At 46.3% G+C, this 72,089-nt stretch overlaps 1 protein-coding gene across 1 annotated transcript; it reads right to left on the bottom strand.

Annotated features, from left to right (window-relative positions):
• Positions 1-48,176: 48,176 nt before the first annotated feature.
• LOC121865899 lies at positions 48,177-65,693 on the bottom strand. The gene is made up of 3 exons (XM_042365460.1): positions 65,416-65,693; positions 57,771-58,262; positions 48,177-48,451 (listed from the first exon to the last, which is right to left on the bottom strand). The coding sequence occupies exons 1-3, from the start codon at positions 65,417-65,419 to the stop codon at positions 48,177-48,179; spliced, it is 771 nt and encodes a 256-aa protein (XP_042221394.1). The 5' UTR covers positions 65,420-65,693.
• Positions 65,694-72,089: the final 6,396 nt, after the last annotated feature.

Here is a 72,089-nt window from a genome sequence, read left to right as displayed (position 1 = left end):
GGTGTGTGGGGAGATCCAGGGGTGATTGTGTGGGGATATCCAGGGTGTGAGGTGTGTGGGGAGATCTAGGGTGAGGTGTGTGGGAGATCCAGTGTGAGGTGTGTGGGGGAGATCCAGGGTGAGGGTGGGGAGATCCAGGGGGTGAGGGTGTGTGGGGAGATCCAGGGTGAGGGGTGTGTGGGGGAGATCCAGGGTGAGGTGTGTGGGGGAGAAATATTTGCAGGGGAGCAGGTGGTGGAGTAGAGAGAGGGGGGGGTCTCGTGTGGGGGGCAGCACCTCCAGTAGGCCCCGGGGGCAGGCAGGTGTCAGAGGGAACACCAGGTGAGGAAATCGTTAAGCAACACCTCCTGCTGGCCTGTCTTGGGCGTCATCTTATCACTATGGCGGACTTATCCATTTATTGAATACGATTTTTTACCACCTTATCAGCTTATTTTACCTTAAGGTTAGCTCCTCCCCTTCTCTTCCCTCCTCCCTCCCCTCACCCCCCTCCTCCCCCCTCACCCCCTCCCTCCTCCCTCCTCCCTCCCTCTCATCTCCCTCCCTCCCCCTCATCTCCTCCCTCCCCTCATCTCCTCCCTCCCTCTCATCCTCCTCCCCTCCTCCTCCCTCTCATCTCCCTCCTCCCCTCCCCTCCTCCACCCCTCCTCCTCCCTCCCCTCATCTCTCCCCCCTCACCTCCTCCCTCCCTCACCTCCTCCCTCCCCCTCCGGCCACCAGCCACCATATAATTAGTGTCACCTGGCAGTCTTTTCACTCATCTCAGGTGGTCATTCCCTCATCTTCTAGCTTACACCTCCACCTGTAATTAGACTCACAACACCTGGACTGACGACTGTGGCGTCATATTAAACAGACTGAGAGAGAGAGGGGGCATTCAGGTGATTGGCACAAGATAATAGTTGCAGGGTGACTATGACACTGAGCCATCCTCCCCATAGCCACCTGTCGTACCCGGAAGGAAGGAAGGAAGGAAGGAAGGAAGGAAGGAAGGAAGGAAGGAAGGAAGAAGGAAGGAAGAAGGAAGGAAGGAGAACGTGATGTAAGAATTTAGAAGCAGAGCATCCTCCCCCCTCATCCTCAGTCAATACACACACACACACACACACACACACACACACACACACACACACACACACACACACACACACACACACACACACACACACACACACACACACGCACGCTCAACTTACTGACCCTTTCGACTCTCTCACTGACCATCACACGGCCTCATCTGCAAATTTGGTAGAAGCTTCTACACCATCCTCGACACCGGCTCCCCCTACACCACCTGAGATCCCCCCTGTCCGAGAATTGCTGTTCCGTACCACAACCGCATCCAGCCCTGCGATGCACGAACTGATCGCTATAAGAACAGCCCAGTCCCAACCATTGTAAAATTATCAATAACATGTAATAAATCAGTGTATTCACTCCCCAGTAAACACTATACACTATTACTATCATTGGGAAATGAACTGTAGTTTGAGCCAGTCCCCCATCTAGTTATTATATATCTTATTTATTATCACTTATGTCCCTTGTGTATATTATTTGTAATTCGTAACCCATTCCCCAAATATGCTTAACTGTATATTTTCAGCCTTCTGGCTGTAAGCTCTTTCAATAAACCGTTAATTATTATTATTATTATTACACACACACACACACACACACACACACACACACACACACACACACACACACACACACTAACAAGTATCAAAAAGCAGCGATAAACTCTCCACCGGTATAAGGACCCAACCTACATTCTCACCCGTACACCTGCCTTCCCTAATCACTGATAACACCTATTGTTGGTGATTAAATATTCTAATGGTCGTTATCTACAGTGTTTACCTTTTGTTATTGACTCCTCGAGGGGTGGGGGGAGAGTCTCTTACAACACACAACCACATATCGCCGCCGTTACAGTGTTACAAACGTTAGTCACATGTGTAGGTCACATGTGTCTTGGGGTCACCTAATACAGCATCCATTATCGACCTAACGTTTCAGACTTGTAATACCCCATAACGATCAGTGCCCCCATACACACAATACCCTCATACCAACCAGGTATGACCCGCAACGATGGGGTGGTGGAAGGGGGTTACTGTGACACACGCTAAGGTGGGGGTCACTTGTAATACCTTTTTTTCCCTAACACAACAAATAAACACATCAACAAACATCAATGATAAACCAAACACGAAAATATAAAGCGTGTGAAACTCATTTTATTCAGATTTAAAGTGTAAAAAAAAAAAATAATCGTATTCAGGCGTTAATTTTACATTCACTCCTCCAGACCAATAATCGTCTTTTGTATTACCTCAACTTATGACTGGATACATCTGTGATTACCTCGTGGGCCTTCGAGTGTGAAATGTAAGTGCCCTTCAAACCTAACCAAGTGTTGAAATACCACATTAGTTTATCGCTTGTGACGAGTGAGTGTTTGAGGGAGGGAGTGGGGGGAGGGAGGAGTGCGGGGAGGAGGGAGTGGGGGAGGAGGAGGGTGGGGGAGGAGGGAGGAGGAGTGGTGCGGGGAGGAGGAGTGCAGGGAGGGAGGAGTGCAGGAGGGAGAAGGAGGCTTAGGAAGTGAATGTTGTTAAATAATAATAATAATAATAATAATAATAATAATAACACCGAGGAACAGTACAAGAGAGTGGGTTGTAAGGTATGAAGGTGTTTATTTTGTTTACAGCTGTTTGTAGCCAAATGGTGACGTGTTCACCTGCCTGGGCTTCCATCACTCGCCCCAGTATCCACGTTCAGAGAGTTTGTTCATTCAGGAATTTCAGTGTGAGTACAGGTTCACTTTTTAGGAGTCCTGCAATACTTGAGGTATAACTTAACCCTTGAGTATAATGATTTAAAACACACACACACACACACACACACCTTACACCTGGACTTTATCTTCACGTTTCCTGCACCTGACTCCTCATCTACGCCTCCATCCGCAGCGCCCTCGTCGTCGCCCACGGGACCTTTGTCGTCACCCATGCTGGCAGCGTCGCCGTTCATACACAGAGGGCAGTCCTCCATGGCACCTTGAGCCTCCGGCGGACAGTCTTCCTCGTCTATCCTGATCTTGATGAAGGAGTTCTTTCTGGGTGTGGTGTCTGGCACACACAGCTCATCGGGTTCACTGTCTTTCCTCCTGAGGATGACCTTGATCACATCGTCCTGGCCCGTCAACACCGCGTCTTCCTTGGCGCTGGCACCCTCCTCCATCTTATCACGACGCCACAGTAGGACTGACGTAGGAAATGTATCCTGTGCACCCCACACTGCTCACTCCTCCGACGCACTCTTACACATCCAAACAAAACCAAAAATTCCTGGCACAGATTTTTGGCTCGTAAATTTTAAATTATTTTACCTGAACACCACATTACCTTCTGTCTCTTTAACCTGTGTATCGATTGTCTTAGTGATGGTCATTACACCTTCACGCACTTAAGTATATCTATCTAATCTGAGGGAGCTGTGTGAGTAATAGTTCACACAGCCACCAACTCATCACCGAACATTGAATAATCTCTGGGATCAACTTGGATCGTGTATGTCTCGTATCTACAGTACACTTCACACACACACCAGGTAAAGACGCAGCCCTCTGGCGACACGAAGCAGTAGATCCTCTCTACCCGACACCCTTAATGAGGCACTGGCACTCCCGACCTGCTCTCAACTGGCACTCCTCACTCATCACAGGCTAAACACAACGAGAGCACCGTCAGTATCTCCTGAGACCTCCGCCTACAGGTCTCCAGGAAGGTATCAACCAATATCACTACAGCAGACGAGTCCCAGAGACACACACACAGAGAGACAGAGGACAGGAGATTAAACAACTCGCACTATCTACACGGGAGGACACCACAACACTAGTGGACAGTACCTGGCAACCCTAGCACCCACCACCACTTCCCCTCCCTACCACCACCACTCCCCTCCCTACCCCCCCCACCCCAATCACCACCACCAGTCCAGATAAGAACATCCACCTAGTTACTATCACATAGTTACACTCCGTCATAAAGGGTCAACACCACCATTACCTTATCGGTGCCTCCCCCCCCTTTACAGACCATCATTATATAATTAGCTTCACCTGTTTGTGTACAGAGTCTCCAGGTGAACAGGTGAGCTTCCTTCACCACCCCGAGAGTAACCTAACCTAATCCCCCAGGTAACGTTAGGGTATTGAACCATCACGTGAAATAAACTGGGATGCCTAAACTTCACGTGATTATATACCTACCAATCTAAAATATATACAATGAGGGTTATATATACCTTGTTTATATATCTATATTAGGCTCTATATACCTCCCTCTACCACCAATCTACATCTATTAACGGTATATACTGTAAACATACCTATTACCTGTGTATAGTGGAGGTAGTGAAGATATACAGTGTACCTTTGTTGCTGTAGACCCTCGGGGAAGTCCCACCTGCCCGGCCACTTTTTTTTATGAATTAAATGTTACGACTCAACGCCGTCACCACGACCACGACCACCACCACCATTAACGACTATCACCACCAATACCACTACCAACACCTACTATCACCACCATCACCAAAACAACCTAGAAATACCAACACCTACCACCATCAACACCAGACCACAAAGCATTGCCCCCAGGCCAGGTGTTCCAGCCACAGGTGACCTTATCCATGATGTAACCTGGATACACCTGGATCATGATGAGTCAGGCTGGATGAGTAGTAAGCTCTCCAGTAAAACAACAAAGATATATATTTATTATTAACTGTGACAACAACACCAGGTATATAATTTGTTTAATTGGATCACCTGAAGATTAGCTCCCACTCCCCTCCCTAAACTATCTCACCTTAAGATTAAACACCATAACTAAAACCTAACCTAACCTAACCTAAACCTAACCTAACCTAAGCCAACCAAAACCTAACCTAACACAGGAATACAATAACTGTAGGTACATATATTAAACCTTTCCCACTATTATCTTGGGCGGGTCAAGGAGATAAGAGAAAGCTCAATAAAGGAAGGAACAGTAAAGGTGAGAAATAAAACAGCAGAAAATACGAAAATAAACAAATAAAAGAATAATAAAAATGAATAGAAATAAAAATATACAGGTATACTAATTAAACAGGTGAACGTGTCGATAAATTCATCAATCATGTCTTTACCGAGTATGACCCCCTCCTCAATGTGCTACTCACCCCCCCTACACCCCCACGAGGCTAATAAGTTCCGTTCCACCTGAAGGAGTGTAAACGCTGACGATGAATAACTCACCTGTACCCGGAAGACGACCCCCCCCCCCCACCTCAGGACTTACCTTTCATCATTCAACAAAACAACAACAAGAACGACGACTAAAATGTTTACACTCACATTCACCACGTCAACATTACCTGAAGGGGGAGGAGGGGTGTATGAAGGAAGGTGTATTAGCCATCACCACCCTGTAGAAGTTATGTACAGGGTCATGGAAAAAGAAAATCCCAGATATTAAATGGCTATGTTATAAATTTTTGGGGGTATTCTTTTGGACGACTCTACCAAGGTTCAGAATGGTTTGATGGGAATATTTACGGCTGAATGACTCATAAACCTTGAGGTAAGATAACGACATGATTCACACACACACACACACAGGAAGAGGTGACATTTCTCTAGACATCTTTCACTACTGTTAAATGTTAGTCTGCCCTGGTTACCTGGGGAACTTACGTCAAATGTTATATACCAAAAGTTAATTATCACTACCTAGCGACATGTCAATAATTATAATCTCTCTCTCTCTCTCTCTCTCTCTCTCTCTCTCTTGATTATCTCCCGTGCGCAGTGAAGCGATAAACGACCCCAAACGTCAGCTAATTTAAGAAATACTCTGTACTTAACCCTTTCACATCACCTGTGTTTTAAATACAGAGAATCGATTGAAAAAAAAGGTGATTTGGTTACTTTTATTAAAATATGTAATTCTGTGAGTAAAATAAATCGATTTGTATAAGAAAATAGTTTAAATGTGTGTATTCAATTTATAAGTCGAGCTGAATCTCCTTGACGTGTGTGTGTGTGTGGTGAGAACCTGGGTTAGGTTAGGTTAGGTTAGGTTAGGCCCCCATATGATCAGTCCCAGGTTCCCAAGAGCAGGCAAGACAGGCTGAACCAGGCTACACCTTCCTAACTTGTCACGTAACCTACACCCAGATACTTCCACCCCTAGACCCACCACACCCCCTAGACCCACCACCCCCCTAGACCCTACACCCCCCCCCCTCAGCCCAGGGTGGAAGGCTGCCCAGTGTTGTAACTCCAGGATGGTGTGGCCACTTATCTGCCTTACGTAAACAACAACACACACACACAAAAGGCGGGCCATCAGAGATAATAATAATCCTTCAGGAGAAAAAATTTCCCTTTGAGCATTGTGTGTCATGGGCAACATAATAACTGTGCATGTATGTATGTATGTATGTATGTATGTATGTGTATGTATGTATGTATGTAGCATGTATGTATGTGAGAGAAGAGAGAGAGAGAGAGAGATTCCACCAAACTCATACCACCACCACCTCTCCCGCGTGTCCTCTCAATACCCCATCCTGTCAAGAACAGTGTCATCCTGCCCTACTTAATGCCCACATCCTGCCTCCGGCCGACGACGACACCGACACCACCACCACTACCCTCGTGTTCCAACATCACTACAGTTCCTGACTATCATGTACCTCAACCTGGCCTATGACAAGGTTGGTGGTGGTCATGGTGTATTGTGTATTTGACCTTCTGCTGACCCCTTGATTGGACCTACACACATCCATACACCTTCTTGACCCCAATGTGACCCCTAACTCACTCCATCTCCCGTCTCACCCCCCCCCATCCCCACCTGACCCTGAGAATCACTACTACAGAAGACCTGACCAACCAAGCGTGTGCCTGGCGAACCCTTGATCCACCTGGCGTCCCTAAGCAATGTACAAATCCCTAAGGTTGTTTTATTGACTGGTATCCCGCTGTACTTTTATTTTCTGTTATTGTTCGTGTCGTGATGCGCCATAAATAAATAATACACATTTATTCTATTTCAAGGTTTAATTAATTATTATTAGTATTCAATTATCAACTCTACAGTCATTCATCAACCTATTCACCTGTCCGGGTAATTAGTGTGTGCTCTCTCTCTCTCTCTCTCTCTCTCTCTCTCTCTCTCTCTCTCTCAGTCCTGCGTCTTCGCATGTCTTTGTCGTCTGTCCATCAGCTGCATCGCCCAGTCAGTCTTATGAGGTGGGTGGAAGGAGGAGAAGAAGGAGGAGGAGGAAGGAAGAAGAATAGGAGGAGAAGAAGAAGAGGTGTGTAGCAAGAGGGCACCACTCTACCTACCGCCAACAATAGACACTGGCGGAGGCTCACAGATCAACATGCGGTGTCTGGGGTCAACCCGCCCTAGAAAGTGATAGTTACTTCCCTGTGTTGCTAATACTGACTTACTGACTGACTGACTGAATGACTGACTGACTGACTGACTGACTGAGACACACACAAGCTTTCTATAAGGTGACTGTGAGTGACAACAGGTGCTCTATCTGCCTCGTTGAAGACCAGTCACAGAGGAAGGTGTTTGGTCGGTCTCTCTCTCTCTCTCTCTCTCTCTCTCTCTCTCTCTCATCAAAATAACTAAAAATCTCTCTAATTAAGTTCAAACTTTAGATCTTTACACTTAAGCTCGAATGCTAACGATGAAAAGTTTTAAATTAAGTCATGGGGAATAAATAACAGTGAAGACTAGAGAGAGAGAGCCTTAAGCCTCCCATCTCGGTAATTCCTCTCGAGGTTAAACGTAATGCAATAACCATGGGCGTGATTCAGCCTATGGTCCTTATTGTGTGTACAGTCACGACCAAATGTCACTATACACGCCCGAGACTCAGAACTGCTGGAACGAGATTCAGAACTAAAATTAACTTAGGAATATCTGGCCAACTACATATCACAGCTGATTCAAATTCACATCTGGCCTTTACATCAACCAGTCTCAAGTGCCGGATGGAAACCTGAACCGGCTGTGATGTGTAATTCGGCGGAGATATTCTTGAATAAGCGAGTCCAGTGTTGTGAGGTTTTTACTCAACATAATAACACTGTAATCCGTGGTGAGGAACTTCCCCTTACAGTCCTTGAAGGATGAATACGGAACACAGTGTGGCACCTTGAGGAACTATCGAGGCATTAATGCATAGCGTAATGCGTGTTGTGAATATGGCGTAATATAAAGGTAGTCACGAGAACACCCTCCACCCTCAGCACTAAATACACGACACAGTGATTCCGGGAAGGTTTTATTTTTTTTCTCTCCAGGACGCCACGTAAGCATTAATGATCATGACACAGCACGATTCTGGTGGGAAGGAAATGTGATTACTTACCTTTTGGTCGGGGTGAAGCAGGTGACCTTGAGGTAGTACCTGGAGAAGGCTGTGGGCAGGTGGTGAGGAACTGCCTCCTGGTACACCACCACCTGTTCTGATCCAAGTCCGAACATGAGTCACGTCAGTCTGAGCCAGTTACGTCAGTCTGAGCCAGTCACCGAACACCTCAAAGCATCACAGCAACACTCTCCTCCTCCTCCTCCTCACACCGACGCTGCTGGTGAAGTCCTATTAGTCCTTCTGATATCCTTTCAACTCCCAGATTCCTTGATGGATGTTGGAGGCCGCCGTTTGATGTTCTCACTGTCGGTCTCTTCTCTTAAGGCAACAATAAAGTTCACCACTACTACCTACTGTCACCTGTACTAAACACCTCACAGCACCGCACTAACGCTCAATACTCCCGCACAGTACACTGGTCGTCACACTCCTCCAGTAACACCACACTTTAGTTTCTAGATCTCCACGGTACTGAGTAAACAAGAACCGCACAAGAGCTTTTGTTTTTCACTTGTTAAAAATCAATGCTGTATATTCCTTTACATAAATCCGGTTCACTGGCATATGTTAACAAACTCGATAACCCTAAGGAAAAAAGGAAGATAATATAGATTACTGTCAATCTAATAAGATATTATACATTGACTGCAGACAGTAGGTGAGTCACGCTGACCTCACCAGAACCCTTCACACGTGAGTCCTGGCCAGGGGCGACAAGACCAAGACACAATAATGAAGGCGACTTACATCACCTCCATCTGTGTGTTGTTCCATCTAGCTGGTCACCCTGACACATGCCCCCCCCCCCTCCCTGGAACCATCAAGTCCCACTCAGCCATGTGTTTCATTCCACACTCCTACACGTCTTATCCCGCTATGACACAAGGTGGGCGCCATCAACACACACACACACACTCTCTTCCTGCTGTAACAGATGTGTTCCCCTTCCCCACACACCAACACGTCTTCAACAATCTATTACCTAAACTCATTCCAGTTACACAGCCTGTTCTGAGAGCGGACACACCAGCTGCAGGCAGTGAGTGCTTGCTGTTGAACCTGAATTATCAAACCTTTGTACAATGTTATTTGCTAACGGGAGATGAAAGAACACATTTAGTTACGGTACAGTCTCAGGTGGTACTTCAGCATCATCTTTGTGTCGGAGTTCAGGTGAATCAGTCTTATGTGTTCACCCAACATCCACTCAAGAGCAGGAAGCCGAGGTAAACAAACATCTCTTAAGAACCAAAACTCGAGAGCCTTATTATTTCCCATTCCTATATCTGAAACCTACTGTAAACTAACCTACTATAACCCACCCCTAACCTAACCACCTCTAACTCAGTTTTAAATATTGGAAATTCGACGATCGATTTTTTACACTATAGTTACGGGCCTCACTCACCCCCTCCCCACACCATATATCCCTCACCCCCTCCCACCATGTATCCTCACCCCTCCACACCATGTATCACTCACCCCCTCCCCCACACACCATGTGTCACTCACCCCCCTCCCCCCACACCATGTGTCACTCACCTCCCCCACACCATGTCCACTCACCCCTCCCTCACACCATGTATCACTCACCTCCCCACCCACTCACACCATGTATCACTCACCCCTCCCTCACACCATGTATCACTCACCCCCTCCCCTCACACCATGTATCCCTCACACCATGTATCACTCACCCCTCCCACCACACCATGTATCACTCACCCCCTCCCCCCACACCATGTATCACTCACCCCCTCCCCACACCATGTATCACTCACCCCCTCCACTCCGTGTATCACTCTCAACCCCTAACAAAATTGTACCCAAACTCCGCTCTACATGTACAACGTCAGCAGCCACGTCAGGCGGGTCTCCACGCTGACGGCAATCACCAAACTAGGATATAAACGGCTTGAAAGTTAAATGGCTCTCGTCCTAATAGGCCACAAACGAGCCATTAGAACCCCCCCTCCCGACAGTTAGGTGAAGTTGAGACCTATTAGGACTAGGACCCATTTGACCATTCACCAAGAAATAATCCAGTGGTGAGTATTGATACAGCCTAAGGCACGAGGCTCCCTGAATGGTGAGCGGGTGTGAGAGATGAGGGAGAGTGAGAGGTGAGGGAGGTGGGGGAGAGAGGTGAGGGAGGTGGGGAGAGAGGTGAGGGAGGTGGGGAGAGAGGTGAGGGAGGTGGGGAAGGTGGGGAGAGAGTGAGAGAGGGTCGGGGAGAGAGTGAGAGAGGGTCAGGGAGTGAGGGTTGGCCACAGGAGGGTAGCAGGTTACTCTGCCGTCCGGGTAGTGTTTCACCAGGTAATTAACCTCTACCACCCCGGCTACACCCCCCCTCGACATACCCTTCCCTACACTTACCCTCCACTACCCACCTACACATAAACCTCCTCTTTCCATTTATATTTCCACCCTCCCACCTATCCTCTCACTTACACCTACAGTACACTCCCACCCCCTACACCCCCCTCCGTGTTATTGTTGGTTCACATTAAGTGTATTTGCATAGAATGAGGATGTTGTTTATAATTTGCATACTAATGCATTATTTTTAGGTCGCTAGGAAACACACAATGAGCCAAGTGTGTGTGTGTTGACGTACTGGGGGAGGGGGTGTAGTGTGGTGGTGGATGACTGTGGTGGGAGATACAAGAGGTGGTGATGTGGTGGTGGATGATAGTGGTGGTAGATGTAATGGGTCAACCCCCAGTCACCCAATCCAAAACCCCAGTGACCCAACACAACCAAACAGACATACAGATAACAGTACCACACATCCGGGAGAAGCCTTGTGTCCCTCCCTGAAATTTTTTTAGGGTAAACCCATAGACCAGCAAGGCTCAAGAGGTAGAGGGCATGCCAGGCAGGTATAAATATTCATCTCTTAATTATAGTAATACCTTCCTCCCTCCACCTACAGGCTTGGCACCTTCCCTCACCTGAACCTCGACGGGGGGTGGGGTGTGTGTTAAGAAGGTACTTGGGGTTATTTGAGTGTTTCCTGGACGACTGATTTTACACCTGTATATCCAGATTGCCAAGTGAACGAAGGCTACAGGTGTATAAATAGATCGTTATCTCACCTGTAGGAATAACTCAACAACATCTACTACAAGCTCAGCCATTACGCGTTATATCATGATCTACCCAGCACTTGCCTACCTTCCAGCACTCGTCTACCTTCCAGCACTCGCCTACCTTCCAGCACTCGTCTACCTTCCAGCACTCTTCTACCTTCAGCACTCATCTGCCTTCCAGCACTCTTCTACCTTCCTTTTCTGCCTTCCAGCACCTTTCTGCCTTCCAGCACTCTTCTGCCTTCCAGCACTCTTCTGCCTTCCAGCACTCTTCTACCTTCCAGCACTTGCCTACCTTCCAGCACTCTTCTACCTTCCAGCTCTTCTGCCTTCCCAGCACTCTTCTGCCTTCCAGCACTCTTCTGCCTTCCAATAATCACCTTCAGCACTAATCTACCTTCCAGCACTCTTCTACCTTCCCACTCTTCTACCTTCCAGCACTCATCTACCTTCCAGCACTCATCTACCTTCCAGCACTCATCTACCTTCCAGCACTCTTCTACCTTCTCTTCTACCTTCCAGCACCTTTCTGCCTTCCAGCACTTTCTGCCTTACACTCTTCCTGCCTTCCAGCACTAATCTACCTTCCAGCACTCTTCTACCTTCCAGCACTCATCTACCCCTCCCCCCCCTCCCGAAAAAAGTTAAATAAAATATACAAGTAGCAAAATATAATGGCAACACGTCTGGAGACTCGGGTTCACCTGTTCAGCCATTACGAGGGTGAAACCTGTATTCACCTGGTCGTGTGACGTCCACCTGCGTCTGTATTCCAAAGGCACCTCTGGCCACGCTCCACCGCACCTGTGTTTCTGGGTATCCATTCCACTGGCTAAGCTTCACTAAGTTTTGGCCCTATTGTGGTATTGGGATCACCTGAAGATTACCTCCTCTAGATTATTTCACCTGATGATTACCCACCCTAACCCATACCACCCCCCCCCCCTTCCCCCGGGTAGCGTTAGGTGAAATAAGCTTGTAAGGAGGGTGGGTGGGTGGGGGGTAGTGATTCTTCAGGTGATCCAGGTAAGGTAATGTAGAGAAACTATACCCTGTCTCCCTTACCACCTCATGTTCAACAGCTCACAGAACACGAGGTAATCTATATAATTTATCTTCCATGCCTTGAGTTCCTTCACATAATTCCCTTGATCATAACAACTCACCTCAACAATGACATTTATGGAGCAGTTTCTCCCCCCAATACGACTCACTGTCTGATACGTAAAAATAAAACTTAACCACAAATGTATATCAATTGAAATATTTCTTCTTTTTTTTCTGGTTGTAACTTCAATAGACCCCAACATAAGTTAATTTTACCATTAGAATTAGGGCCCATTTGGACAGGGACCCCATAAGACAGGTTGGGCCCCATTTGGACAGGGACCCCATAAGACAGGTTGGGGCCCATTTGGACAGGGACCCCATAAGACAGGTTGGGGTCTATTTGGACAGGGACCCCATAAGACAGGTTGGGGCCCCATTAACCAGTCACCATATTTCCAACATTTTAAGAAACTCGGAACAAAACAATTTAATATAATAATTTTCTTTTCAATTTCCGTCACGTTTCAGGACTCAGGAAAGGGCGTCAAGCCGAGGCCCCATACTCGAGTGTGACATAACGACGCTTGGCCCGGTGTCAAGTGTCACTCATAAAGGCACTCGTTTCCATCTTGGAGTGGCACCGGCCTCCCTGTAAAGCCAAATGATCTTGTCTTGACCTTACATCACGACACACTGGTCTAGACACCTCAAGATCTTTCACATTATCACCGACATTACTCACAATCCATCTGTTATTACACATTAAAATATCAATCACTCGATCACACGTTATTCATCAAAGTAAATCAATGTTATTCACTGATGTTGCTCTGTTGTCATATCTGTACACACTCCGGGAAGCCGTCAGTAAGGGTGGGTATGCAATTCACAAGGAGGGAGGGAGGTGTGTGGTAGGCAAGAGGCACCTACGCAGGAACACACCTAGGAACACAACATGTGGTGGGCGGTGAGGTAAGCGGAGGTACGGACGTCCTCCCTCCACGGCACGAGGATCAACACTGTCACTAATACTACTACCAGACCGCCACACTGACGCCGCCCCTCCCTCACCCTCACACACACATACGAACCAGACCACCTCCTCTCCCTCCCACCCACCTATACCTGTTTCACACTACTGCCTTACCTTTTATTTAATTAAGGTATATCATGGCAAATGTCAAGAGAGAGAAGATCACCTAACTGCTTGTTCTGGTCCACGAACAGGCACTTGAGGTATCGACTTTACTTCCTAACAATGTGTTCAAGTCCTATAGCGTCTAACTGATAATCAATTTCATGCCAGGTTGATTTCTACACCCCAAAAGAACAATGCTGAAGAGGTCACACACACACACACACAGACACACACACACACACACACACACATCTAAATTGGGTGATAAAACTGCTTCATCTTCTCGCCTTGTGTTCACCTCCGCAGCCAACTGATCGTGTACACACAGTATTCGACTAAACCCATTAAATTAGCCAGACCGTGTCATTGAAAAGACCTGACCAGAAAGAAAGAAAAAACTGAAGTAAAAATAAGTTGAGGTGTAACACAAGCCGTTATGGGACCAGGTCAGGAGGTTCATATATTTGGCACGATACAGTTATTGGAGACTGTGTGAGCAAGAGAGAGAGACGTTTATAGTGTATTTGAAGCAGGAAATGTCTCTTATGCCAACTTTGAACATCTGAAGTTTCCCCTAAACATGGTCTTGGGTTCATCTCAAGGGTTCAGAGTTGACACGACATATATTTGACCCTAGACACACTATATATATCTCATTAACATAGATATAAACCCTTAAAACTATACCGTGACAGATATGAACCCCTGAACTGGCGGCCTCTTAACGCTGTCCATAACATAATTAGATCTGGACACCGCTGGAGATACACTGTACAACACGTGTGATTTAATCTTGAGAGTCATTAATGGGATGGGGAAGGGAAGGGAGGGGAGGGGAAGGGAAGGGAGGGGAGGGAAAGGGGGGGGGAGGGGAGAGGAAGGGGGGAGGGATAATGAAGATGGTGAGGGTGTTGTCTTACAAGAGGGACGGGTAGAGGTATGGGCAGTTGGGGATCAGAGGCCGCCGCTTGGTTTAAAAGAGATAGATTACCCATACCAAGTCCCCAACCCTCACTGACCCGTTACACTCTCTCTCACTTTCTGTAAACGCTGACCAAAGACAGTGGATAGTCTCTCTTCAAGTTACCTGGATGGAAGTAACAAGAAACATAAACACAACAGGTACTTGATGCTACCTATGTACACACTAGAGGTCCTCCCCACATGTGGACGCCGGAGCCACACCCTGCGGCAGTGAAAGGTGGGGCCCACGGCAGGTCGCAATCCACCTCTGTCTCATCAGGGAACATCAACATCAGCGAGCGGTCGTCTGGGGCCTCGAGATATAGTTCACGGGTAATGACGGGAGATGGTGGCTGTGACCTTGACAAGCAACTGTCTGTCCTGGCTGCCATATGGTCAACCGGGGCTCGTGTCTTCAGTAGCATCACGTGGCTGTGTGTTCCAGGGTCACCTTCCAAGGGTCGTGTTTACTTGTGTTGTCTTCACTTTCCTGAACTCTACTCCAGGGTCACGGCTGGTCCTACACACACACACACACACACACACACACACACACACACACACACTCACGTGCGTGTATACATGCACACACACAAAACCACAACGTGCTCTTCCACTGACACCGTTAACACCACACGTCTACTACTGAACTGTTGTTGTTGTAATTTACAGTGTGTATGTGTGTGTGTGTGTGTGTGTGTGTGTGTGTGTGTGTGTGTGTGTGTGTGTGTGTGTGTGTGTGTGTGTGTGTGTGAGTGTGAGTGAGATCCAGCAAGCTACTGCCTATAGACCGGAGAGCCATACTCTGACAACACAGCCTCACACCAACACACAAGTACCACCATCTAGTACTCCTCTTTGCTCTATAGTCTCGTATGGTGCCACAAAGACATCATTAACAGGTGTCACTGGTTAATTATGGTGATAGTCGTGTAGAGAATCAAGGTGGTATATCTATCCTCGATGATAAAGGAGATTGGTCGAAACATCTGACCTGTGGATGATTTTAGATAGGTCAAACCACCTCCCCCCTCCTTCCTACGACCACTACCATCATCACCGCTGACCAACTGCTTCCTATACTATCACTTCATACACCTGCCACCCCCCCACCACACCACGACACACTACACTTATCCACCCCAAAACACTACCACGCTGCACTAAAACACCATCTTCGCCACCACAACAGGTAATAACCGACTGCTGCCCACATCACACCATCACTACATTACTCCTGACACCACCGCCAACACCACCACACCACCAACACCACCATTACCCCAACACCATCACCACATCACTCCCAACACCACCATCATCCCCCAACATCAACACAACAGACAAACTTTTCGTCACACTACAAAAACCAACCAAACTATCCCTTGTAATTGAGATGTTGATTTAGCCTCCAGTCCTTATTCAGCCCCTAGCCATTAGCCCTTACTTAGCCCCCCCAGCATCCAATTCATAACCCCCTAACCTCTAATCCTCATTCAGCCCCTAGCCATTACCTAGCCCCCAGCATCTAGTCCGCAGTCCCTAACCTCAGCCAGCCCGGAACCCGCAGCCTCTCTCCCCCTTAACGTACAAGCACTACATCTACCCTTCAGCGTGACGGAGCGACCTGCCACACTACAGCGACGCCGGCGGTATATCCAACCAAGTCTCCGCTTGTTGACGGCGCAGGATCGTCAACAAGCGGAACTACTGCCTCTTCCCCCCGCCGCAATTGGATCGTAACGAGGGGTAATTAGAGCCTCACGTGATTGGTCGATTTCGATAAGGTTTCCCTCTTAAAGCTGGTGCCTGATTGGTTGAGAGGGAGGACAGGGGGGGATGAATTGGTGGTGATGGTGAGTTACCGGGGAAAGTCTTACGTATATACCGGGAACATCAAGTACTGGGGAGAGTCTTACGTACCGGGAACATGACAGCTGGCGGACATTACTTCTTCCTTCGTAATAACTTTAAGTAGTTGTGTCATGCGTTAATTATCCGGCGGAGAGGAAGGGGGGTGGGGAGGGAGGGGGGAGGAGAGGGGGGGTGAGGAGGGGAGGGAGGGGGAAGGTAAGGAGGGGGGAGGTGGGAGGAGGGGGAGGTGAGGAGGGGGAGGGGAGGTGAGGGGAGAGGAGGAGGAGGGGGAAGGGGAGCTCCCTTCCCTCCTACTGTCATCCATCTCCTCCTGTCACCCATCTCCTCCCGTCATCCAAACCTCTCCCCAACCTTATCACTTCTTCTCCCCCTTCATGAGTCATCCACCACCTCCCTCACCCACTTACTCATCACCCACCACCCGTCACCCACTGTCCTCCCGAGGCAACATGTCGAGTCTCTGTGTTGCATCTGCAGTTGATAGCAATTTGTATAGCAATTTAAAACCCTGTTGGGACACTGTATTTACTAATGGTTTTGAACTAGTGAAGAAGTTCTCTCTCGGCACTCAAAGAGGTGCTCCATGGGCTATTCCTGAACACCTATAATGAACCTATTGTGCAGTAGTGACTTTCGATCTTCTTCTTCAGGAGGGATCTTCTTCAGGAGGGTACTTGCCGTGGTTGGTGCCTCTTATTAGTGGCATTTTACGCTTGATCAAACTCGGATGGTACGCTGATTAATAATAATAATAATAATAATAATAATAATAATAATAATAATAATAATAATAATGATGATGATGATGATGATGATGATGATGATGATGATGATGTGTGTAAAGGGAATTAATATACAAGTTGAGAGAGAGAGAGAGAGAGAGAGAGAGAGAGAGAGAGAGAGAGAGAGATATCCCACTCTCTTCAAAAAATACCTTCGGCAAATTAGTTCATCACCTTTTATCCAGGTATATTGTACACCCTTATGCTGGAGGAGGAAGAAAAGGAGGAGGAGGAGGAAGTGGGGGGTGGGGCAGAGGGAGAGGAGGAGGATGTATGGGAAGTTACGAAGGAAGAAGAGGAGGAGGAGGTTCAAGGTGGCACTAGCAGTATAAATAAAACACCTTGGCCTGGCCCCTCACACTCAGTGGTCCAGCCTGGTTTTGACCTGGCCCACACACACTGGTCCACCATGGCCCTGACCTGGCCCCCACACACTGGTCCACCATGGCCCTGACCTGGCCCACACACACTGGTCCACCATGGCCCTGACCTGGCCCCCACACACTTGAGGCAGCATAACGCAACCGGTCGAGGAGATAAAATATTAACGAGTTGTTCTTATTACGCCACACACCTGGGCCAGCAGCATCACCTCCCTCCCTCCCTCCCTACAGTACCTTTATCCATCCCTACTCCCTCTCTTCCTCCCTATATCTCACCCTCCCTACCCTCTCCCTCCCTACACCCTTCTCTCCTACCCTCCCTGCCTCCCTACAGTACCTTTCCATCCATCCCTACTCCCTCTCTTCCTCCCTATATCTCACCCTCCCTACCCTCTCCCTCCCTACACTCTTCTTCTCTCCTACCCTCCCCTCCCTCCTCTACAGTACCTCTCATCCATCCCTACTCCCTCTCTTCCTCCCTATATCTCACCCCTCCCTACACCCTCTCTCTCCTACCTCCCTCCCCTACAGTACCTTCATCCATCCCTATTCCTCTCTTTCCCTATATCTCACCCCTCCCTACCCTCTCCCTCCCTACACCCTCTCTCCCCCTCCCTGCCTGCCCTGGCTTACTAACTTTCTACCGTGAGCTACAATGCATATAACTGGTAACTGCCTCTGGACACACACACACACACACACACACACACACACACACACACACACACACACACACACACACACACACACGCTAACCACCACCATAAACACTTCACTCATAACTATTTACATTGTCTCTAATAATTCATACAACGAGATTAACAAATTCTGTATACACATTCTATACCAGGATTGTGTATAATATTTCTCTCCCCTATATTGATTAATATATAGATATAAACTAAATACCTCTATCAATATTAACTAAGCTGGTCTCCCAAGAGGTCCAATGTGGCCTAACCTCTCCACCCCCCCCAACAAGTGCCCAGTGTTAGTGCAGCGGGAAACTGGATTACCGGGAGAAAACTTGCCATGTGTGGTAGTGTCAGTGGACAACACCCATCTCACACTCGACCCAGGGAGCTGTGGTGAAAGGCAAGGCTTGAGGCTACTGCTGGAGGCTGAGTTGAGGACAAGATTTACCTCCTACCAGGACTTATAATTAACGAGTAAGGCGGAGGGGTCATGTTACCTCCTGGGAAGACGTCATGTGACCCCAGAACTCCCTCCACCCCACCTTTCACCCCTCCCCCCTTTTCCCCTCATCCCTACCCCATTTTTCACCCTCATCCTCCACCTTTCACCACCTCCTCACCACCCCACCCATCACCCCTCCTCCCCACCCCTTTTCACCCCCTCCCACCAGTCGATTCAGTATTTGTAAGCAAAATCAGAGCCGCATGTGGTATATGACCTGAGTACGTGACGACCTGAGTACAATACGACTTTACGTGAAGACCAGAGTTATACAGTATGACCTGAGTACGTGTCGACTTGGATAACCATACGATTTGAGTACGTGATGACCTGAGTAAGAATATGAACTTTGAGTACGTGAAGAACTGAGTAAGAATATGAACTTTGAGTACGTGAAGAACTGAGTAAGAATATGAACTTTGAGTACGTGAAGAACTGAGTAACATATCCCTATTAAGCTGTCGACTCAACACAAGAGCCACAGAAACAACGACTACAATTTACCGCTATCAAAACCTCATAACACTTGCACTAATACACTAAAAAAAATAAAAATAATCTGTTGTTTACCTCAAGATTCATTCCGGAAAGATAAATAATAATTATGACGAACTGTGACGTTGTAAGGAATTCCTGCCTGGTTGACTGGGGGGGAGGGGAGGTGGATGGGGGGATAGGTGAGAGGAGGGAGGGAGGGATGAAGGAGGGAGAGAGAGAGGGTAAGGTGGATGGATGGAGGGAGGGAGGTAGGGAGGGAGGTGTTATACAAGGCAGGCCAGTTGGTAGAGTCTTATGAGTCTAATAGTGACGTAACGGAAGGTGTTATGCGAGGGTCCTCCTGTTGTGTTAACTATTAATCTTGATGGTGATAAATGGTCTGATGATGGCAGGGCGACAAGACTCCAAAAGGCTCTCTATAGTCTCTACTCTAACCAAGACTCCTTTCCTTTCTTTCATAAATACTAAAGAAAGACTCTCTCTCTCTCTCTCTCTCTCTCTCTCTCTCTCTCTCTCTCTACAAAACTTCAAAATTTTCAGAGGAGGAGAAGGGGAAAGAGAAGGAGAAGTAGGAGGAAGATTGGATGGCCGCTACATGACTACCTAAGGCCGTCACCACCTGCTGGAGAACCAACTTCCTACTGGTGCCATGGTGATCACTCCCACCCCCCAGGTACAGCGTCCAACATATGGCCCGTCCCCCTACCGCCACCGCCTGAGAGTGACAGGTCGCGCCCAGAACAGGTGGAGGGGGGAACGATGCAATTAAGAGATCGCAACTCACACACACACACACACACACACACACACACACACACAAAGGCCTAGATAGACACACACACACACTACTAATTAATAAGGTACAGGTGTGTGACAGGTAGTAATCACAGACGTCACACACAGGTAATAAAGAAAGAGAATATTCGAAATGACCGATAAATAAAAGAGGAGGTAATAAATCAGTATAGAGAGACAGTTGATGATGAAGGTGGGGGAGGGAAGGAGGGGAAGAAGGATGGGGAGGGGGGGGGGTTGTGGGAAGTGGGGGTACATATACAAGTACAGGTACATAAACAAATAAATAGAACAAGTACAAAGATACAGATACAGGTACAATTACACTAACGATTACAGGTGTGCAGGTAATACAGGTGTGCAGGTAATACAGGTGTGCAGGTAATACAGGTGTGCAGGTAATACAGGTGTGCAGGTAATACAGGTGTGCAGGTAATACAGGTGTGCAGGTAATAATGGCAGAATGACTTCAGAATCTAAACACAATTGACCATCATTAAGCTTCATTAAGTCAAATCACCTTGGTCGCATTTGTAAATATTTAATGATAATATTTCTTTAATACTTAGATGTTATTATTATTATTATTATTATTATTATTATTATTATTATTATTATTATTATTATTATTTTTATTATTATTATTATTATTATTATTATATTTTCGCCCTAAAGCCCCGTAAAAAATATTTATAAATAGTACAGAATGTATCGAGTGTTACAGAGACAACCGGTCACGTAATATAGGCCAAGACCAGCACTAAAAAGACCCTGTCGGTACAGTCTTCCTACACACTGAGAGCATAAACACACGTACACAAGACAAACACACGTACACAAGGCAAACACACGTACACAAGACAAACACACGTACACAAGACAAACATTAATTTGTTGTGTTCAAAGGGGGGTGATGGTAGTCATATGGTAGATGGGAAAAATAAGACTTGCCTAATTAACTAACTAACTAACTAACTATCTATCTATCTATCTATCTATCTATCTATCTATCTATCTATCTATCTATCCACCCATCATCACTAACTGTTCGCCAGTACACCATCATCACTACCTGCTCACCACTATATCATCACCACTCGCCCACTCTGCTCACCAGGTCACTCAGCTGCGACAAAGGACTCGCCAACACACGATACAATTAACACACTCTTACACCCAAGGCCGACGTGATATTTCAAAACGAGAAGTAAATATCATTGTTTTTTATGACGTTGGAGGCAGTAATAAGAGACGACACAATACTAGGGTGTACGACTCTTACTCTCAACCTGACAAACATCACTACCACCTCCAGTATAAAAAAAAATGTGTATTTGCTCGAAACAAGACTAACAGAGGAGTGTTAGTTACAAGACTAGCGAGGTTATCCTAAAACTGTATCTTGCGTTTGTGAGACCTCATTTGGAATACGCAGTTCAGTTCTGGTCACCGTACTACAGGATGAATATAGAATCGCTATAAAGCAAGAATAATCCCGGACATTGGGAACCTTGAGTACAGAGACAGGTTAAAGCATCTCAATTTGCACTCCCTCGAGAGACGTAGAGCGAGGGGCGATATGATCGAGGTGTATAAATGGAAGTCAGGGCTAAACAAAGGTGATATAACAAAGGTACTCAAACTATCCCACCAGGAGCGAACTCGTAACAATGGTTTTAAATTAGATAAATTTAGATTTAGGCGCGAAATAGGTAAACACTGGTTTGGAAATAGAGTAGTGGACGAGTGGAACAAGTTACCAAACATCATCATTAACTCGAATACGCTAGATAGCTTCAAACATAGGTTGGAGAAAAGCAAATTAATCTACGACTCTCAACATGGGTTTACAAAGGGAAAATCTTGTCTCACAAATCTGCTAACGTTTTTTAGGAAAAGTCTTCGAGGTAGTAGATAATGACGAAAATTACGATGTTATTTACTTAGACTTTAGCAAAGCATTTGACAGAGTACCGCATCAGAGGCTTCTGAGAAAAATTAAGGCTCATGGTATCGAGGGGAAAGTTTTAAATTGGATAAAATCATGGCTCACCGATAGAACGCAGAGGGTCAGCGTAGATAGTGTTAAATCTGAGTGGGGCCGTGTAACCAGTGGGGTTCCCCAGGAGTCAGTACTCGGCCCACTCTTGTTCATAATCTACATTAACGATCTAGATACTGGGATCAGCAGTGACATAAGCAAGTTTGCGGATGACACCAAAATAGGGCGGCAAATTAATTCAGGGCAGGATGCAAATGCATTACAGGAGGATCTAAATAAACTGCAGGGGTGGTCTGAAAAATGGCAAATGAAATTCAACACCAGCAAATGCAGCGTACTTAATATTGGAAGAACAAATACTTATAATGTATACAGCCTGAACAACATCAACCTAGAGAAGTCGACTTGTGAAAGAGACCTACAGTAGGGGTACTTGTAAGCCCGGACCTACGGCCTAGAAAACAGTGCGTTAATGTTCGAAATAAGGCAAACAGAGTATTGGGTTTTTTATTTAGAAGTGTAAGTAACAAGAGTGCAGAGGTCTTATTGCAACTATATCTTGCGCTAGTCAGGCCGCACCTAGATTATGCGGTTCAGTTCTTGTGCCCCTATTATAGAATGGATATAAATTCACTAGAGTCGGTGCAGCGAAGAATGACAAAAATGATTAGGACTTGAGGCAACTTCCATATCAGGATAGGTTAAAAAAGCCAACACACATTCCCTAGAAAGACGAGGAGTGCGGGGAGATATGATAGAAGTATTCAAGTGGGTGAAAGGAATCAATAAAGGTGATATAGATAAAGTTCTTATAATATCCGAGCAGGATAGGACTCGGAACAACGGATTCAAGTTGGATAAGTTTAGGTTTAGGAGGGAGATAGGAAGAAACTGGTTCACAAATAGGGTGGTGGACGAGTGGAACAAGCTTAGCAACTTTGTAGTAAGTGCGGGAACTCTGGAAAGTTTCAAACGGAGGCTAGATAGATTCATGGATGATGAGAAGTGGTAGTAACTCTCGACAGGGAGCTGCCAATGCACAGGCCAACAAGCCCTGTGCAGACTCCTTATTTTTCTTATGTTCTTATGTTAACGGGGCTGCCCAGTATGGGCCAATAGGCCCGCTGCAGTTTCATCCATTCTTATGTTCTTATGTTATTGAGTTATCATGCGTCTGGGGTGTCTTAACCTCACACAAACATTATTCCAAAGATTAATGAATCATAGTATAGGTCTAAGAGTCTCACAAGCTGCCACAAACAGCATCAATGGCCATGTATCAGCCCCTTAATCTTTATATAAATGTGAGGTAGTGCATTAAGCTTATATATTATATAATCACATCACCTCCTGTAACTTTCCACTAGCTATGAGGTGACATGGTCACATCATGTGACGGGTAAGTTCCACCTTTGAGGCGTGGCTTTAAGATGTTAACTCAGGTATGAAGAAGCCTGCAAGCGGCATTATCACTCCATCTCTCTCATCAACAGGACGTATTTAGTAGAGCTACTTTAAGATAGCCTCAACACTCATAGCTACAGTGGTTAAGTTACCGTGATATACACTTGGAACTGTATATAATATATTGTCTTAATAAACACAGAAAGGACTACTTGGGTTTCGCTACTAAAACCAAATGAACTTTTACATGTTCTAATGCTATTAACTAATCAAGAGTCAATGGTTAAGGGCCAGGGATAGCCACAACCGTCATCAATAGCCACAAACAGGAGTTAATGAGAAAGTCTTACTTTCACCTACAACTAAAAAAAAAAAGCACAGGCCAGGCTCGACGGTATTAACAGTGACATATGTAGTGAAGGCTCAGCTGGCCGGCGCACACACACACACACCACCGAAGGGGTCAAGACGTACCTGGCGCTCCTCTCGGAGCAGCCAGGTCAACTGTTAAGTTGGCCCATACCAACCCCCTCCCCTGAACCCTCCTCCCCACCGGAATATCAGCAAGTTCTCGCCAGAAGTTACAATTTCATTTAGGAAAGGAACGGAACCAGTGTTAAACAGAGGTGAACAGTGGTGAACAGTGCTTAAGTCAGTGAGAACAACTCAACAGTAACAGTCGTACCCAAGTTAACCTTCACACAGTGAGGTCCCAGGTACCCAGTGATAACGGCCCGTGAGACCCAACAACAACCAGTGATGTGTTAATCCGTCTACGATAGGAAGGCCTAAGACCAAACCTCACTCATATAACACCATCTGTGAGGGAATTACTACACCACATGTCCCTCATAACACCATATGTGAGGGAATTACTACACCACGTCAAGTCCCTCATCACACCATCTGTGAGGGAATTACTACGTAGTACCTCACCATCTGTGAGGGAACTACTACACACGTGTCCCTCATAACACCATCTGTGAGGGAATTACTACACCACGTGAGGTCCCTCATAACACCATCTGTGAGGTAATTACTACACCACGTGAGGTCCCTCATAACACCATCTGGAGGGAGTTACTACACTACGAGTTTGCTGTTCAACACCTACATTAATCTGTATGTTCACTGTATGTTCCTTCACCTTTCTCTAATGAAGGCTTTGTTAAACCACCAATGTATGTAATAAGTCATTTATGTCCAATGTATATTTTCAGCCTTCGGGCTGCAGAATTTTTTCAATAAACCGTTAATTATTATTATTGTATTTACACACACACACACACACACACACACACACACGTACGTTATCTACTCCAGCTATCACCTACTTTCCTCCACACATTAAGGGTCACAAGTGTTCAAAATGTAATCATCAAACAACCACTGACTCATGATTTGACCAGCGTTTAAGTTTCCCTGGTGACGCTGCTGGTGGCTTCCTTCACACGCTCGGGCTCTTAAATTACGAAACCGCCTTTAAAGATTATCTAAATTAAATACTGATCAAATACTGGGACGTATATTCTGTTTATTTACGGTTTCAAACGCCTAAAAAAATGTTTGAGTCCAGACCTGATTTGTCATATGAATATCGTTGATTTAGTGCATGTTAGGTCGATTCACGAGGAGTAAGTCGCCTGTAGTGTGATGTTGGGAGCCTCACCCCTCTCCCCCCCCCCCCATTGTTGACCTCCTCGTGTTGGAGAAAGCGTGGGGGGTGACGCGCGTATCTCAGTGACCACCGCTACTACCATCAACTTGACCCGGTAACATTGCTTACCGCTACCACCACGCTCACCTCTTTCACCAAGACCTGACAGATATAACCACACATCATTCATCGGCCTCAACACACACACCTCACAGAGAGGGTGGATTGACAACGTTGAGTGTACCAGTCGGAAATGTCCCCAATAGTACGCACGTGTCCCTGGAGGTCTCGGTAGTTTAGCCGTGATTATGTCATCAACTAGGATGTCACCGCCAGCAGCCAGAGTGAGGCAGTATAACCTAACGGATCAAGAAGCTTTTGATGAAATTTTATTAACTGATAAACTGGCCTCCTAGTAATATATATTTTTTACAAGACGTTTATCTATCAGTAAACCTTCAAAAATGGCAATTATACAACACATCATTTTCAACGTCATCCACAAACCTGAATGAATTAAGTCAGTTTGTTCTTCCTGGGAAATACAAATGCCTTTCAATATCTACCCTACCAAAAATTATATGGGGTGCACAATGAACTAGCCGCTGTAAATTACCAGTAATATGAGTGTTTTTGACTCCGATCATTTACTTAACTACGACACGATGAGAACTTATTGGTAACACTTAATGAGACAAGGTGAGGAGGCAGGGAAATGTATGGATGTTTTGGGGATGTTGCTTAGTTACCTGACCAGCCTGAATCTCTCTCTCTCTCTCTCTCTCTCTCTCTCTCTCTCTCTCTCTCTCTCTGTCTGTCTTGTGCGTGTCCTCTATACCACAGCCTCCCCCTCACTCCAACCGACCATCTCCCTCACCCCAACCAACCATCTCCCTCACCAAACCATTCATCTCCCTCACCTCAACCAACCATCTCCCTCACCCCAACCAACCATCTCCCTCACCCCAACCAACCATCTCCCCTCACCCCAACCAACCCATCTCCCTCACCAAACCATTCATCTCCCTCACCCCAACCAACCATCTCCCTCACCCCAACCAACCATCTCCCTCACCCCCAACCAACCATCTCCCTCACCCCAACCAACCACCACTCATCCCTCACCCCAACCAACCATCTCCCTCACCCCAACCATCCATCTCCCTCACCCCAACCAACCATCTCCCTCACCCCAACCATTCATCTCCCTCACCCTCCAGTGCCACGCCCCTCCACTATACCCCCAATTAATGCCACAACAACATGACCTCCATTATAACACTTCAAATAACTCCAGATCACAATAACAAAATATAACATCCATGGTTATTAACCCTCATGATGAACACGTTACTCTCAGGTACAATACAGGTGTGGTAACATGTGTCGTGACCGGGGGCAGTAATTAACAGGTGAGTGTACCCAGGTGTGATGATAGCCCTGTCACCTTGGCCATTCTGTTAGCGCGGTCAGGGGGCTTCTCTTCCATCTTCATCTCCTCCTCCTCCTCCTGCTGCTCTCCATAACACCTTATCTTAGTGTCTATGTGAACTGTTTTTTAATTGACAGTCAGTGGGTAGGGGGGGGGGGTAAGGTTGACTGGTGTGGTTCTTATATTCCTGGAGTAGACTGTCTTTCTGGTGACTGTAGACTGTTAATCCTCTCCTAGTTATAAGTATCTCTCTTCTTGTTGTACCTAATGTCTCACCTAACATCCAGACATGTCCTAAGCATCGTTGGAGGGAAAAACATCAGGTCCTAAGCATCGTTGGAGGGAAACCATCAGGTCCTCAACATCGCTGGAGGGAAAACATCAGGTCCTAAATAACGCTGAAGGAGAGAAGAAAACACCAGGTCCAGCCACACCCAGGGCAGGAGGAGGCCACAAATGAAGAGTGTAGACTATAAGGTGATTAAAAACCCCAGTTACCTTGAGGAGTTTCTGTTCTTGGGAGTGAATCATACTGTAGAGGCACTCGAAACTACCGTACAATTGGTTACGTTATCCTTCGAGCGTTTGTAATTACTATGGAAAGAAATTATGCCAAAAAACACAACTATTTTCTGTAGTTATTATAAATTTTATACACGCAACAAACTGGAGCAGGTGGTCTTATTTTTATTTAGAATAGTATGCGCGTATCTGACTCCGTTTTCTCTAAATACAATCATAGAAAACGCATACGGTAGCATCCTTAACTATACTATTCATGACCAACGTGAGTGTAGTGTTTCCTTACTATCTATCAAATTCACCTCTAAACACTGTAATACATGTTCAAGATGTACCACTAACGTTTAATAATTTTACCACGGTACTATTCATATCTCATGTTAGCTAATTACCTCTACCACGGATACAAATAAACAAATACAAGTCAGCTGATCACAACACCATAATATATGCAAAACAAGTTAACTTTCTGTCATGTTACTGTCACTGCCTTTCACTGTACTTACCTGACAGTTCACTTCAGTAGGCACACACCACATCCTGAACAACATACCTGTGAGAAGAAAAGCACACGTTAGCCTCAATGTAAAAAAAACAAAAATTAAAACACGAAGAAAAATAACAATAGTGAAATCTCGCAACATATGACCTCAATAAGTTGCCAGATCCACGTTAACACAACACTTAGTTACTCCTTATATGACGACCAAATCTCACCTTGGCGGCCTTGATTTTCTTCTTTACTTCATATTTATTTATTATTCTTAGGATCGTTCGTCAAATAGAGTGTTGAAGATAAGACAGGTGGGTGGATTAGGTCACCTGGCTACTGACAATAACAAATACAGTGAAACGATTATTTAACGGACTATATAGAGATGATAGTCCGTTATATCGAGGGTCTGTTAGATATGCAACCTCCATCTAACGGATTATATGGAGGCATCACTGTATCTTCTATAATAACCCTTAAGAACAAATCAACATCCAATTGTTTTTCGTATTTTCCTTAACACATTAACGACGGTAATTAAGTCAACACAAAACACAAAATTAATGATACACTGCAACACAATACTGATGATCACGTTGCAACACAAGAACAAGTCAAAAGAGACGACTACAGTATTACTCAAGAATACGAAATATCAGTACAGGAACAATAAGACCATTACAGAGTACAGTTACAATAATTCCCATCAAGTGAGAGTATCGTCAAAGAGTGGCACCTTAACACAGATACGAAAGAAATGGTATAAAAACCCACCGCGACCTAGTGATTTGCATATTGAAATTACCTGAAGATTAGACCCACTCCACCTTATTCCAATTGACGATTACGCACGTCAGATTTTTTTTTTACTTGTAGATTTGCCACCTAAACTTCACCTGGGAGTTAGGTTAAGTTAGATTAAGTTAGATTAGATAGGTTAAGTTACCGTTATAGTCTTCAGGTGATATAAGTAGAGGTAACTGATTCTAAGGTGATCCACACACATGGCAATCTACCATCAACCTGTTTCATTCCCATTACAAACGTCAAGTACTGTACAGAGGTAAAAAAAAAATACTTCAGAGTACTAGTTGGTGTATGGGTGTGGGGCAGCAGAAGGCCCGGGAGGTGACGCTGACGTAGGGGACCCTCTGGACCAGGATGTGAACCACTTGTACCGGGGCAGGACCTGGGTAGTGACGACCATCTATCTGGCTTTCTCCCGCCGTCGCTCGACCAACACGCACGCACACACACACACGCACACACACACACGCACATGGGAAAACTGTAGTGTGTGTACCTGCCCCTTCCCATGCATGTTGGTGGAAAGATATTATGCTAATGATGACAAAGACGATGGTGGCTGATGAAAATGACGACGACGATGATGATGATAGCGCCAGCAGATGTCAACAGAGAAGGGTGGTTGGGTCATGACACTCGATGGTTAAAGCTGGGGCGTGAAAGTGGACAAGACACGGACACGAAGGCAATAACAACACTAGACGTCAGGTGTGTGTGTGTGTGTGGCTGTGTGTGTAATCCTGGGGGCGTGGGTAGAGAGGAAGCCAGCGTGGAGGCGTGGGTAGGCGTGAAATTATGGACAGGCGTGGGAGTGTGGGTAGCCGTGGGAGGTAAGAACAGTGTATGCCTCTTAAATGCTTTACACGCCTGTATGCTAATTCTAAAACACACACACACACACAACGTTACTTTTCACTTTAAACTGGGAATTGGAAAACGCATATGGTTACTTTTAGTCTCAGAACAAGAGAGAGAGAGAGAGTTAGTTCTTATGTCTGCAAGTTAAGGAGAAAATTTATCCTACGAACCGCTGAAAATCCTGACTTGGTATTTTTTTGTTAGAAGACTTTGTTGTTGTTGTTGTTGTACCCTAAATGACCCACCCCTCTCCCCCCCCTCCCCCCCGCTTAAAACCACTACCACAAGGAAGCTGCCCATACCCAGGAGCCACCGCAACAACCACTACTACCACCCCAATCACTATTATCACCACTACCATCATTCCGTATATTATCACACTACCGAGTACCAACACAACCACTATTACCACAACCACTATTACCAGCAACCTCTACTACCAACACAACCACTATTACCAGCAACCTCTACTACCAACACAACCACTACTACCACAACCACTATTACCACAACCACTATTACCACAACCACTATTACCACAACCACTATTACCAGCAACCTCTACTACCAACACAACCACTATTACCACAACCACTATTACCAGCAGCCCCTACTACCAACACAACCACTATTACCAGCAACCTCTACTACCAACACAACCACTATTACCACAACCACTATTACCAACACAACCACAATTACCAGCAACCTCTACTACCAACACAACCACTACTACCACAACCACAATTACCAGTAACCACTACTACCAACCCAACCATTTTTTTTAAAGTGGCCTCCATCCTCCCCCAATAGCCACACCTTCGCCGCCATTTTATTACATTAAAATTAAATATCCTAATACATAACTACCCTAACTGTGTTGAGTTAGTTAAGCCGCAGATCTATACGGCATTCAGTGACTGTTACCTCAACACAACCACTGCTACCACAACCACCAACACAACCTACATTATTATCACACTACCAACACAACCACAACCACTACCACCTCTTCCTGCATAATTTTCCATTAAAAAAAAACACATAAGCACAAGCACCACCACCACATCAAGCACGCCAGGACTGGTTTTTCAGCTTCCAGTTTTTATTATTGTGAGCAGGTGGGGGGGAGAGGGGAGGGGGTTACCGGCACCTCTCAGCCTTGTAAAATTGAGCTACCTTGAAACACTGCTCTCTCTCTCTCTCTCTCTCTCTCTCTCCTCAACAGCAGAGCCAGTCACAACAGCGGTGGTTCAAGTCAATGGCGTACATAGGCCTGCATACTATAACAATAATAATAACAAAAATAATAACAACAATAATAATAACAATAATAATAACAATAATAAAAACAACAACAACAACAACAACAACAACAACAACAACAACAACAACAATAATAATAATAATAATAATAATAATAATAATAATAATAATAATAATAATAATAATAATAATCCTCTTGAGTCCCACAATAGGATATAAGGTTGTGTCAGGTCCTTAGTACAGGGGCAGAGTGAGGCACGCCCATGAGTGTTGGGAGAAGGGGGGGGGGGAAACCAGAGTCACTTGGTGGGATATATGATGGCAGAGCAGTGTCATACAGGCGCCGGGTGTTGCCAAAGCAGTGGTAACGGTGTCAGGGAGGGGAGGTTGGTAACGGTGTCAGGGAGGGGGTGGTAACGGTGTCAGACGAGGGTGAGGTTGGAGGGATGGTGGGGAGGAGGGAGGCAGGTGAGGGAGGAGAGGTTGAGAAGTGTGTGAAGGGGGAGGGGGGGGAGTGCACCGGTGACGGCTGCTCACCTTGGCCACGGCCCACGCCTTCACTGTCCTTCCGTACACACACACACACACACACGCACACTCACGACCATTAATACCGAAGAGGAGAGACGAGAGGTAATGATCCTTCTCTCAGCTGACGAAGGTGTACAGGTAGCAGCGACCTGGCCTTGACAGGTGTTGACAACCTGGTGGTGACAACATGAACACAACCAGATAGTGATGTAACTAACCCCTCCCCCCCCCCCACCACGCCACTTGTTCCACACCCTGTGCCACACCCTCATACTTGTGTCACATCCTCACACCTGTATCACACTTCACACCTGTCATACTCCCCTACACCTGTGTCACACCCTACAGTCTGACAACACCACACGAGGGTATAGGTGACAAAATATGACCCTCACCTGAGCAGACTGTCACCACTTACCTCACCCGCCCTGTTAATCTACGTACCTACACCTTCAACCCCCCCCTCACCCTCACCCCACCCTACAACTTGCTGCTCTGTTTCTCCATCTACCATACACAACTGTACCTATACACCTGTCCTCTCTACCCACACCTGACCTCCCACACACATCTACTAAAGCATCGCCTCCTCCCTGGTGGATGACGTCAGGTAAACACCTTACAAAAGACCCCCAAAAAAAAACAAAAAAACATAAACATCTTTTACTACACAACAGCTATAGTGTTCCGGTCGTCACTGCTACCCACACAACTACTCCCTAATGTTGATCTATAACAACACCGTAAAGGTAATGGGCTAATGAGAGCAACACAACACAACACAACTCGACATCGATCACGGGATGAGAGAGAGAGAGAGAGAGAGAGAGAGAGAGAGAGAGAGAGAGAGAGAGAGAGAGAGAGAGAGAGAGAGAGAGAGAGAGAGAGAATTAACACACTGAGGAATAACACTCCACTTACAGAGACAGCAAACACTTGGGTGGAGTAGAAGTGATGGAGGTGAAGATGATGATAGTGGTGGGGGAGGGGGGGAGAGGGTATAGCCGCCCTTCCTAGATGATGACGGGCCCACAACACCATCACAACACAGAGGGGAGGATGACAAGACCCCTCACTCCTAAGACACCGGGAGCTCTTGTGGTGGTGAGGCAATACTCCTTCTGCGTGACTGTGACAAGGAGAACTCTATCGGGGGAGAACACTGTCGGGGGGGAAGGTGAGATAACACTGTCGGGGAGAGGGAAAGAACACTATCTCTGGTGAGAACACTGTCGGGGGATGCTGTCGAGGGATGATGGATCACCCAAGGCCGTGGTATCGCCTGGTTGTGCTGGTCCCGGATTCACAAACATTCATATACCATTTTCGTATCTTTTCCCCCTTCCCCGTGGCTGCTGACGACTACCCGCCTCACTTCATATTAAAATGACACGTAACATGACGCCCGTTTTCTGCTGCCTCTGTTCCTTATCCTAATTCAATCCAGTTTTTTATTTCCTTTTAGACGGAAAAATTTAACCTACGAACTTCTGAGAATCCGACTCTTTCTACCTGTTGTCTCTCTCCCTCGACACGCTGTATACATGTTGACTGTCCCGCCAGGTGAGCAGGTTAGGTGTCCTGCGTGGTGAGGAATGTTTAGCGTGTTTGGGGTGATACATGTTACAGGGTCCTTGGTAACGGTAGCCGGTTCTTGGGTGAGTGAAGAGGGTGAAGAGGGTGTGTGAGGGGGGTGTGTGAGGGGGTGTGTGAGGAGGGTGTGTGAGGGGGTGTGTGAGGGGGGTGTGTGAGGTAGGTGTGTGAGGTGGGTGTGAGGTGAGTGAGGGGGTGAGTGAGGGGGGTGAGTGAGGGCGAGAGAGGGTGAGGGAGTGAAAGAGAGAGGCTAGATAAGTTCAGATAACGTTAGGATAGATTAGGATAAGTTACTTTCCGTTAATACCCCCAAAAAATGAAACCTCAGCTTACATGACACAATGATGACGTAATGTTTGTTCGTAATAATAATAAGGAACAATAATATAATGACCAAGTGAAAGAAACTGGTGTGAGCTGCATGGCAGAGTCGGAGGCGTAGCCCGACCCAAGAACAATACTGGCAGGTGACTCACGACTGACTATCATGTGAGGGAACACAACAAAACACTCATCTTTACCGAAGGACGAGGAAGGGTTCCACTAACCTTCACAAGGTGACACACACACACAGCCACCACCCAGCCAGAATAATAATGTCATCACACACACTCGGGAGTCCAGGGATGATCTTCAAGAGAGAACTTGACATGTTTATCCAAAAGGTTCCTGATTCACTTGGCTGTTACGACTCGCAACCCACCACTCAGCATTATCACCATAACTAAGTCGCAGGTGAAGCCACACAGGTAGGAAGAGCTCCGGTGTCGTCGCCAGGTAGAGTACGTGTATGCCGCCACTAATCGAGGGTCTGGGGGTAATTCAAACAACAACAGTGTAGCTCTTCCTGGCGACACACACACATATATTATGAGGGACCATTTGTATAGACCCGCTCATCCTTGGTTGGTCCACCGTCATCCCACACGAGCCACCTCACATAACTGTGTCGGTCTATCAGCCATCCTCTGTGTTGATCCATATGTGTGGATGTTCTCCCCTCGACCCCCGACACTCCCTCGTTCCCGGGTGGAGGGGAAGGTGGGTGTGGTGGTTACAGGAGACCATAAGAACATTAACGGGATTAGTGAACGGAATCATCTATCTGATACACTACCCCCTCCACCACACCACCACTCTCTCTACTCGCCCTAGTTCATGTAGTCCCTCACCTTCACACCAATTAATTTAGGTATCAGTTAAGCCAGAGGGCGCCCATATCTCCTGCTCTCTCCCCTGACATCCCTGCACCTATCTGGCCCCCACCTCAAGCCCCCCCCCCCCACCTCACCTGCAGTGTGGCCACCATAAAAGCTGCTGTGTGGGACTCAGACCCGGATTCAGTAAGTGTCGTGCGTTATCTATTTTCCCTTAAGAGAGAACGTGAGAAACAAATCTTTACAATCAATTCTCAAGTGTAATTTCGACATCAAATCGGCCATCATCTTTTTTGTGGTAATTTACATTCTCAAACTACCATAATACGAGAGAAATGGAACTTACGACTCTTGTAAAGAACTCCGAGGCCAGGTAGACTATCATGTGGGGCGGGCAACACCTGGGTAATTAAACGCCGCCACACACCTGCCTCCCAACCAGGTGTATGACACCCTAAACACTCACGATTAATGACGAGGGGGACATATTGTAGAGCAGGAGCCACCCGTAACCGTGCAACAGCTGCTACTACCGGTGCTGTACTTCCTCCCAACACAACACAACACAACACAACACAAGTACTTGGTCATCTTTAAATCTCTACTAGAAGCCACAATGACCAACAGCAGCCTCACGCAGGAAAGGTTCGAGGCTTCACTTATCACACCTCTTTATAACTCAGTACAAACGCTCATTATTATTATTATTATTATTATTATTCACCACCTGCTCTCTCTTGCCATCGTCAGGTACAAATTTTCCTTCTATCATAATTACTCTTCAAGGTACCCCTCCCCCCTTACCTAATACACCTCATCACACACACACAGCTATACACAATAAATAACCGATACTAGTTATACATTATATACCAGGGTGAATAGTGGTACGTGGTAGTGATGATGGCGAGTGGTAATGGTGAGTGGTAGTGGTGGGGAGTGGTGGTGGTGGTGAGTGGTGGTAGGTGAAGTACAAGGGTCAGGCGATTACGTAATAATGTTTTCCTATTGCACCCAAAGTTCCCGTGTGACGTAATGCGGTCTACGTGTCTAATAATAATAATAATAATAATAACAATAACAATAATAATAATAATAATAATAATAATAATAATAATAATAATAATAATGATGATAGCAATAATAATAATAATAATAATAATAATAATAATAATAACAAGAACCACATCACAAATACAGAAAAAACCTGCATACACAAGTTATTTTTTTTCCTTAACTGGTCATGTGACAAATCATATGACTGACTCACTTAAGCTACGACACAAAGATGGAGGAGAAAATGAAGTAGAAACTGCACCGAGACTCTACCTTAACTAAATCGTATCCCTCATCCTTAGTTACAAGATAAAAACTACCTTAAGTGTCTTTGAGAATCCGCATAATTAAAAAAAAATCTTAAGTGAACACCTCTCTAGTCCCAGCGCCATTACGACGCCATGTTTGTTATCTATCGGGTTGAGTCAGAGGTGTATTGTTACGATATCGTTTACGAGGACAAAAAATTAATAAATCTCGTACGATCCTTTGAGAATATGACGTGGATCACCTCGACCTGTGAGGCAATGTTTGTCGTGATGTGTTGGACCTGTTCTCTCTCTCTCTCTCTCTCTCTCTCACACACAAACTGTTCTTCTCATGTTCTCTTCAAAATCTCTTTCCCTATATTTTTCTCTCAGTGTGTGTGTGTGTGTATGTGTGTGTATGTGTGTGTGCGTATGTGTGTGTGTGTGTGTGTGTGTGTTAGTTGTGACCGCCATAGCACGTGGGTGAGCGTGCGTGAGAGGACGGACAAGAGGCGGATACAGGTGGAAGGATGTGGGCGGATGCGGGCGGATAAGTGGGCAGAGAGACGCAGCTGTGGTTGGATCGAGACGCAGCTGTGGTTGGATCGAGACGCAGATGTGGGTGGATAGATGCAGGGATAGGAGCGGTTAGGAGTGGATGTGTCTGGTTTAAAGTGGATTTGGGTGGATTGATGGTGTGGGTAGTTCTGGGTGGATAGAACAAGGTGTAAATAAACAGAAAATGGGCGTGTGTGGGTATATAGAGTTCTAGTGTGGGTAGATAGAGCTGGGTGTGGATATAGGTAGAGGCTGGTGCTCGAGTGGGTATGAACGGGTGTGGGCGGACATGGGCGAGTCCAGGCACGTGACAAGGAATAAAGATGGGCGGAACGGGATGAGCGTCAGGTGAGTGTAGGAGCGGATATGGGCGGGTAATTACCAGATGAATGTGGGTGCATATGAGGGAGGTGTGGGTGGTGAAAGCAGACGGGCGTAGGTATAAAGGAGGGCGGGGGAAGGGGGGGTGCGGGGAAGGGGGGGGTGCGGGGGAGGGGGGGGGGGGAGAGGAGGTAGGAGGAAGGTAAACAAGTGATAAGAACCCCTCTACCCCCCACCAGATAACACCCACCACAATAACTACAACGAAAGCCCATTACACCAGCACGTGAGGTTTAAACTAATATGACTCAAGTTCCATACACCTCAAAATAACCTAAGTCCATTTTTTTAACTCGTAAAGAATCGTAAGTTTTTTTTTCCTCGTAACTGAAGAGAAAATATTAATTTAAGGTAGAATAAAAGGTGAGATGTGAGTGTTAAATTTTTATATATTTTTTCAAGATTCGTAAGATTTTTTTTTTCCTCATAAATTACTGTAGGTTGAGATGAAATGTATATTGTACAGTCCTAAGGTATGGGAGGGTACACGTATGTGAGAGAAGGGAAGAGAAGAGAAGAGAAGAGGAAGAAGAAGGAGAAGAAGAAGAAGAAGAAGTGGTGAGGGCAGTGGGAGTGAAAGTGGTCGTGTCCACTAGTCACTAAACACAGATACGGTCCCTGGGGTCCGTGCCTCCACCACCCACACTTGTAGTGGAGGTGCACTTGGCAGCCTCTACCACCATCACCACCACGACCTCTACCTGTAAGCTGTTGTGGTTAATTAACTTAGTTGATAATAACCTACAAAAAGAGAGAGAGAGAGAGAGAGAGAGAGAGAGAGAGAGAGAGAGAGAGAGAGACAATTAACTCCTAAGGCATCATAACTAATCTCAACGACTCTCTCGGCCCACAACAAATCAACAAACCTTCACCTACATCTTAACTGAGTCCTGGAAACTGTCAGGTCAAAATCCAGAACTTTCCAGAACCTCTCAAAAGGCGCCTTAATGAATACCCGCAAGAGGGAGTCCACAGAGAGGTAGATCTGAGGGCCAGTCATAACCTAACATAACCAATCCTAACCTAAACCTAACCTATCCTAACCTAACGCTATAAAAATTAGACCCCATTAGGATTGAAAGGGCTTTAAAATTGGGAGTAATTACGGCTGGGGTCCATTTAAATTAGGGCTTATTAGGCCTAGATCCCGTTAAAATTTGGGTTCATTAGGCCTAGGTCCTTTATGAATACGATTTCATTAGGAGCGGAACCAATTAGAACTGAACCCACTAGTTAGGTTAGGTGAGGTTAGGTTAGGTTAGATAAAGTTTGGTTAAGTTAGGTTAGATTTGGTTAGGTTAGGTTAGGTTAGGTTAGGTTAGATTAGGTTAGATTAGGTTAGATTAGATTAAGTTAGGTTAGGTTAACATCTCTCAGGAGCGGACTAGTACCCAGTTAACCAGCGACCACAACACCCACAGGTTCTGCCACAACAATACACCTCCTACTGCTGCCGCGTGAGTGAGGAGCCCCTGGAACCATCGTCAGTTACACGCCAGGAAAGTTGGCGGTGCCTTCAGGTCCTTCGCCTGGAGGAGGAGGAGGAGGTCGTCAGGGTCTTAACGTCTCGCCTGAGTGATTTTCCCGTTCACTGATCCACCAGTTACATCCCTCGCTAGTGTGTGTGTGTGGGGGGGGAGGTCAAGGTGGTGGTGGTGATTGAACATAAGAATGGAGGAAACTGCAGCGGGTCTATTGACCCATACTGGGCAGTCCCGTTTATACCCAACCACTATTGCTCATATAAGCATCCAACCTATGTTTGAAGCTATTCAGCGTATTCGAGTTAATGATGATATTTGGTAACTTGTTCCATTCATCCACTACTCTGTTTCCAAACCAGTGTTTACCAATTTCACGCCGAAATCTAAATTTGTCTAATTTAAAACCATTGTTACGAGTTCGCTCCTGGTTGGATAGTTTGAGTACCTTTGTAATGTCCCCTTTGTTTAACCCTGACTTCCATTTATACAACTCTATCATGTCGCCCCTCACTCTACGTCTCTCGAGGGAGTGCAAATTAAGATGCTTTAACCTGTCTCTATATTCAAGGTTCCTAATGCCAGGGATTAGTCTTGTCATTCTCCTCTGGATTCTTTCCAATGATTCTATATCCATTCTGTAATACGGTGACCAGAACTGAACTGCGTAATCCAGGTGTGGTCTCACAAGCGCGAGATATAATTTTAAGATGACCTCACTAGTCTTGTAACTAACACTCCTTTGTATGAACCCAAGTACTTTATTAGCCTTGTTACGAGCAAAAACACATTGTTTATTTGGCTTAAGATTCCTACTTATCATTACTCCTAAATCTCTCTCGCAGTTGGATTCCACAATGGCATCGTTGTTCATCTGGTAACTGGTTTCCCTGTTTACATCTCCTATACTGAGTACTTTACATTGATTGTGGTGGTGGTGATTGATTGTGGTGGTGGTTGACTGTGGTGGTAATGAATTTGTAGTAGAGTGGTGGTGGCGGTGTGTACTTGTGTTGGTGATAATGATGGTGGTGGGTGATTGTGTTGGAGGTGACGTGTGATAAGAGTATTGGCTGTGGTGGTGGAGGTATGTAATTGTGGTGGAGTTGCAATGGTGGATGACTGTCCTCCACTCAGCCCAACAACCAATCAATCACCAACCATCAATCCACTTATCCAGTCGACCACCATCAACCCCGTGTCACTAACCTACTGCAACTCTCTCTCTCTCTCTCTCTCTCTCTCTCTCTCTCTCTCAATGAGGGAGACACTACTACAACATATCATCAACACGTGGTGGTGACTGTGGAGACCAGTAACAACAATTGCAGCTTGCACGTGTCAACCCCTTACACACACACACCTATAGCTGTTACAACGTTAATTTCACTCTTCGTGGAATCCGCTTATCACACAACAACACACAACTCGCAGCTGACGTGCACGGCAGCCATTACACCGTTGGTTATAGTACCGGAACAATGTAGTTTCCGGGATCTGAATCTAGGGGCATCTCCTCCCTCCTCCCTCCCCACCTCACCGCCTCCACCATTCCATCACCTTTAGCTTAATCTACAGCCAAACGGATCACCTGATGATTAAGACACTTCAGATTACTTCACCTGATGATTAAGACACCCCAGATTACTTCACCTGATGATTAAGACACCCTGTATTACTTCTACCTGATGATTAAGACACCTCAGAATATTTCACCTGATGATTAAGACACATTCCTCAGATTACTTCACCTGATGATTAAGACACCTCAGATTACTTCACCTGATGACAAGACACCTCAGATTACTTCACCTGATGATAAGACACCCAGATTACTTCACCTGATGATTAAGACACCTCAGATTACTTCACCTGATGATTAAGACACCTCAGATTACTTCACCTGATGATTAAGACACCTCAGATTACTTCACCTGATGATTAAGACACCCTCAGATTACTTCACCTGATGATTAAGACACTTCAGATTACTTCACCTGATGATTAAGATACCTCAGATTACTACCTGATGATTAAGACACCTCAGATTACTCACCTGATGATTAAAAACACCTTTACCTTAACCTAAATCCCCAAGTAGGGTTAAGGGTGCTCCAATCATCAGGTGAAATAAGTTCAGGTGTCCCCTTACTTGTAACAGAATATAGCGTGCACCTAACCTAACCTAACCTAACCTCATCCTTCCCCTCAGCAACAGTCACACAGGTAAGGCAGCCCTCGTGTGGACCACCAATATCCCGCAGTCATAACATAATAACAACTTCCTTCCTCTCAGGTATTCACAACGTCCACACACCCGCGTACCTTTGTCAACGGTCACCCACAAACGCGTATGAATTGCCCAGCCCAGCCCGTGTGTGTGTGTGTGTATTGTTGCTTTGATGACGTCGTGGTTTGATGTGATATTGTGTAAGGCGACTTCAATATGGCAGCTACGAATTATTGTTATTAATGATATTACTAGACGCGGCAATACAAGTGTGTGTGTGTGTTAATATTTGTCATTATTAAATGCATCAGTAATATAACTAATTAATTATGTAATCATTCACTGATATCAATCAGTAAGGTGGTATGGGCGGCAGCTAAGGTCGCGTGGGCGGCAGCAAGGTCGCGTGGGCGGCAGCAAGGTCGTGTGGGCGGCAGCAAGACCGTGTGGGCGGCAGCAAGACCGTGTGGGCGAGCGAAACGTGTTGAGATTATGGTTGAGGAGAGTCGTGAGACAGACAGACAGACAATATAGGTGAGTTGAGACCATGATTCACCCTCAAGCCGACGCCTCTGATGACCTCTCTACCTGCCACCTGTAGATGACAACGGCCAGTACAACACCTCACTGTGGCTGTCTCCTTATACTACAGGCGTTTACTGGGCGTCGACTGGAGCAGGGTGGGGTGGGGTAGGATGGGGTAGGGTGGGGTAGGGTAGGGTGGGTGGGTTGGTGTGGGGATAGGTTGCCCTTTTCCAACACACTCCCCTCCAAACCTCCCCAAATCCCCTGTGACAACCAAATTAACCAAATGTCCCACCCAAAATAACCAGGAACCTTTAAAATTAATCTATATTGAAACAGTTTAATTAGCCAGAATAACACAGGCACAAAGTCACAACAATAATACTAATCTAACGAGGTCTAGTTTTGTCCAGGAGATTTGTTACAAGTCTAATTTTCTTCTGGAGGTTTGTTATAAGTCTAGTTTTGTCCAGGAGGTTTATTATTATAAGCATAGTTTTGTCCTAGGGGTTACATTGTCTAGTTTTGTCCTGGAAGAACCTTTACTAACCATCTAAACCATCCACGTATAACCCTAACACCTCTTGGCCGGGTCTGTGGCACAACTCACACTTACACAGACCAACTAAATAAGTGAACGACAGCAACACGACACACACACACACACACACACACACACCAGGTGATGATGATCCCGTTAACTGATCATGTCATCGTCTCGACCACAGGGGCTTGTTTCCTTTGTTGACGCTTGTATGACCTCTCTCTCTCTCTCTCTCTCTCTCTCTCTCTCTCTCTCTGCATGAGGAGAAAGTGGAGGAGTGTGGGAGGAAAGGGGTGTGGAGGAAAGAGTGTGTGGGAGGAGTGTGTGGAGATAAGGGAGAAATGTAGAAGGGTCAGAAGAGAAAGGTGGGAAGACATGAAGAAGAGAGAAGAACAGGAGGAGAGAAAGAAGAAACACAGGCAAAAGAGAACAAAGGGAAAATAGAAAAGAAATAGAAATGAAGATGGAAGCAAAGGAAACAATACATATAATGAAGAGGAGGATGAAGAAGAGGGAGAGGAGGAAGAATAGAGGAGGAAGAGTCGTAAGAAGAGAAGGGAGGAGAAAGAGAGAGAGGAGAGGAGGAGGAGGAAGGGCAGAAGAGGAGGAAGAGGAAGAGTAGTAAGAAGAGAAAGGGAGGAGGAAGAATAGGAGGAAGAGGGAGAGGAGGAGGAGAGGGAAGAGGAAGAGTAGTAAGAAGAGAAGGGAGGAGGAAGAATATGAGAGGAAGAGGAAGAGGCAGAAGAGGGAGGAAGAGGAAGAATAGTGAGAAGAGAAAGGAAGGAGGAAGAATAGGAGGAAGAGGGAGAGGAGGAGGAAGAGGGAAGAGGAAGAGTAGTAAGAAGAGAAGGGGAGGAGGAAGAATATGAGAGGAAGAGGAGGATGAAGAAGAGGGAGAGGAGGAAGAGTCGTAAGAAGAGAAGGGGAGGAGGAAGAATAGGAGGAAGAGGGAGAGGAGGAGGAAGAGGAAGAAGAGGAAGAGTAGTAAGAAGAGAAGGGGAGGAGGAAGAATATGAGAGGAAGAGGAAGAGGCAGAAGAGGAGGAAGAGGAAGAGTAGTAAGAAGAGAAAGGAAGGAGGAAGAATAGGAGGGAGAGGAGGAGGAAGAGGAAGAGTAATAAGAAGAGAAGGGGAGGAGGAAGAATATGAGAGGATGAGGAGGAGGAGGAAGAAACGGAGGGGAAAGAAGAAGAGGAAGAGGTGAAGGAAGAGGAGGAGGAAAAAAGTGGAAAGAAGTAGAAGAAGAGGGGGAAAAGGAGGAGAAGAGAGGAGGCAAGTGACCCGTGGCCTCAACAACGGTAACCTCGCCCACTACACCTTCCCCAGTTCCCTCATGACCTCTGCCCCGTAAAAGGACACAACATTGAGAAAACTCTATAGAACAGCCTGGTGTAGGTGAACCATCCCTCCTGCTGGTGGTGATGACGGCAGATACACCACCCCCGCCCCCGCCCTCACACCACTACCAACGATCATGTAAGAGACATCACCAGAAGTAAAGACTAACGTAGGTAAGGTCGCCTCGTTGATCAGGGCGTCACAAACGTTTATTTCCAGGACAGTTAACATCTCTCTCTCTCTCTCTCTCTCTCTCTCTCTCTCTCTCTCTCTCTCTCTCTCTCTCTCAAGATTGAAGCCTACACCGTCTCCCAGCAACTTAACACATAATATTCCTTAAAAAGACTACTCCACCCCAACCATGAAGTCATTATTTCCTTCATTGTGACGTTAAGTAAGGCGATGTTGAGTAAGAATCAGCTTAAAGGTCAACGAGAAAGTTAACTTAAGGTGAGAGGGCAGACAGGTGGACATGAGCCAGGTAGGTTTTCCAGCCTTGACGACAGACCCGGTGTAGAGTAGAGAGTTACCTGGCTCTACCTGTCACCGAACACACACATCAGAGAGAGAGAGAGAGAGAGAGAGAGAGAGAGAGAGACAGAGACTAAAAGGACAATACGTATTGCTCTTGTGTCCGGCCATCACGTGAAAGATCAAGACAAAGTGAAGCAAAAACCCACATAAATTCATCCCGACTCAAGATCACAGAACACACACACAGTCAGTACTTCACCACAAAGGCTGCGATAGAGGGAAGGAGAGAGAGGGAGGGAGGGAGTAGGATTACAAGACCAGGTCGTCCACTGTCCGCCCGATCCTTGACCTAAAAGAGTGGAACTACTTCTCTCTCCATAAGCCATTACGTCCCAGAGAGGAGTGATCGCAGTTTTTCAGCATCGTAGGTAAAAAAGTAACGGGAGATGAAGTGGTCTGCTTCCTGGTGCTCGGGCGACATGTTTCCGTACCCCGGGGTGTGTGACCATTGACTTTGTTTGATTTTGCCGCTTACAGCTGCTACTTTATTGTGCACCCCACACTCATCCTGTGAACGGTAGCGCAAAAGGATTACAGAGTAGAGTTTACAACGGGTCATAATAATTAACTCCCGTGGTCAGGATATTATGGCACTGAATGTTACACAGTATTTCAATTACATTATTTGTTTAGTTCTATACATAAAGGGTAACTTATTCACAACTGCGTGAGTACAGGCGTGTGAGGCAGTATGTCTGGTCTCACACTTTATTATTCACATTTGCGTGAGAAGTATTGAAGCACATTGTGTAGTTGGTTCTATACATGAGAACTGCTATACTGTAGTTAATAAGTGCAAAAAAGTGGATACAATCTTAATATGTCGGCTATCTTGCCATTAGAGATGAAGTGTTGTGCCATTTCACACACAGTGCGCTTGGACCTGTGTGACCAGCCGTGTGTGTGTGTGTGTCCGAGGTGAACCAGTGATGGTGGTGGACGGGTAGGATGGCTCATACCCCCTCTCTTCCTCCACCACCACCACACCTTCTCCAACACTAATTCATCATCACCCTCGACGTCCTGACACATCACCATTACTCACACACCAACACCTTCACCACCACACACTCACCATATTTACTCTCAGGTGTGTTTCCTTGTGTAATCACTTGAGGTAAGTAGCACAGGTAAGCAATACTGGCTTATCTCGACCGACAAACACTACACAACAGTAAAGTTACGTCAGCATATTTACACTAACAACACCCCATTACTAAAGTGGTTTCCGGTCCCCTGCCTCTACACCTGGCCCACAACTCCCTACACCTCCACACCTGGCCCACGACCGCCTACCTCTACACCTGGCCTAAGACCCCCTGCCCACACACCTGGCCCCAACTCCCTACACCTCCACACCTGGCCCGACCGCCTACCTCTACACCTGGCCCAGACCCCTGCCTCTACACCTGGCCCACAACTCCCTACACCTCCACACCTGGCCCACGACCGCCTACCTCTACACCTGGCCTAAGACCCCCTGCCCACACACCTGGCCGTGGAGATATGTGCCATGTGTGGATGGGATACTAGCTCCTACATGATCTAATCCAATTTTCCTCTCTATCTATCTTAAAGGGAAGCTGGCTCTTACGGGTCACGTAGGGGGGAATCTCTCTCTCTCTCTCTCTCTCTCTCTCTCTCTCTCTCTCTCTCTCTCTCTCTCTCTCTCTCTCTCGACAGTATTGGGACACTCTACGAGTACACACAACACGCCCCCACCACACGTGCTATACATTATTCATCACCATTTCGAAGTTCCCTTGAAAGAGAATTGTTAAGTGCATAAACTAACGCCATAAACCTTGTGCAACAGACAGGCTGCTCAAGGCAGGTACACGACCAATGCTTCAGTAATACCATGGGGTCAGCTGTGTGCTTACCAAGCGGTGATGCAGAACTTTGCACAAAGAAAATCTGGCCATGACCTAACCCAAAAGAATTGAAGCAGGGGGAGGGGGAGTAGAAAGTTTTCACGGTACCTTTAATTTTGGAACTGAGGAAACAGATATTATTACAAAGTCATTTACAGCGGATGGAGAGAGAGAGAGAGAGAGAGAGAGAGAGAGAATCATGTTCGTTTCAAGTTGCGTTTGGTCAGCCCAACCGTCGCCTCTCGATTGGGTCAGGTTAGTTAGGTTTGGTTAGGTTAGCTTAGGCTATCATGGGTAAACAGGACAATATTCAGAGAGGAAGGGGAGAAGGGAGGGAAAGGAAAGGAGGGAGGAGAGAAGGAGGGTGTGAGGGAGGGAAGGGGGGAGGTGGAAGGGGCACATCTAACATACACACCAGCAGTACCATACTTCCCTTCCTCCCTCAGTCAACCTACATTACGCAAGGTTGTTTCTGTGACGGCAGCCCCCCCACCCCCACCTCCAATACTCAACCCCACCCCCACCTCAATGACCATTCAACCCCCCCACCCCACCTCAGTAGCCCTCAACCCCCCCACCCCACCTCAATGACCATTCAACCCCCACCCCCACCTCAATGACCATTTCAACCCCCCCACCCCCACCCTCCCAATGACATTTGGGCAATGACGTGGCGCTTTGTGGCAAGTTCGGAAAGTTTATCTATAACAATACCAGCACAGCAACAATACCAGCACAGCAACAATACCAGCACAGCAACAATACCAGCACAACAACAATACCAGCACAGCAGCAATACAGCACAGCAACAATACCAGCACAGCAACAATGCCAGCACAGCAACAATACCAGCGCAGCAACAATGCCAGCACAGCAACAATACCAGCACAGCAGCAATACAAGCACAGCAACAGAAAAATACCAGCACAGCAACAATACCAGCACAGCAACAATACCAGCACACCAACAATACCAGCACACCAACAATACCAGCACACCAACAATACCAGCACACCAACAATACCAGCACACCAACAATACCAGCACAACAACAATACCAGCACACCAACAATACCAGCACACCAACAATACCAGCACACCAACAATACCAGCACACCAACAATACCAGCACAGCAACAATACCAGCACAACAATTAGGTAACTAGCACAGGTGTAAATGTCAGTAGATGATTGAAATTACTTTGTGTGAGTTTCAAAGTTTTTTTTTTATTCACTTAAGAAAACATATAACGGAGTCGGACATTAAAAGTTGTCTCCATATTTACAGTGACACAGTGTTAATTTGTATGAGGAAAATATAGACCTTCTGTGTGTTTTAAAAGATGTTATTATTGTAAGTACTTTGTGATGTAGTTTTTTATTTAATTTTATGTAGTTTAGCTTTTATTAATATAATTTCCTTTACGCAATAGTCGTATTCATAGTTCACACTGTAAGTCAAACTCCGAGGAGGAAGCAACAGCAAAGGTCCCCCCTCCTCCCTACTGGAAATAAGTGCCTGGTGGCTTTGTTGGTTATCCTTGGTCGAATTGCCTTACTATTTAACCATTGTCTATGTACACTGTATACCTGTGTTGTGCAATATGCATGTTCAACTGTGTACCTACATTGTCTATATACATGTTGAATCAATTGGAGATATGTACGATGATTTGGTTGAATAAATCAGTGTGTGTGTGTGTGTGTGTGTGTGTGTCTACAAACATTACCTTCCCAGATGTCATCGTTTCTACCATCAATCGGGGTCACAAGGCGTCTATTACTATTTATATTCATCATCACAGAGAGAGACACTTTACTTGCATATTAACCATCAAACAAATAAGGTCACACGACTCAAGTACACAAGGTCGTGTGGTGTGAGTGGGTGCCAGGGGTGTTAACGAGAGGGCAGGGAGGTGGGCGAGCGAACGTGGGTCTATGGGGAGTATAGCTTCCTCCACCAATAGCACTGTAGGTGGGTAGTGTCAGGTCCTGTTGATGTTTCTAGTGTTGTTGTGACGAGCACCAGTGTGGGCAGAAGGTGGGCGAACGTTCGTCTAGCTAGCCTGACTTCCGGAAACCCCAGGCACTGCTGACAGGCGGAGGTGTCGCTATTTACATGGTACGGGACCAGGAGCTGCCAAGGTTACCTCCGTCAAGTGGACTAGACTGCTCCACCGACCTTAAAGACCACCTGAAGCATAGTCATGGTGGTGGTGCCGGGCACTGCAACACACACCATCTCACACACACACACACCATCTCACTCACACACACACACCATCTCACACACACACCATCTCACACACACACCATCTCACACACACACCATCACACACACACACTACTGATCGTACCAACATGGCCCTCGTTACGGCACGAGGAACAATTTATACAACTGTCAAATTAGAAGAAGTTTCACCAAATGAAGGGGAGGGGTCAGGTGTGACTGGCGGACCATCAGGTAAAGGTTAGATATTCATAGGACTAGGTTAGGCGAGCTAGGTTAGGGGAGCCTAGATTAGGGGAGCCTAGATTAGGTTACGTTCGGTGCATGTACCTGGTCCCTCCCCTTAACATAGTGACTTTTTTGGTGTAATTATTTTTCTAATTTCACAATTGCGCCAATTTTTCCTACACGCCCACCTCCTACACGCCCCTGAACTACGGTGTCGACCCCTTGAGTATACTGAATTAAGTCACCGTGGATAATCCCTTCCTCCTGTAAGTTCTCAACTTACAGGTGGTGATAGTGAAGGTGTAGGCGGTGATAGTGAAGGTGGAGGCGGTGATAGTGAAGGTGGAAGCGGTGATAGTGGAGGTGGAGGCGGTGAAGGTGAAGGCGGTGATAGTGAAGGTGAAGGAGGTGATAGTGGAGGTGGAGGCGGTGATAGTGAAGGTGAAGGCGGTGATAGTGAAGGTGGAGGCGGTGATAGTGAAGGTGAAGGCGGTGATAGTGGAGAGCACAGGTTCTTGTCAACCAAACACACAAGCACGTGACACCGGTCAGTTCCTCGCCCCAAGCTGTACCCGGTACCTCACCCCACCCTCACCACACTGTTATCATGTTCACTGTGTGTGTGTGTGTGTGTGTGTGTGTGTGTGTGTGTGTGTGTGTGTGTGTGCGTGCGTGCGTGCGTGCGTGCGGTGTGTGTGTGTGTTAGCCGAGCGTTTGTGTGCGCGCGCGTTTTGTGTACGTGTGTGTTTTGTGTGTGCGTTTTGTGTGTGTGTGTGTGTGTGTGTGTGTGTGCGTGTGTGCCGTCGAAGCTTCCCACGCTGGACCCAAGTGTCTGCATGGAAACGAGGTGTCAGATGTGAAGGGCCTTGGCCACCTGTGTGACGTGTACAGGCCAGGTTGTAGAGCATCGTGACAGAGCGGCGTCAAATAACCGGTTCTTTACTGTTGTTTTGTAATGACACGAAGCTTCTAGGAAAAGATATCACGTGTCCGTTTCATGTACTGGATGGTTTTACTGCGTGGAAGTCAATTACAATAGCTGGTGTTATTTCGTGGAAGTCAAATTCAAAAGCTGGTTTTACTGCGTGGAAGGCAAATGCAATAGTTGGTTTTAGTGCGTGGAAGTCAAATGCAATAGTTGGTTTTAGTGCGTGGAAGTCAAATGCAATAGTTGGTTTTATTTCGTGGAAGGCAAATGCAATAGTTGGTTTTAGTGCGTGGAAGTCAAATGCAATAGTTGGTTTTAGTGCGTGGAAGTCAAATACAATAGCTGGTTTTTAGTGCGTGGAAGTCAAATACAATAGTTGGTTTTAGTGCGTGGAAGTCAAATACAATAGTTAGTTTTATTAAGTATAACTTCAAGCGGCTGCCTTTATTACGTAAGCATCTAAACAACTTTCCTTAACAAGATTCACATTTCTTTTTACCCACAATTCATTACTTACGAGTAATAGTGTATTGAAAAAACCCTGAATATATTTTATTTCTGCCCCGCTCTACTCGACAACACCACAAACCAAGACTCCTCACCGAGCCCGTAGCTACATCATCGTTGGCAGCGTCAGCTAACCTCACCCCCTGGCAGGTGTTTCACAAGGCGGGCAGCTGGGGTCGTGCCAGATTGGACGTGGGATGCTTAACATAAGAACATAAGAAAATAAGGAGTCTGCAATAGGCCGGTTGGCCTGTGCATGGCAGCTCCTGTTGAGAGTTACTTCCACTCTCTATCATCCATGAATCTATCTAGCCTCCTTTTGAAACTTTCCAGAGTTCCCGCACTTACTACAAAGTTGCTAAGCTTGTTCCACTCGTCCACCACCCTGTTGCGGAACAGTTTAACATATCTTCCCTCCCTAAACCTAAACTTATCAACTTGAATCCCGTTGCTTAAAGTTATCCTGCTGGATATTATAAGAACTTTATCTATATCCCCTTTATTGATTCCTTTCACCCACTTAAATACTTCTATCATATCTCCCCGCACTCTTCGTCTTTCTAGGGAATGCAAGTTAAGTTTCTTTAGCCTATCCTGATGTGGAAGGTTTCAAATTCCCGGAATCATTTTTGTCATTCTTCGCTGCACCGACTCTAGTGAATTTATATCCATTCTATAATAGGGGCACCAGAACTGAACCGCATAATCGAGGTGTGGCCTGACTAGCGCAAGATATAGTTGCAATAAGACCTCTGCACTCTTGTTACTTACACTTCTAGATATAAAACCCAGTACTCTGTTTGCCTTATTTCGAACATTAACGCACTGTTTTCTAGGCCGTAGGTCCGGGCTTACAAGTACCCCTCGGTCTCTTTTACAAGTCGACTTCTCTAGGTTGATGTTGTTAAGGCTGTATACATTATAAGTATTTGTTCTTCCAATATTAAGTACGCTGCACTTGCTGGTGTTGAATTTCATTTGCCATTTTTCAGACCACCCCTGCAGTTTATTTAGATCCTCCTGTAATGCATTTGCATCCTGTCCTGAATTAATTAACGGGAGCGCCTTGATCCTGGGTAATTGTACAGTACTTCACACACACTTAACTCTTCATAACTCCTTGCTGGAGGTGTGAGAACGAGTTTAACTCCCTTTACTGGAGTTACGATGAAGATTCTGACCCCAAAAATGGTTGAAAATAATACACACTGAATCTAACGTATAGCAAGATAAGGTTTTTTACAGTTACTAGATATACGTTTCTTTGAGAATACAAATTCTAGGTCAGAATTATTCAAGGTCCCTACATTATATACCCCGCCCCCACCCGCTATCTGGTGACGTGAAAATGCACCTAAATGGTTCTCTTAATCGAGTAAAATGGCGTCGAAAATGCACTAAGACTACCGCCCACCGCCCAAAACACCCCTACATCACCCCCACCGACACTGAACACACACATATACACCCCTGTACTTTACTCCTACAGTACACCGTGTTATCTGTATCACAACGAGGCAGCCCGTGACCCGCCACAGCCCCTGGGGCTCACCGGCCGCACACCTCGCCCTTGACCAGCTAGAGAGGGCCTATAACAGAGGGCGAGGGGACGTAGCAAAAAGCCAGTCGTCTCTCTCTCTCTCTCTCTCTCTCAGGGTGGGGTCCAGTGACGGGATAAAGACACAAGTTATTGGTGACTGGTCAAATGGGCCCCGGTCTCAATAGGACCTAACCTCACGTCACCTAATCCAACTAAACCTAACCTAAGCGACTCTTGCCTAACCTTAATACCAACCCAAACAAATTGAACCATATTAACTTAAATTAACTCAAATTAACCTATGACAACCAAACCTTACCTAAGCTAACACTAATACAAACCATGGTTACGTTGGTGCCCTCTTAAGATGTAAAATTCTATCAACTTCCTTAGTTTTAATGTTAAGAATTAAGATAACATTATGTACAGCGGCCTGCACTTATACCTGGTACAGTGGCTGGTGCGTTTTGTGAGATGTGGCAGCTCTGTGGAATGTTTATCTAGCATCCTTAGTGTGGCTACTATTGCGAAATTCCTTAGGAGTCATTCTAGAGGTTTTAATACAATATAAACAAACACAGAGTTGCCACATCTCTCAAAACGCACTAGCTACTGTAGCAGGTATAAGTGCAGACGACTGTACATTATGATTTCTGGTAAACTATCAGAAACTTTGGAACGATTATTTTTTTAGGATACCGGAGGGTTCTTGTGTTGCTACCACTACTTATAATAATAAAACAAATAATAATGATATCAGGTAATAATAAAAAAATAATATTAATTTGATTACCATAATTAGTACCATATCATTATAACCCTACATTAAAAGGCAGCACACCACACATACACCAGGCGGCCGTCATCACCACCAGCCAGCCCAGGTGTGATAAAGGGGGCAGGTGAGGTAGCCAGGTAACAACACGCCCGCTCCGAATACTCAAGGCCAACAAGAATCTCGGGGAAAGTCCACGAGCTGGCCGGCCGCCCCTCACCTGTGGCGCTCTACCTGGCTGGTATAGTAGACTGAGACCATCACATTCAAAACCCACACTCCACTCCCAACCCCCCCCCTCCCCCTACACCCCCACCCCAGTAGCTCCCTTCGCTCCCTCCCCTAAAGAAGACTGAACCCCTTACGTAGGAAATAATGAAGTCATGTTTCATCCTATTTAAAGTATTGAAACTATATTCTAATTAAATAGTTTCAATCATCAGTGTCCTAGGAAACATACAGTGTACATAGCAGTATATTTCCTAGCACACCTGTATTACGCCATCACCTAGGGCGGCGGCGTGGGAGGTATGACATTTAAGAAAGACTGGTACGAGACCTTGACCTTTGACCTACACACCTGAGGACCAATGGGCATCTTCCTTGAGTGATAGCAAACCTAAATACCAAGTTTAGCCAAGATCCATCCAGGGTGACGCAAAGTATCAGAGGTTAATGAGAGCGTGACGTACGAACAGACAAGACAGGCGTAAGAACATAAGAATGGAGGAAACTGCAGCGGGCCATACTGGGCAGTCCCGTTTACACCCAACCCCTATTGCTCATATAAGCATCCAACCTATGTTTGAAGCTATCCAGCGTATTCGAGTTAATGATGATATTTGGTAACTTGTTCCACTCATCCACTACTCTATTTCCAAACCAATGTTTACCTATTTCACGCCTAAATCTAAATTTGTTAAATTTAAAACCATTGTTACGAGTTCGCTCCTGGTTGGATAGTTTGAGTACCTTTGTTATATCACGTTTGTTTAGCCCTGACTTCCACTTATACACCTCTATTATGTCGCCCCTCACTCTACGTCTCTCGAGGGAGTGTAAATTAAGATGCTTTAACCTGTCTCTATACCCAAGGTTCCTAATGCCCGGGATTAGTCTTGTCATTCTCCTCTGAATTCTTTCTAGGGATTCTATATCCATTCTGTAGTACGGTGACCAGAACTGAACTGCGTAATCCAAGTGAGGTCTCACAAGCGCAAGATACAGAGGAAAGGACAGGACAAACACACAGAGGGACAGACAGACACACAGATGAATGGACGGACAGACAGGAGCCTAGAAAATAATACTAATTATTTTTACCTTCAGTTTCCCCCTTTGTTATGTTCTTATTACCACCCCCCTCCCCCGTGGTCATGTGTCACCACCCTCCCACACCATCCCCTACCCTCTTCCACCATCTCCCCCACACACCCTCACTTCATATTGTACGCTTACTGTGATATACAAAAAAGTTTAATGGAAACACTGTCAATATTGTGTCATAGAGGCCTTGACAGTGCCATGCCATCATCGACTTGCCTGTTTCACCTGTGTTCACCTGTCATGGCTACCGTAATCTACCTGACCTATCTTGATAAGTTTACCTTTTAGTTTCTATCCCTCCCTAACCTCTACCGCCTCTACCTGTAAACCCTTATACAGTGCTCTACCTGTAAACCCCTATACTCTACCTGTAAACCCCTATACTCTACCTGTAAACCCCTATACTCTACCTGTAAACCCACCTCCCTAACCAACAGTCAACACCACCCAGTCTCACCAAACTATCATTACAACAACAAACTTGTATTGCTAAAGCACTCCTCTTGTCGCAGGCTGCAGCTGATCCCCCCACCCCGACCAACATGCGTGTGTGTGTCAACAGGTTCGTAATTAGTAAAGCATGAGGGAAGGTACGGGGAAAGGCGCGTCAACACAGATATAGGTTGGACTAACATAGGGGTGTCCTGATAATGAGGTTAATGGTGTTCTCTACGAAGACTGATAGTGGCTGCCCCGATTACCGTTATTGAACCGTGTGGGTGTGATAAGCTTGTACCGGAGCCGCCTGTGTTACGAGTAGCCGAGCAGAATGTCCCTCTTCCTCGACTTCCTCCTACATAAACAATAATGGTGTGTATGAACATTGTTCTTAAAAAAAATTCTTAAATAGACAGTGTTTGGTTTTAATTTATATGATAAAATACTGGCTATATGTGTCGCTTGGGAGAAGATGACAAGGGTAACTGTGAGTGATATGATATAAACAGTATACTACACCTGTAATGGGATTAAAGTTCTCTCCTTCTCCTTCTGGGGGTGAGGATTAAATGAGGCCAACGTGACGCACGAGAGGAGGGGAGGGGAGGGAGGAGAAGGAGTGGGGGGGGGGAGAAGGAGGGTGGGGAGGGAGAAGGGAGATGGGGAGGAGGGATGAGAAGGGAGATGGGGGGGAGGAGAAGGGAGATGGGCGGAGGGGAGGAGAAGGGAGATGGGGGAGGGGAGGAGAAGGGAGATGGGGAGGGGGGAGGAGAAGGGAGATGGGGAGGGAGGAAAAGGAGATGGGGGGGGAGAAGGGAGATGGGGGAGGGAGGAGAAGGGGAGAGGAGGGGAGGAGAAGGGAGATGGGGAGGAGGGAAGGTAGATGGGGAGGGGAGGAGAAGGGAGATGGGGAGGGGAGAAGGGAGAAGGGGAGGGGAGAGAAGGGATGGGGGAGGAGGAGAGGAGAAGGGGGAGGGAGAGGGGATGGGGGGAGGGGGAGGGGAGAAGGGAGATGGGGGAGGGGAGGAGGAGGAGATGGGGGAGGGGAGGAGAAGGGAGAGGGGAGGGGAGGAGAAGGGAGATGGGGGAGGGGAGGAGAAGGGAGATGGGGGAGGGGAGGAGAAGGAGATGGGGGGAGGAGGAGAAGGAGATGGAGGGGAGGAGAGGGAGATGGGGGAGAAGGAGATGGGGGGGGGAGTGAGAAGGGAGATGGGGAGGGGTGTAATATACAGTTGGGGGGGTGACGCAGGTCTTCCATAGGGTGATAGGGTAAGTGACATCAACAGTTGAGGTACGAGGCTGAGGTACCTCCCTTGGAACAGGCTAACGAGGTCACGATGGACACCCCTACGATGATGAGTTGATGAACAGCACCGTTGAGTCATGAGTGTACGGGAGGCCAACAGGGTGAGGGGGTAGAGGTAAGGTTGAGGCAGCAGCAGCAGGGGGGCAGAGGCGGCCTCAACGGTACTTCAAGGCTTACTAGTGCTGGACCACCACCGCCCCTCACGCACAGTCAACAGCTCCTCCCTCGCCACCAGGCCCGACCCCTTACTTGGTGCGTCTCGCTCACACACACACACGTCTGCCTTATGCCCACACTGACCCCTTCTACCCTCCATCACTGCCCTCCCTAACACCGTGGGAAACTTAAGTGACACTTCTACTCTCTACTACTAGCGGTGGAGGCCCCGTCTGACCTGTTCACTTAACCAGATTTTCTACACTTTCGCTGTTAATGTCTCACACGCTTCTCGACTTGGCTCTTTAGGGTCACACTCCCTCAACTCACCTCCTCACACCTGGAAACTTACACTGTGTTTCAGATTTGTGAACATATTCCCTACGTGAACCATTGTCTCTGAGGGGGGAGGGCGTCTTAGCTTCGTTTACACTCTACAACCACACCTGTCCCAAGGTCGACGCCACACACCTGTCAAGTGACATTTACCAGTGTGTGTGTGTGTGTGTGTGTGTGTGTGTGTGTGTGTGTGTGTGTGTGTGTGTGTGTGTGTGTGTGTGTGTGTGTGTGTGTGTGTGTGTGTGTGTGTGTGATCAAGAGCCGCTACTGGTCCCCAAGACAATATTTATTACCACCTGTTCGTCTGGTTCACCTCAAGTATTGTCGATTGTTCCGGTATCTCCCGCGGCGCCCAACACCGGTGCTTATTTTCCTGCTTCCTACAGGATGCTCGTGTCCAGGATACACCAACAAGCGTCCCTCACCGCCCCCAATACCTCCTGAAGACAGGTTGCCTCCAAGATACACACGAGCCGTACTCCACCTACCCGGAACACCTCACACAGACCACCGCAGTCACCACCACACTTACCACCCCAACTACCTAAATCCCTCACCACAACCACCACCACAACCACATTACCACAGTTACCACCACAACCTCACGCACCCAACATCTACCATCCCACCGCACCAATAACCCTCTCACTCTTATATCCACAGGTGTGTGTATGTGTGTGCTCAGTGCAGGTGTAACCTCTTCACAAGTGTTCATCAACAGGTGTACCCGATCGTCGGAAAGGTTACCTTCCTACCTATGACACGTGATCAGTTGGTCACTCGGAAAGCCAGGAGGCAGAACGAATTCGAGTTATTAGAGGGAGGAGGGGGGGGAGGGGTCACCAACAGGTAAAAACGTCAGGTAGAGAAATGTACCACAATTCTCCCTTCCCAAACTTAACTAGGAACGACTTGACTCCTGTGTTGCATCCGCTTATGGAAACCTGTCTAGGATCACGTGAAGATTAGACACCCCGGTTTATTTCACCTGATGATTAAAGTACCTGACCTTCAGCCCAATCAACACACAACTCGCGTGTCGTACATCCACGCACTCTACATCACCGTCACACAACGACAGTCACCCAACCATACATCTTATACAGGCGGCGTCAGATCTAATGAAGCTCCTCGACGTCACCATAGACAACAAACTAAATTGGAAACCACACGTCAGTGAAGTTGTCAAATCCTCCAGTTTCCGTCTCCACCTCCTCCGCTGACTCAAGTCCCTCGGAGTTCCTGCGCCCGAGCTCCTCAGTGTTTACACAACATTCATACTTCCCAAGCTCACCTATGCCTCCCCCACCTGGTCTTCCTCCCTAAATGCCACACAACGTAAACACCTAGACAAAGTGCAAAAAGAGGGCATGCAAGATTATTCTCTCCCTTCCTACTCCACATATCAAGAAGCGCTCACCACACTGACCCTTTCGACTCTCACTGACCATCACCACGGCCTCATCTGCAAATTTGGTAAGAAGCTTCTACACCATCCCCGACACCGGCCCCTACTACCACCTGAGATCCCCTGTCCGAGAATTGCTGTTCGACACCACAACCGCATCCAGCCCATACGTGCACGAACTGATCGCTATAAGAACAGCCCAGTCCCAACCATTGTAAAAATTATCAATAACATGTAATAAACCAGTGTATTCACTCCCAGTAAACACTGCTCCCTACGCTGTCACTATGTTGAAATGAATCAGGCTTTGAGCTGATCCCCATCTAAGTTGCAATATAGTCTTATTTAGCCATATATGTCACTTGTATTATTTTAAATTCGTAACCCATTCCCCAACATAATCAGTATATTTCACCTTCTGGCTGCCAAGCCTTCAATAAACCGTTAATTATTATTATATATTATTATTATTACACGCACGACCATACACGCAACACAACAAACATCATCAGGGAATTTAAGGAACTTCGCCAAAATGAAACGTCAACATTATATACCACAAACTCAATAAGCTTCCAATATACAACTTTAGTTCTTCCCGAGACAAACTATAAGTAACACACCGCTGAGTTAACAACTGTACTGTAAACCTAAGGGAAAGAGGTGGCTGAGGTAGAGAAACAGTGGACAGGTAGACAGACAAACACTTAATGGACAGGTAGAGACAAACACTTAGTGGACAGGTAGAGAGACAAACACTTAATGGACAGGTAGACAGACAAACACTTAATGGACAGGTAGACAGACAAGGACACACACAGTCACAGGTAAACTAACAAACGGTCTTAGTAAACATACAAAATATTCGACTAATTACTGATGGTTTTCACAACGGCTCAAAGTGAAGGTCCTCCCAGTAGTGTCTCGCCCGGGTAGTGTTGTCGCGGTGAGTGTAGAGCCGTACCTAGTGGACGGGGGCCCCTACGATAACATACTGTAATATACTGTAAATATATTAAATCCCACGATGGTCTAAACTGGACCTCATTATAAACAGTTAGCTTCCTGGTGGACTGTAATGGATTATGATCATGTCAACATAATTACAGATGCCGTTAGCTTGGTCGCCGCGATACAATCATTATAACGTGTAATTGTATTGTTTAATCATCACCTGCCGGCGTGTCTTGGCCCGGGTGTATCAGGTGTACAGAGCCATCTGTTACCTGTGACGCACACCCAATTAAAGGTTAATTGTTAAATGATGGTGGATTACCCAGGTGAGAGGGAGGAAGTGAGGACTTGGTAAGACTCCAGGTATACAGTACTTCAAGAGAGTTGTGTGTTATCTCCCAAGTAAAGGACTTTCACATTGATAACCAGGTGTTGGCTGTGTGTCTACCTGCCTCATTACCATCATCTTGATTAGGTGGTAATGTGTCACCAGGTTCACCGACTCCTTAACTCATTGGTGTCACCAGGTCGCCAACAAAATAATTATGGCGAGGAAAGTTCTACTGTAATCTTGAGAGCTCAGTTAATACTCCCATCACCTCCACTGTGGCTGTTGAAGAGAGGAAGAGCGGGTGTCTGTGTGGGTGGATGAGTGGGTGGGTGGGGGGTCAAATGCCAAACAGGTTGATCTCTGAGGACTAGGCACGACCTTGTGGGTCAAGTACAACATACCTGGTCTTACGAGTACTACTGTACCAGATACAAGGTCAAGAGTGGAGGGAGTTTTAGGGCACACAACACCTACCTCGTCTCCAACCTATTGTGTACAATGATTAAGTTGGCTTATGAACGTTAGAAGGCGGCACACGCACACACACACACACACACACACACACACAAATTATCAGTTACTGTACCTGGATGATGACTTTCGGGATATCCTGACGGAGGCGCGGGGGATGTGGCAGGCGGCGAGGGACGGGCAGAACCTGAAGGGCACATGGGGGCCTTCCAGGGCCTCCCTGACACTGAAGGGTTCCCACGCCCATGAGTCGTCTCCTTCACGTCCACAAGAGTTCAGAGTCTCGCGAAAGTCCCGAGCTCGCAAAAACTCTGAGGGCCTCAAGGCGACGGAGGACTTGGCCCTCCGGGGAGGGTCATGGGAGCGGGCAGACGACCTCCCCGTCCTGACGAAGTAATTAGAAGATTCGTCCTGGTAGCTCCTACGGCGGGGTGATACATGACCTTCGTAGTGGGAGGCGTTACGGGAGGGCCTAAAGTAATCCTGCAGGGGCTCCCTGGGGTGCAGGTCCAGGTGGGACGCCCCTCGCTCATAAGCCACCACAGGCGTCATGCTCCACCCTCCTCTACACTTGCTCCCTCCCTCCAACTCTAATATACTATCTAAAGAGAGAGAAATATCTTTACATCGATCTAGTTTCATTTTCCACACAACTTGTTTCACTTTCTATTACGATTTAAACTGTCTTTATGACTGGCCAGCCAGCGCCCAGGGTGTCGGGCGGCCGTGTTAGGTACCGGGTGTAACGTGACGCGGCCACACACACCAGCAACACTGCACGCTTATCTCACGCCCATTGTCATCACCCTGACCAAATACCACAGCTATTTTCTCTCCATTATCACATTTTATCAAATCTTATCATATCTGTCCCTCACCCCCTCCTCCCCCCATCATTCCCTTTACACTATCGTCTCCTCTGCTTCCCTACACTCCCAGGTGCCTCTACAACATCACCCTCGGCTCACACCTCCTCCTAGCCTCCCAGACACTCCAGCTCCTCGTCCGTCTCTCACTAATACTCTCCTCCCTTGATCATCTCACCCACACATCTCAATAGTCATGACAGTCGCACGTCAATATTCCAGTCTCGTGTCTCAGCAAAAAGAGAGAAAATAACTGTCATGGAATGTCAGTGCAATTTCGTTAGACATTTTTGTCGCAATTGCAGCCTAATGCAGCCCTGTGAGATACATGCTTACATCTGTAATCTGGAGGAAAATACAGGTGTGAGACTGGGAGCCCGTGGCCTGCTGGCTGTTTCCTCGGTGGCAAGGTCCCTGGTGAGTTGTGTGGCGGCAAACAGCAGGAGGAGCAGCAGGTGGGTAAGGAGGAGGAGGAGGGAGCGAGGGCTGAGACACATCAGGACGAAGCCATCATCACCACCATCATATCTGAGAGGCCTTCTTCTTCTCCTCCTGCTGCACCAACGGGACCAGACACCAGGTGGATCGGCGCCTCCCTGTGTGTGGGGGGGGCGCAATTTCACTGACACAACAGGGCGCCATTCAGTGACGCCAGATAACACAGTCTTTTATGGCAGTCGATGACGCCGTACCAACTATTGTTAACACACGAAGGTCTCAAGAAACACAACAATTCTACCTCTTCAATACACGCTGTGTATCTGTGGCACCCTCTGCTATACCGCCTCTTACCATACACAATCCCAACCTTTAATACACACAATAAACTTGTTGACTCCGTGTGCTATAATCGCCTCCGTGCTGCCACACAACTCCTAACCTTAATGACAGCGTGTACCTCCAACATACACCAGCTACTGTTAACATGAGCTATAAAGGACCTCCTTAGTACCTACAATAAAGGCTACCTGGTGTCTATGTTTTATCATACACAGACTGAGGCACCAAATTCAAGTTTACGAATAAATTTCCCGTAATTGATTTTTTCCGAATAAATATTTTTAATCTCACTTAATAACCCCAGACAGCTGACATATCTACAACAACAACAACAGCATTATGCAGGAGCTCATGCAACAGAACACATTATCCCGACTCTTTATTATTAACGTCTACATCATGTTATTACAAGTAAGTTTGTAAAAATAAACAAAAACAAATTTTACCTCTAAAAAAATCAATTAATATTCCTTGACTCCATTAATTACACGATTTATTAAACTTTGTGAAAATATACAACAATTTTAACCCCATAAACAGCTACAGACCCCTTGTTTATTATAGTATATTATTTATAGGTTGTACAAGTGTAGAACAAAGTCACCCCAAATTACTTGATCTTTTCTGACACCATTAATTATAACGTCACTTGAATTACATGAAGTTTGTGATCACCACCACCACCACCACCATCACCACCATCATCATCACATTAAACACAAAGTTACAATAATTCAGTAACAACATTTATTATTAAGCAACACGCGTCAAAAAAAGGTAAATGAGACGTCGGTGTTTATAATTTTCTGTTCGAGATAATTATGAAGCGGTGTTGACTCCTATACTAATGTGGTTCTGTTATATATACCAACATACCTCGGTTATAAATGATATATCCACCATATATATACAGGTTTTATATACAATAGATCTACTTGTCACGCCTCGAAATGACATATATTTTTCCGAACCGTCTCGAGGTTGTGATATAAACGATCTCGACTCAATATGAACACCGGACTGAAGCTATCATCGTTGACTGAATCATTTTAATAATATGTTTGAACCACCCGAGTCTGTCTAGTGGTGAAAAAAAAAACAAAAAAAACACAGACAATACAAACAAAGACGAACAAAAGAATAACACAAAAAAACACGGAAATTATTTCTTTTGTTACCAAATTTATTCTCAGAGAAAAATACAATAATCCCTACAGCAATTCCAAGCGTCTCGGGGATATGTGGCCTCATTAATTTCAAGGCCCAACTCATAATAGTGTGTGTGTGTGTGTGTGTGTGCGTGTGTGTGTGTGTGTGTGTGTGCGTGTGTGTGACTCAGCCCAGCCCTGACGGTAAATACAAGTCTTGTTTATAAGGCCAACAACATGTGTCAACTAGGACCGTTCATCGCCCCTGCAACACCTCCCCCACCACCATAACACCCACACTACACCAACACCTGCTCCCCCCACCCCCCACACACCCACACCTGTCGTCTGGATCACACACACCTGGCTCCATCACAACACATCTTACGACATCAACCCCTCCACTTCCCTAGGCCTTTATCCCTCCTCCTCCCCTGTCCTCGTTCCCCTCTCCTTTCCCTCACCCACATCTCTTCCCACTCTCCTCCCACCACACCATCCTCCCCTCTCCCATCACCGTCAGGCTTATAGGAATCACTATCTGAGTATGGAAATTCGGATTCACTTAAACCCAAGGCAACATGGAAGAAATCACATGACATATAGTCGTTCTCTCCCCAGAAGTGATGGATCAGCTCTCTTAAGATCTGGTTAGATTCTGGCTGCGCCTCTTGCCACTTCCCCCCACCCGCCGCCTCCTTACCCACGCCCCCCACCACCAAGCCTCTTACCACGCCCCCCAACCCCGCCTCCCGCCCCCCCCCCTGCCGCCTCTTACCCGCCCCCCCACCACCACCACGCCCCCCCCCACCAGCACGCCTCTTACCCGCCCCCCCACCACCACGCCTCTTACCGCCCTCCCCACCGCCCCCCCACCACCACCACGCCTCTTACCGCCCCCCTCATTGCTGTAACCGTCACCACCTGTCCATAGTATTAAACAATGTTCAAATAATAAAAGACAATACCAAATCAGAGAGAGGGCCAGAGGAATTAGGGTGGTCCACAGAGATTGAGTAGAGGAAGGTAAACCATACAGCAAATGACTTACCGAGGACACTGGATAGTTACAGTGTGTGTGTGTGTGTGTGTGCGTGTGTGTGTGTGTGTGTGTGTGTGTGTGCGTGTGTGTGTGTGTTGCATAGAAGGTGAAGGATGGGGATACAAGTCCTGGGGAAACAAGGTCAGGTGACCAGGTGCTAGGTACAGGTAGTGGTGGTGGGCGGGAGACTGGTAGTACCCCTTCCCCGCCCACCACCCCAGGCCACCCATAGTAACCCACTACCACCATAACAACCCACCGCCACCACCTATCACCCCCACAACAACACCAAACACGCCCCCACCACACAAGGCATGAGTCAGACACTGGCCTTCCCACGGCACTCCCACACCAGGATACAAATAGTCAATATATATGACTAAATATATACATTAATCAGTAAATAAAACAGTAAGTATATATAAAAAAAATATAATTAACAGGTGAAGTGAGTAAGTCGGTGTACGGTAATGCACACACCCACACACACAGCCCCCACCACACCCACACAGCCCCCACCACACCCACACACACATCCCCCACCACACACCCACAGCCCCCCACCCCATCACCACCACACACATGTCCCCCACACCCACACACACAGCCCCCACCACACCCACACAGCCCCCACCACACCCACAGCCCCCAGCCACAACAAACCTATTTAGCTTGTGTGGTAAACCATAGGGAGGGAGGGAGGGAAGGAGGGAACGAAAGGAGGGGTGAGGAAGGGGAGAGAGGGAAGGAGGAAGTACCTGGTCCTTAGTAGTAATCACTCTACTTCCTCCCTCCTCCTACCTTCCCTCCCTGCAGGCTAAGCGAACGAATGCCCGCCAGGCCCGGCACCGGAAAGTCGCACTGCTTATTATGGTTGACTTTTGTGTTCATTCATTTCGTGGTATTTTGCTTTCTGTTAATGTTTGTCTGTTGGATCAAGGTAGTGTTGTTGTTCATACTTAAAGGGAGTTAGTGCTAAGTTATTTATTATTATTATTATTATTATTATTATTATTATTAGTAGTAGTAGTAGTAGTAGTAGTAGTAGTATATATTAATAACGATTAATGTTATATATTATTTAATGTATACAAAGAGTCATAGATAACACAAATAGTCAATACTGATAAAATAAAGGCTTAAATACCCTTCCTTATCAGCCATGATGTCAGGTTATATCAGCTGACAGGCCCGTGGCTCTCACTTAACCTACTTGTTTATAATGTTTCTTTAGTTGTGTGTTTACTGTATAACTACTGTGTTCATGATGGATATATTATTAACGTATTGTCTCTCTCTCTCTCTCTCTCTCTCTCTCTCTCTCTCTCTCTCTCTTCTCTCTCTCTCTCTCTCGGATTGGAAAAGAACTGGGGTGAGGTTGAGTGAGGGAGGAAAAGAATGTCAGGGAATCAGGTACAGTCCAGTTAACCTGAGAGTAGAGTCAGGGGAAGGAGGGGGAGGGAGGAGAGGAACCAGGTGAGCGAGCAGTGGATTGGCTGCCCCCAGGGGGTAGCTGGTCCTCCAGGCTGCCTACCTACCCTACCCACGACAGTACCAACCCCCCTCCTACCAACCATCCCTACCATAATTACGATCCTGCTTGCCCCCCCACCCTCAATAACACCATGTAAAAAGAGCCGGGGATCAGGTCCAACAACACCCCCCTCCCCTCAATTCAGTCACTGGTCACACAAAACTCGATTCCATTTCTCCCCATTAACTAAACTCTACCATTTACCTCAGCCCTCTATGTTCTTGTGTTCAATAGAGCTTAAGTTCGTCTGTGCCACATCATCCAGGGCCGCAGTAGTTTATATGGTCTGTTTTTATAAGGATTTCGCCAAAGAGTCAAGGTCAGTTCAGCCTTTCTACCTGTTATTTGTTTGCGGTCTTCTATTCACGTACACACAAGGAGGAATTATTCACGTACACACAGGGAGGACTTATTCACGTACATAAAGGGAGGATTTATTCACGTACACACAGGGAGGAGTTATTCATGTACACATGGAATCCTTTGTCCACTTACACACAAGAAGTCCTTATTTACGTCCATTCACGTACACACAGGGAGTTCTAACCCAAGTACATACAAGAACTCACTCGTACAGCTTTCTTAACTCGACACACACACACACAAACACACACAGTGGCAAAGTCCTACACTAAATAAGGACAAGGAATCCCATTGTCTGTTCTAGCCCCACGTACAGGCAACGCGTCATTCACCACGTACACGATATGCTTTCTTTCCCACGTACACGATATGCTTACTTTCCCACGTACACGATATGCTTACTTTCTCGCGTACAGGCAATACTTTCTTCCCCATACACACACATGTCCAAAGTTGGTCACTGGTCTACACACACATGTCCAAAGTTGGTCACTGGTCTACACACACATGTCCAAAGTTGGTCACTGGTCTACACACACATGTCCAAAGTTGGTCACTGGTCTACACACACATGTCCAAAGTTGGTCACTGGTCTACACACACATGTCCAAAGTTGGTCACTGGTCTACACACACATGTCCAAAGTTGGTCACTGGTCTACACACACATGTCCAAAGTTGGTCACTGGTCTACACACACATGTCCAAAGTTGGTCACTGGTCTACACCCCATGTCTCCAAAAGTTGGTCACTGGTGCCACACACACACATGTCAAGTTGGTCACTGGTCTCACACACACATGTCCAAAGTTGGTCACTTTGAATCACCACTGCATGTCCAAGTTGGTCACTGGTCTACACACATATCCAAGTTGGTCCACTGGTCTACACACATGTGGTTAGTGCTGTCTCACACACACACATGTCCAAAGTTGGTCACTGGTCTACACACACATGTCCAAAGTTGGTCACTGGTCTACACACACATGTCCAAAGTTGGTCACTGGTCTACACACACATGTCCAAAGTTGGTCACTGGTCTACACACACATGTCCAAAGTTGGTCACTGGTCTACACACGTCCACCAGGAGGTAAAAGCAAGTGGTCGTGACGGTAGCAGCTCAACAAGGTTTAATGTCAACAGGACCAACCCTCTTTTTTCTAAGGGTGGTGGTGGGGGTCGCCACTCCCTCCCAATACACCTTACGTGGCGAATGTTGAACACACCACACCACACCACACCTCACCACACCACACCACACCACCACACCACACCCACCTCACCACACCACCACACCACACCTCCCACCACCACACACCTCACCAAACCACACCACACCTCACCCACACACACCTCCACCACACCACACCTCACCACACCACCACACCACACCTGTACAAAGTAACAGAATGTGTGTGCAAATATATATATATATATATATATATATATATATATATATATATATATATATATATATATATATATATATATATATGTTTCAATAAAATGTAAATACATGTGCAGTTATGTCATAAATTTCAAAAACACAATGTGCACATACATACATCCACACACATGTATTATACATACATACTGTACATACATACATACATACATACATACATACATACATACTGCACATACACAGGTGTAGACAACGGATGTCAGACAACAGGTGTTGGCACTGCCAGTGGCGGAGGGAAAGGGGGAGACAGGTACAGGAGATGGGAACACACACACACACACACACACACACACACACACACACACACACACACACGGGGAGGGTAGGTGTTAGGTGGCACTCCATGACACACGTGGCACCTAAACACTCGGGTAACAACACAGGCAGTAGTAACAAGCGTGAGACCTAATGTGGCACCGCTTCCCAACTCTTCTTCACTCTGTTTCTCGTGTTTACATCTGGTGTAAACATCCTTATCACGAGACATATTTATATCTGGCATAAAACACGACACAAGAACCATATCAGAACACACTAGTAGAGCCTTAACACATACTCATAGCTCATATCTGCAACTGCAAGGTTACATTTTCAATTTGCACGAACACAGAGACGATCAGATCACTTCACTGAACACCACGATAATTCTCTCACTAAGTTTGGTAAACACTGACAAATCCAAATTCTTGAAGTAATCCAAGGTGACCGGGGGTATCCGAACACGGGTCGGTCCACACTCTGAGTGTTGGGGACGGCTGTGTCGGCCAGGTGTGGACACAACGACGCAAGGCAGGTGTGGCGCGCACTGACCAGGTGACGCGACCTTCCTCTACGGTGGCAAGCGCCAGAATGAGCCCCGTCGCCAGGCCGGACCCTCACCAGGCCACCACCACCACCCTACTCATAACACCCCCCCTTCCCTCACCTCCCTGCACTGTCACCATATAAACAGCAAAAATTATTATATCATTACTGCTTCACTGGCGTTTTTATGCACACACACACACACACACACACACTTAGTTCTCACACGTCACTTAGAGATTTAGAAACTCAGATTTAAATTATTCGAGCCTCACTTGTACGTCCAAGTCACGTATTGTGTGTGTGTGTGTGTGTGTGTGTGTGGTGGCTGAGTAGAAATAATAAGAATAATGATAATAATAATAATAATAATAATAAAAATAATAATAATAATAATAATAATAATAATAATAATAATAATAATAATAATTTACTATTATGCCGGTGACATAATGATACTATTAATTATGATGACAATCAGAAGAAGGAGGTGAGGAAACACCCTCAACTCTACCTGGCCACCTACCAGCCACCACCACGAGTGAGAGAAGCAGGTGTCAACAATTAGTGCACACCACACCACACAGGTCACCTGGAGGCCCTCAGTCTTACCTCCAGGCGCCCTCAACAGCTGGTGAGAGATGAGGGTTGGTGGTGTCATGAAGTTTTCTTGTGGGTGAAGTAAATAATCTTTCCTGTACGCGAAACAGAGACTTTATTGGCATCTGACTTTTAAACAGACCAATAACTTTCTACGGTACCTAACGAGCACGGATGGAAGGGCCATGGGGGCATGTAAACAATAAAAAGGGGACCATGGGGCATGTAAACAATAACAAACAAAACCTGGCACGTCACAACAACAATAACAACACCTAACCCATGATCACCAGCCATCAACCACCTTCACTCATTACCCCTACAGGCAGGTAAGCAAGCAACCAAACAGGCACGGAACCAGGAGGCGCTTTCACAACCACTCACCCCCGTTCAGATAGATCAGGTGAAGTAAAGGAAGAAAGTAATCAAGTGTTCCTCTCTCTCTCTCTCTCTCTCTCTCTCTCTCTCTCTCTCTCGTACAGAAACGTGCTCTTGTGTAGTGTGGTGAGCAGGTGGACGTGTGTTTGGTGGACTTCTTAATGTGGAACGAGTTTTCTATGTACTTAAACTTCTTTTCTCTCTCTCTCTCTCTCTCTCTCTCTCTCTCTCTCTCTCTCTCTCTCTCTCTGGTATATCATGACCCATTATCACCCAATATATTTTCAGTGTGAGATAAAACAGTTAAGTGTAAAGTGTTATATTGAGGCTCCATAATTACTTGCAATCGAATAAAAGTGTGAGCAGTAACGTGATCCAAGACGTCTCCTAACACACACACACACACACACACACACACACACACACACACACACACACACACACACACACACACACACACACACACACACACACACACACACACACACACACACACCTCGACTCTCCACCTAAAAATAACACGAATAAGTCAAATCAAATGTACTCAAGAGACCGTCATTGTACTCAAACATTTTACAGAGTACAAAATTACATAAAATAAACCAATCCAAGTTTTTTTTTTTATTTGAAGAAGATTTTTGTTTCAAGTTCCTTTATCATACCCGAGCCTGACACAACATCGTGGTCTGACACCGTGTATAGACGACACCCCTCATCAGTCTGACACCTAGCCTTGACACCTTCTGACATCATCTATCAGCACCACAATTATACACCTTCCGGCACATCGTCTCACCTATAATCACCTGACGCAAAGATCAACAAAGGTTAGCCAATCAGAGAACTGAAAACGATCTTACCTTAATAATAATAATAATAATAATATATAATAATAATATCATCAGTAGATACAACCGGCATTGTATTGATTGATTGTAGTAATAACATCCTAGTGATAACACACACACACACACACACACACACACACACACACACACACACACACACACACACACACACACACACACACACACACACACACACACACACACACACACACTCTTGACGGCTCATCTCTTATTTTGGTGGCAAAAAAAAAAATAAATAAAAATCAACAGCTCCGTTACCTGGTGCATCTCCTCCTTCCCCTCACCCACCACCCTCCCTCCCTTCCTCACCCCCCCACCTCCCTCCCCCCCCCACCCGGACGTCCACTTTCTGGACGTGACCAGGAAGTAGTGCAACAGAGGCGCCGTGATCATGTCTGGTGATGTTTAATGATGTTTGGTGATGCTTGATGGTGTGTGGTGATGGTGTCTGGTGATGTTTGATGGTGTGGTGGTGAAAAGGTGGTGCTTGATGATGTCTGGTGATGGTGGTGACGTTTGGTGATGCCTGGTGACCTTTAAACTTCTCTGGTAACGCTGAACACACACACACACACACACACACACACACACACACACACACACACACACACACACACACGACTCAGATTTGCTTGGTTTCCCATTGTGCACTGGCACCTAATTAATTGCCTGTGAGACTAATTATCCTGATATTATGTGCCACCTGTCTCATAACAGGCCCAGCCTTTCCGCCCCCCCTTCCATAACACCCCCACCATCTTGGCCGGCAGCTGTATGCTAACAAACACCTTGTTTTTTAACTCCTTGGGTCAGGAGATATGGTGATTGTCATGTAACCTCAAGGGAATATCTCCAGGTTTTCTCGGTAAAAAACCACACACAAAAACACCAGGGGTCGTGATCACCAAGGGGTTGTGTTGCACCAAAGGGTCGTGATCACACCAGGGGTCGTGTTCACCAGGGGTTGTGATCACCAGGGGTCATCAGTCACACCAGGGTCGTGATCACAGGGGTCGTGATGCACAGGGGTGTGATCACGCAAGGGGTCGTGATCACACCAGGGGTCGTGATCACGCAAGGGTCGTGATCACGCAGGGGAATCGTGATCACCCCAGGGTCGTGATCACACCAAGGGTCGTAGTCACACCAAAGGGGTCGAGGTCGTGATCATGCCAGGGGTCGTGTTCACATAAATGGGTCGTGATCACGCAAAGGGTCGTGATCACGCAAAGAAAATCGTGATGATCACACCAAGGGGTCGTGATCACGCCAAGGGGTCGTGATCACACCAAGGGTCGTGATCACACCAAGGGGTCGTGATCACACCAAGGGGTCGTGATCACACCAAGGAGTCGTGATCACACCAAGGGGTCGTGATCACACCAAGGGGTCGTGATCACACCAAGGGGTCGTGATCACACCAAGGGGTCGTGATCACACTCGTGTGTTAGGGTTTACTGAGGTAAGAATCTCAACAGGGCAATGTAGGTTAGTGAGGCCAGCCCCACCGACACACTACACCTCCTCAGTAAGGTACACTCGACACGGAGACACACGTACAATGATGTCATTATTACACGGAGATCACTAGTACACACAAGCCAGGCATAAAGAGGTGCAACAGGTACACACAAGCCAGGCATAAAGAGGTGCAACAGGTACACAGAAGTCCTTGCCACAACACCTTGCCACCACAAAGGTACACACACACACACCATGGGCACACAGGTACACATGGGACATTATTACACAGGTGTACACAGGTCCTGGATACACAGGTACAACAGAGAGACCAGGAACACACCGCCTCTCCCAACACCAGGTCCTGCAGGTTCAGTCGTTGGTGGCGCCCTTTACCCGACCACCGTGACAAACCTGTGGGCTGGCGGATGTTTGAAGTGGTGGCAAACACTCTCTGCTACGTCGTCACACACACACACACACACACACACACACACACACACACACACACACACACACATACCCTTCCTCTCCACCCAAACAACATACTGTACACACATAGATAACGATGATAGGGTATCTCTTCCGCCTTTCATTCTCTCTCACACACACAAGTATAACAACGGGATTAACACGTGATCATCTGCGCTGCGAAACTCACATATATTCTCGGAAAATATTGTTTATTGTCACTATGATATTGTACTGATAAACACCACCTGCCGATAACTTCACAATAGTTCCCTTAGAGCAGTATGTTATCCTTGTTCGTATTATAGTGAAGATTTACAGTAACAGTGAAAAATATAGGATAATTTCTCTGTATTAAATAGTAAACCATTTTTTTTTGGGGGGGGGGTTGATGCAGCGGCCGAGTGAGTAAAACGCTCGGTTCCTATCCTAAAGGTCGTTGGTTCGAACTCACAACACCTTCAAGTCCATCAATAGCTTTAAGTGGGTACCTAACTTCACGGTTGAGAAAGGGAAGGTGTTCAGGTACAGTGTCGGTCTTGTTTTTGCCTCCTGGTGTACGGAAGGTTGAGTGTGACTTTAAAACACGTAAATATATGCTAGAAGTAAACACACACACACACACACACACACACACACCTCAGTGACCTCCACCACCAAGCACTGGAAAGGTTTGGCAGCCAACTAATGCACCACCCTCGTCATCGCCACCTCCTGCCACCGGCAGCCCCCCACCCACCACGCGCAGTCTGCCACTACAACAAAATTCAGCCCATAAGAGCCCGCACCGATAGATATAAGAACAGCACCATCCCATCTATTGTTAAAATAATAAACAACTCCTGATTTATGTACTGTACAGCCCTGTAAATGTATTCAATGCATATTATATCATTATGTCTAAATTAAATGTAATTCTGTATATTTTCAGCCACCGGCTGCAACTCTATTAATAAACCGTTTATTATTATTATTATTATTATTATTATTATTATCACACACACACACACACACACACACACACACACACACACACACACACACACACACACACACACACACACACACACATTTCTTCAAAAAGTAGTAATAATTTGAACTACACTAAACTTGTCTAGATTGGTGATGATTAACTTGGGCTACACAAGGAGGTGTTTACCTTTACCTGCGCTAATTGACTTAGACCGGCTTTGAAAAGGCGTGATAAAAGAGAACGCCCACAGCCTACACGTTTGTACACACACGTTCATTTAACATCTTAGCACAAGGCGTCCCCACCTTCGCCCCAAATCTTCTTGAAACTGGATCCAAACCTTGGCGAGGCGGTTAACCATATGTACCCGACTCACTACACTTACCTGGGCTCTAGTGGTTCATATGTGTACCCGACTCACTACACTTACCTGGGCTCTAGTGGTTCATATGTGTACCCGACTCACTACACCTACCTGTCAGTCATCACCAACACAAAATGTCGTCGATATAACGCAGGGACTCTACCGTGACCCGAAACGTTCACTTCTTTCCAGCGGCGCGAAAACTTGGCCTTCGTCAGGAATTATCTGAAGGTGGTGACTGACAGAGGCACGCGCGGGCCACCAAACACCGACCCGACCGGATAATTAGTTTTGTTGTTTCTTATCCGGGGTTTTCCTCCATCCGTATAATCTGGCTTCAGTCGGATAAAACAGTGCGTGTGTTTGTCTATCAATTACGGTTTGATAATTTGGCATCCTACATAGAGAGAGAGAGAGAGAGAGAGAGAGAGAGAGAGAGAGAGAGAGAGAGAGAGAGATTCCCTTTGAAGTAAGTGGTACAATACCCCGACCTTCACCCTTAGAGGAGACAGCGGCTCCACCCGTCACGTGCCACTGCCTGACGCAAAGGGAGAGAACCTTGATGGAAGAACCCCCTAACCTAACCTAACCTAATCATTAAAGATTCGTATGGCATATGTATGTATGTATGTATGTATGTATGTATGTATGTATGTATGTATGTATGTATGTAAATGAAATATTCCTCTTCCATAATAATAGGATATAGTTTTAGACAAACAAATAGATCTGTTCATAAGATGTATAATTTTACTCACAGAATCATAAATTATACATCATTACATATATATATATATATATATATATATATATATATATATATATATATATATATATATATATATATATATATATATATATATATATTCACAGTGCCTCGGTCATCTGGCAAGGTCCTCTGAACTATTGGTGATAGTGATACGCTTCTGTGGGGAACACTCCGCCTACCATGTGACACACACACACACACACACACAAAAGCCCGCACTGATAGATATAAGAACAGCACCATCCCATCTATTGTTAAAATAATAAACAACGCCTGATTTATGCACTATACAGTCCTGTAAATGTATTCAACGCATATCATTATGTCTAAATCACATGTAAGTTTGTATATTTTCAGCCACCGGCTGCAACTCTATTAATAAACCGTTTATTATTATTATATTATTATTATTATTATTATTATTATTATTATTATTATTATTATTACTACTACACTATTAACGTGTGGAGCCCCCTGCCATAAAATGTTGTTCCTATATAAATAAACAAGTTCGAGGTGACACTTCCCAGATCTCTCTCAA

Source organism: Homarus americanus, unplaced genomic scaffold (genome assembly GCF_018991925.1).
Source record: "Homarus americanus isolate GMGI-L3 unplaced genomic scaffold, GMGI_Hamer_2.0 scaffold50745, whole genome shotgun sequence".
Classification (NCBI taxonomy): Eukaryota; Metazoa; Arthropoda; class Malacostraca; order Decapoda; family Nephropidae; genus Homarus; species Homarus americanus.
The sequence above is the reverse complement of the archived record's forward strand: the minus strand, read 5'-3'. Positions and strand labels throughout refer to the sequence as shown.

Bases quoted from the DNA above. Each gene is read 5' to 3' on its own strand.
- LOC121865899 (XM_042365460.1), bottom strand. The intron at 48,452-57,770 runs GTAACTGATAAT...ACTAAAAACCAG, and splicing joins AAAGTCATCATCCAGGTACA to CTATTGTATTTGACTTCCAC.